Here is a 72,089-nt window from a genome sequence, read left to right on the forward strand (position 1 = left end):
ACATATGAGTGTGGTCAAATGGTATTTGTCTTTGACTGAATTATTTCACTTAGCAAATACACTATCTTCATCCACATTGTTGCAAATGACAAGATCTCATTCTTTTTGATGGCTGAGTAGCATTCATTGTATATATACACCATTTTTTCTTTATCTGTTCATCAGCTGATGGGCATTTGGGCTCTTTCCACAGTTTGGCTATTGTTGATAATGCTGCTGTGAACACCAGGGTGCATATACCCTTGAATCTGTATTTTTATATCCTTTGGATAAATACATAGTAATGCCACTGCTGGATTGTAGGATAGTTCTATTTTTAACTTTTTGAGGAAACTTTAAAATGTTTTCCAGAGTGACTCCACCAGTTTGCTTTCCTACCAACTGTGCAAGAATGTTCCCTTTTCTACACATCCTCACCAACACTTGTTATTTCTTGTGTTGTCAATTTTAGCCATTCTGACAAATATGAGGTAGTATCTTATCATGGTTTTTATTTGTATTTCCCTGATGACAATTGATGTTGAGCATCATTTCATATGTCTGTTAGCCATTAGCCATCTAGATGTCTTCATCGGAAAAGTGTCTATTCAAATCTTCTGCCCATTTCTTAATTGGATTATTTGTTTTTTGGGTGTTGTGTTTGAGAAGTTCTTTATAGGTTTGGGATACTAATCCTTTATCTGATACGTCATTTGAAAATATCTTCCTTTAGAAAATAATCTTCCTTTCAGTTTTATTGATTGTTTCCTTTGCTGTGCACAAGCTTTTACTCTCGATGAGGTCCCAATAGTTCATTTTTGCTTTTGCTTCCCTTGTCTCTGGCAATGTGTCTAATAAGAAGGTACTGCAGCCAGGGTTAAAGAACTGTCTCCCTGTTTACCCCTCTAGGATTTTGATGGTTTTCTATCTCACATATAGGTCTTTCATCCATTTTGAATTTATTTTTGTGCATGGTGTAAGAAAGTGGCCCAGTTTCATTCTTCTGCATGTTTTGCCATCCAGTTTTCCCAACACCATTTGTTGAAAAGACTTTTTCCATTGAGTATTCTCCGTGCTTTGTAGAAGATTAGTTGACCACATTTGCTGATATTTTTTGAATATTTTATTTATTTGATAGGGAGAGAGAGAGAGAGAGCATGAGTTGGGGGGAGGGGGAGAAAGAGAAGGAGAACCAGATTACCTGCTGAGCAGGGAGCCCGATGTGGACTGGATCCCAGCACCCTGAGAACATGACCTGAGCCAAAGGCAGACAATTAGCAGGCTGAGGCACTCAGGTGAACCAGATTTTGCTGATATTTTGATCAGCATTTTCTCTCTATGTTCAGAGGGATATTGATTTTTTTTAAAAGATCATTTGTTTTGTGTTGTTATCAAGATTATACTAGACTCATAAAATGAGGTGGGAATATTTCACTGCTCTTCCTTTTACTGAGAGTTTTGTATAGATTAGTAATATTTATTCCCTGAATGTTTGATTACATTTACATTGATTTCATATGGTTTCATTTGAGCCTAAAAATTTCTTGGTAGTAAAAATTAAGATATTATTACTTCTTTAGCACCTATTATTTTTTAAAAATTTAAAAAGTTTTTATTTAAATTCCATTTAGTTGATGTGCACTGTAATATTAATTTCAGGTATACAATATGTGATTCAACACTTCCGTACAACACCTGTTGCTCATTACAAGTGCACACCTTAATCCCCATCCCATATTTTACCCTTCTCCACCAACCTCACCTCTGGTAATCATCATTTCATTCCCTACAGTTAAGAGTCTGTTTCTTGGTTTGCCTCCTTCGCTCTTTCTTTTTTCCATTGTTTGTTTGTTTTGTTTCTTAGATTCTACATATGAGTGAAATCAAATTTCATTTATCTTTCTCTGCCTGACTTATTTTGCTTAACATAATATTCTGTAGCCCCATCCATTCCATTTCATTGCAAATGGCAAGATTTCATTCTTTTGATGGCTTAGTAATATTCTGCTGTATATATATTGATAGGGTGGTTGGACTTGGGTCCAACTTTCCATTATTTGTTTTATGTTTCCAACATTTTTTTTTAAACCTCTCTACTTTGTATGCATGTATGGTTGCTTTCAAGATTACAATATATGATTGTTAGCTTTTTTTAAGTTAGCTTAAAGATAATACTTTACCATTTCACCCAAAACTGAACAATGTGTGTTTCATATAAATCTATTTACACAGCTTTTATAAGGTATAAAGCTGTATAGTTGTCATGTGTAATGCATCTACATATATATAGCCCCAATATAAATCATAATTCTTACATAATTCATATGTATTTAAAGAGATTAATAGAGAAAATACTCATTTCTATTTATTTACAGAATTATTATCTTCAAAGGTGCTTCTTCCTAAATTTCTGACTTTCCACATGGACTCATTTCCATTCGTTCTTAAGAAATTCCTTTATCACAGTGATACCCATGGTAAATTTCCTTAGTTTTTATTAACAAAAATATCTTTACTGTGTTTTATTCTTGAAATATATTTACAACAGATATAGAATTCTTAATTGAGATATTTTATTTTCTTTCATCACTTTAAAGATGTTGTTCCTAATGTCTTTGTGGCTCTATTTCTGATGAGAGAGGTCCGTGATCTTTTTGTTGTTGTTGTTACTGACCATTTGTGTCTTGGTTCCCTCATAGGTTCCATTGTCATAGAAAACAATTCAAAGTTCACTATATCTTCCAGAACCAAAATATTTAAATTTTTTAGTTATATGTATATTTTTTGGTAAATTTTCTTAATAGTTCACAAAGATATCTAGTATTATAATAAAACTTACCTAAATATTTGTATATTATAAACAATATAGAAATCATAGTGAATGCCTCAGAAGAAAATAATGTAAGCCTTTAATGTCAAGGTGAAGAAAAATATATTTATAAAATATTCTTTATGTGTGTGATTAAAATGAAGCAAGTTTCTATTAAATTTGTCTTTATTATCATGAAATATGCAAGATGCAATAAATTATGCAATGTGGTGCAAAAATAAAAAGGAAGAATTTATCCAAGTTTAGTATCTCACAAGAAGGGTCATACTTACAATGAAACAATTTTCATCTCCACTGATTAGCTATGCCAAACTCAGAATGAATTAACAGAGAAGAGCCATGAACTCAAGGGACAAGAACAGATCATTACATAGGAATTGTAAAATTGTGGATTTAAAAAAAATTGCTGAAGAATGAATAGAGATAAAATGTAAAAGTGTGGAGTATTTTTCTGTTTAAAAAGCCCTTTCTTGGGCCACCTGGGTGGCTCAGTTGTTAAGCCTCTGCCTTAGGCTCTGGTCATGATCTCAGGGTCCAAGACTGGGCCGTACATACGGCTGTCTGTTCAACAGGGAGACTACTTCTGCCTCTCCCACTCCCCCTGCTTATATTCCCTCTCTTGTTATCTCTCTGTCAAATAAATAAATAAAGTCTTAAAAAAAAAAACTTTCTTGTATATTATTTCCTTTAAGCCTCGCAACAGTTCTGGAAGGATACTGCTGTTTTCCCCATTAGCAAATGGGATAGGTTGTTTAGAATTTCCCCAAATCATGCACCTAATTGTTTCTAGGTATTCAGATTCTAAATCTACTTATCTTTCAATTGCTTTATAAACTTTTTAAAAATCTATAGGATACAAACCAATTTTAAGCATCTGTAATTTGTTGATTGGCTGACTGTTTTCTGGAGCCTGTGGTATTTAGGTGATGGTGTTAGCTTCAGTTCACCAGGGATACTTGATGACTACCTTCTTCCAACAGTATAAAGTATAACCTAATCCACTGGTGCTCTTATTTGTGCTTGAATAATAGGAAGCTTGTTCTTCTACTGCAATTTTTTATCACTATGAAGTACTCTGTTCTTTTTCATGTATTTCTCTATTTTGTTGAGTCAAGATAGCTATTTCATTATTTTAAAGTTATAGAAATGTGAGAAAGACTCTGTCATGTTTTGATGCAGGAAACAGAAACCATTATCCAAATAGTGGGAGAAGTAGGGAGTTAGGTGTCCTGAATTAGGTACTGTGTATTTACCCCAAAGATACAAATGTGATCCAAATGGGGCACCTTCATCCCAATGTTTATGGCAGCAATGTCCACAATAGCCAAACTATGGAAAGACCCTAGATGTCCATTGACAGATGAATGGATAAAAAGATGTGGATATATACACACACACCATGGAATACTACACAGCCATCAAGAAAACTGAAATCTTGCCTTTTGCAATGACATGGGTGGAACTAGAAGATATTATGCTAACAAAATAAGTCAATCAGAGAAAAACAATTATCATACACTCTCGGTGATATGCAGAATTTAAGAAACAAAAGAGAAGATCATAGGGGAAGAGAGGAAAAAATAAAACAGGATGAAATCAGAGGCGAGACAATACCTAAGAGACTCTTAATCATAGGAAACAAACCGAGGGTTGCTGGAGGGGAGAGGTTTTGGGAGATGGAGTGACTGGGTAATGGACATTAAGGAGGGGAAAAAAAGAGTGAATTTTACTCTATGTAAATTGTACCCCAATAAAACTGACTTTAAAAAAATCAGATTTTTTTAAAAGACTTGTATTTATTTATTTGACAGAGAGAGGGACAGTGAGAGAGGGAACACAAGCAGGGAGAGTGAGAGGGGTGAAACAGGCTTCCAGCCAAGCAAGGAGCCCAATGCAGGGCTCAATTCCAGGACCCTGGGATCATGACCTGAGCCAAAGGCAGGTGCTTAATGACTGAGTCACTCATGAGCCCCCCAAAAGTCAAATATTAAAGAAAAACCATCACTGGAAAGGCTAGAGGATCAAAAGCCAGGATTTGACCATTGGTCTTCATTTTCAAGGTCACAGCTCTATTGCTGCCTCTAGAGTTTTGGGCAGTTTCCTCTTGGGTGGCAGGTGGAGTTTTCAGTCTGGAGAGCTTGGGAGCCAGGTCTCTGGGGACAGAAGCCTGAAAACCCAACCTACAGTTATTGTTAGGGTCTAGGAGCATGGAAGACCTGATCTACCAGCGCTGAGGTGAGCTCCCCAGGGACCGAGTAGAGGGAGGGGTTGGCCGCATGTGTGCCTGGCATTTAGAGAGCTTTCCCAAAGGGTTCAGGCCAGGACCACCAGTACCACAGGCCAGGCTCAGAGGGCTCCTCTGAAGACCTGCACCGTCAAAAGGGAGTATGCCTGGGATTTCTGGCCAATTATCACGAGACTTCTGCCCAAATCGATATAGATTTGGGCAGAAGTCTCGTGATAATTGGCCAGCGTTGTGCAGCAATTTAGGTCATGTGGGCATCCGGTATTTAGAGTGCTTTCTATCTGGGGCGTGTTGTGACCATACGGGACCATGGGCAGGGTCCATGTGGCTCCTCTGAGGGCCCTCACTGAGGTTAGCTCCTGGGAACAGAGTTGAATGAGGGGTTCAGGCTGAGCGACAGGCTCAGGGTTTGTGGTGGGGCGGGGGGCTCCAAAGGTGATGGTGGTCCCAGGGGGCATGAAGGTTTCTCCCTCTCTGAGGGTTTTGTGCAGCTCCAAATGGTACAGTTTCCTCCCGGGTGGCAGAAGACCTGGGGTGTGACTCTGCGGTCCCCAATCTGGAGTGCTTGGGTGGCAGGGATCTGGGGACAAAAGCCTGAAAACCCAACCTAGAGTTGAAGTTATGGCCTAGGGGCATGGCAGGCCAGATCTGCCAGGGCTGAGGCGGGCTTTCCAGGGAATGAGTAGTGGGGGGGGGGGGTTGGACATGCGTGGGTCTGGCATTTAGAATGCTTTCTTGCAGGGTCTGGCAGGGACCACTTGGGACCACAGGCCAAGTACAGGTGGCTCCCCTGAAGGCCTGCACCACCGAAAGCAGCTTCGACAGGTGTTTTGGGCCAATTCTCATGAGCTTTCTGCCTCAATCGATATTACTTGGGGAAAACTCGTGAGAACTGGCCCGTGATGTTCAGTGATTTGGGATGCGTGCACATCAGGTATTTGGAGCTCTTTTTTTCTAGGTGCATGTTGCTACTATCTGAGACCATTGGCAGGGCCCACGTGGCTCCCACTGAGCGAGCTTGCTGGGGGCAGAGTTGAGGGAAGTGGTCAGGCTGAGCATCAGCCTCCAGGTTTGTGGCCCCCAGGGCAGGGGAGTTCTGAAAGTGATGGGGCCTCAGGTGGGCATGCAGGTTTCTCCAGCTCTGAGGGTTTTGGACAGCTCCAAATGGCATGGTTTCCTCCTGGATGGCAGGCGGAGTCCTGGGGTGTGGCTCAAGGGTGCCCAATCTGGAGGGCATGGGGGCCAGGTTTCTGGGGACAGAAGCCTAAAAACCCAACCTAGAGTTATTGTTAGGGTCTAGGGGCATGGCAGGCCTGATCTGCTGGTGCTGAGGCAGGTCTCCAGGGGACTGAGTGGAGGGCGGGGGTTACACTGGGCATCAGACTCTGGGTTTTTGGCTGGGGGGGGTCAACGAAGGTGGGGGGGTGCTTAGAGCTCTTTCTCTCTAGGTGCATATTGTGACTGTGCATGACCACGTGCCAGGCCCACACAGCTCTACTAAGGTCACCCTCTGAGGCAAGCTTTCTGGGGGCATAGTTGAGGGAGGGGGTCACCTGAGCATCAGGCTCCAGGTTTGTGGCCCGGCGGGGGTGCCAAAAGTGGGAGTGGTATCTCACTGTGTTCTTCATTGCATTTCCCCACTGATCAATTATATTGAAAATATTTTTTGTGCCCTATTTGACATCTATATATACGGTTTCCTGAAGCACCTTCTCAAGTATTTTCCTTTTTAAAATTCAGATACATATTTATTATTCAGTTTGGAGATTCTTTAGATAGTCTAGGTGCAAGCTTTCACTAGGTGTATGATTTGCAAATATTTTCTCAAGGCTCTTGATCTTCTTTCTTTCCCATAAAACCAATGTCTTATGCTGATTGCACCTAATGAGCAAGAAGTAATGATTACTGTAACTTTCTGGTAGACATTTGCATACTAGAAGTTAGGAAATAAATCCATCAAAATTCAGGGCCCATTTATTTCAATGACATTTCTAGAGGTCCAGTTGATGTGTCATGTGGAGATATATCCTCTAAGAAAAGGATAAATTGTTGCATCTAGCCCCTCTGTGGCCAGAAAAAGAGGTGCAACACATAGTGGAACTGTGGATTTTGGAGGCAACATTATCTTTATTTGAGTGTATTATTAGAACCCATTTACCAAATGTACAGAAATGCTGCTAGTTTTTGTTTTGTTTTTTTAAATTGAGATCGATTAGCCAACATATGGTACATCATTAGTCTTTGATGTAGTTTCCAATGATTCATGAGTTGTGTATAACACCCAGTGCTCATCAGATCAGATGCCCTCCTTAATGCCCATCACCCAGTTACCGTCGCCCCCCTTCTATCTCCCTTCCACAACCCTCAATTTTTTTCCCAGAGTCTCAGTATCTCACGGTTGGCTTTCTCTCTCTGATATCCTCCCATTCAGTTTTCCTTCCCCTCCTCCAGGGTTCTCTGCGCTATTCCTTATATTCTATGTATTAGTGAAACTGTATGACAATTTTGCTGCTGCTTTTGAGTGTGATTTCAAAAAGGAGGACTTGTGAAATGTATGGGCTGCTATGCAAGCTGCGCTGGCACTTGGGTTACCTGATCCACCAAAAACAGTGGTGGTCCAATTGGCAATAGCACAGGGGGATGCTGTATGGAGTCTTAGGCTGTTATCTGTGGGTAAATCACAGCACAGATGCTAAATTTCATGTTAAGCTCTACCATCACTGCGGACAACTACTTTCCATTTGATAAAGAGCTATCGGTCTGCTACTAGGCTTCGGTAGAGATTGAATGCTCAACCATGGGCCAGCAATTTCCCATGGAACCAGAGCTGCCTTTCATGAACTGTGTATTGTATGACCCACCAAGACATAAATTTCAGAGTACATGGCCACAGCATCATCAAATGGGTGTGATATACACATGATGAAGCCTGAGCAGTCCCAGAAGGTATCAGTAAGTTACATGAAGAAGTGGTCCAAATGCCCAGGTTCCCCATGCCTGTTAGTCTGGCTTCTCTACTCCAGCCATACATACGTGCTCATGGAGGGTTCTCCGTAATCAGTAAACAAAGGGAGAGATGATCTGGGCCCAGCTTACTGATAATTCTGCAAGATATGCAGATGCCTCTCAAAAGTGAATAATTGCAGCACTACTGCCTTGCTCTGGGACATCACTGAAGGACAATAGTGAGAGAAAGTCCTCCCAGTGGGCAGAATTTTGAGTAGTGCACCTGATTGTTCACCTGCCTATAAGGAGGAATAGCCATGTGTCTGATTATTTAATGATTCAAGTGCTTTGAGAAATGGTTTGGCTGGATGGTCAGGGAATCGGAAGGTTTTTGACTGGAAAATGATGCAAGGAAATTTGTGGAAGAGGCAAGAAACAGAAATATTTGTGTCCTATGTGATGCTCAGCAAAGGGAACCTCAGCAGTGGAGGATTTTAATAATCAAGTAGGAAGAATCACCAAATGGGCTCATGAAACAGGGAGCTATGGTAGCAAGAATGGAGGTTTATATATGAGCTCCACAACATGGACCTCTACTCACCATAGACAATCTGGCTACAGCCACTGTTGAATGTCCAGCCTGCCAGCATCAGAGATTGAATCTGGGCCCCTGATATGGCACCATTCATTGGAGTGATCAGCCATCTACCTCATGGCTGATTGATATTGGCCAGATTCCAATGTATGGAAAGGAAATGTTTTGTTCTTATAAGAATAGACAAGTATTCCAGACACATATTTTCAGTACTGAGAGCAATGGTCCTGACAAAACTATCTGTGGACTAACAGAATTCCTTGTTCACTGTCATAGTATCCCATGCTCATTGCTTCTAATTGAGCAATTTACTTCACAGTAAATACAGTCTGGTAATGGCCCCATGATAACAAACTACCTTGTCTTACTATTTTCCCCACCATCCTGATACAGGGAGTTAGCTAGAATGATAGAATCCTCTTTCAAAACTCAGTTATTGCACCTTCTAGGTGCCGTTATCAGGCATGGCTCAGCAAGGCTCTCCAGAAGTCTGTATATTTTCTCAATCAGTGTCCAATACACAGTATAGTTTCTTCCATAGCTAAAATTCACCAGCCCAGGAATTAAGTAGTGAAAATTTGAGTGATACCACTCACTATTACCACTGTTAATGACACACTAGTGTAATTTTTGCAAGTCTTCCTTTGCCTTAATGCTCTGCTGTCTAAAAGTCTTCGATCCAGAGGGAATAATGTTTGCACCAGCACACACAACAATGATTCTGTTCATCAGGAAGTTAAACCTGGCACTGGGCCACTTTGAGAAAGTGGGCTCTTAATTGGCTATCATCATTGTTAATCATGTTTTCAAAAAAAAAATATAGAATCATCCACAATACTTCATTTTTTGAAGCATATGTTCCCTTGAAACCTGCATTCAGCTGCCCAAACAGAGAGAAAAGTATAAAAGTCCTATAGGACAGGAGAAGCCATTGCCCTCACCCCCTCTCCTCTCTGTAACCCCTGCCCTTCCCTTCAAAGATCTGTGAGATTTCTTCATGATGGTCCTTCCTCTCTTCCTTGCACAAGTCCCACTACTAACTGCTGCCCCTCCCTGGGGAGATGGTGCTTTTTCTTTCAGTGGGAAGAATCAAAGATTCTGCCCCAGAGAGGGGAAAAGCTGAAATTGGAGGAGGGGCAGAAGCAGTGAAGGCAATGGTAGTACATTCATAAGGTGGTGTTGTTTGAGGTCAGGCCCTAAACGTTGTCCTATCAGAGGAAAACAAGACAAGGGGGACTAAAGAATGAACCACTAGAGCCACAGGCAGGACAAGAGATAGAATTCTAGGATTCCAGGGCAAACGGAGGGATATCCAGGGGTTAAACATGCTTCCTGGTGATGAGGGAATATAGCCACATGTCCCTCATGACAGAAGTTGTGGCCCTAGCCATGTCCTCATGTTCCTGTGTCCCCTGCATGTTTTCTACCCTTCCCTCCCTCTTTTTGCGTGGATCCCATTACAATAAATTTTAAATAAAAACCTGTCTCTGGAAAAAAAATGACAAGGAAATCTTCACAATACTTGCAGAGTGCTATTTAAGTAAGGAATAGAGAGTATACAGAAACTGCATTTTCACAGGTCTAATATCATTTAAAAGAGAATTTATCTAGTACGGTCCCAACCAAACAACATAAACTACTGAGGAAGGAACTCTAGACATGGAACCCATCAATCTTTGTTTCTGCAAATGCTCCATGTGATTCTGAGGTCAACTAAAGTTTAAGAACCATTATTTTAAAAGAAAAACAATAACAAAAGAAGGCCTAGACTACAGAGGTGTTCATACATACTTAATACATATATACTAATAAGATTGTACCCTAGCTAGTCTACAACACAGATTGTGAAAAACAGTTCAGGATTTGACTGGTATTTTTTTGAATTTTAAAAATAAACTCCTTTATCTTAGTTTATTATTTTGGGGTCTTTTGTTTTTGGTTTGTTTTCTTGGGGGTTTTGTTTTGTAGTTTAAAGCTTTGATTTGATTTCCAGTTGGTTAACATACAGTGTAATATTAGTTTCAGGTGTAGAATTCAGTGATTCATCACTTACATATAACACCTAGTGCTCATCTCGAGTGCCCTCCTTAATACCCATCACCCATTTAGCCCATCCCCTGCCCATCTCCCCTCTAGCAAGCCTCAGTTTGTTCTCATAGCTAGAAGTCTCTTTTATGGTTTGCCTCTCTCTTTTATTTCCCCCCACCTTCATTTTTTTTTCTTAAATTCCATATATGAGTAAAATCATATGGTATTTTTCTTTCTCTGACTTAGTCTAGTTCATCTACATTATTGCAAATGGCAAGATTTCATTCTTTTTTACAGCTGGGTAATATTCCATTATATATATCTAATGGAATAATAATTGCATTCCACATTCTTATATAATGGAATAATAATATTCCATATAATAATATATTCCATATATTATATTCCATATTATTCCACATATATATTCTGTGTGTGTGTGAGTAGGTGTGTGTGTTTGTAAATAACTCAGCTTTTCTTTATCTATTCTTCATTCAATGATTCAATGATCATTTTGGGCTTTTCCCACAATTTGGGTATTTTTGATGATGCTCCTGTCAATATTGGGGTACATGTATCCCTTAGAATTGGTTTATTGGTATCCTTTGGGTAAATAACTTGTAGTGAAATTGCTGGATCATAGGGTAGTTCTATTTTTAACTCTTTTAGAAACCTCCATACTGTTTTCCAGAGTGGCTGCACAAGTTTGCATTCTCATGAACCACATCCTCACCAACATCTTCTGTTTCATTTATCTTTAATTTAAGCCATTTTTACAGGTGTGAGGTAATATCTCATTGTAGTTTTGATTTTTATTTCCCTGATGGTGAGTGATGTTGAACATCTTTCCATGTGTCTGTTAGCCCACTATATGTCTTCTTTAGAAATATGTCCATTCTTCTTTTCTGCTCATTTCTTAACTGGGTTACTCTTGCTTTTTTGTTGTTGAGTTGGTAAGTTCATTATAGATTTTGGATATTAACCCTTGATCAGGTATGTCATTTGCAAATATCATTTCCCATTCTAAAACTTGCCTTTTAGTTTTGTTGATTGCTTCCTTTGTTGTACACAAGGCTATTCTCTTGATGAGGTTCCAATATCTCACTTTTGCTTTTATTTCCTTGCCTCCAGTGTCTAGTAAGAAGTTACTACAGACAATGGAGAGCCCAGATGCCTCAGTCAGTTAAGTGGCCAACACTTTTTTTTTTAGGAAATCTTATATTTTATTAGAAAGATGTTCATTTCATATATATTTTTATTTTTGAAAATATGTCTTAAATTTTGCTAACAGTTTATCATAGCCATGGTTACATCTTATTTCCCATTCTTTATTAAAGTTTAATTTAATTTAATTTTTTTCAGTGTTCCAAAATTCATTGTTTATGCACCACACCCAGTGCTTCATGCAATATGTGCCCTGCATAATACCACCACCAAGCTCATCCAACCCCCTATCCAAAACTCTCATTTTGTTTCTCAGAGTCCACAGTCTCTCATGCTTTGTCTTCCCCTCCAATACCTCCCAACTCACTTCTCCTCTCCATCTCCCAATGTCCTCTGTGTTATTCTTTATGCACCACAAATAAGCGAAACCATATGATAATTGACTCTCTCTGCTTGACTTATTTCACTCAGCATAATCTCTTCCAGTCCCGACCATGTTGATACAAATGTTGGGTATTCATCCTTTCTGATGGAGGCATAATATTCCATTGTATATATGGACCATATCTTCTTTATCCATTCATCTGTTGAAGGGCGTCTTGATTCTTTCCACAGTTTAGCAACTGTGGCCATTGCTCCTATGAACCTTGGGGTACAGATGGCCCTTCTTTTCACTACATCTGTATCTTTGGAGTAAATACCCAGTAGTGCAATTGCAGTATCATAAGGTAGCTCTCTTTTTAATTTCTTAAGGAATCTCCACACTGTTTTTCAAAGTGGCTGTACCAACTTGCATTCCCAGCAAGAGTGTAAGAGGGTTCCCTTTCTCCACATCCTCTCCAAAACTTGTTGTTTACTACCCCAGAAATGGACCTTCAACTCTATGGTCAAGTGGCCAACTCTTGATTTTGGCTCAGATCATGATCTCATAGCCCTGGGACTGAGCCCTCTCCCTACTCAATCTCTCACTCTCTTTCTCTGGAATTAAAAACAAAACAAAACAAAAAAAAAAAACCCAAAACAGAAGTTGCTACAGTTGATGTCAAAGAAGTCATTGCCTGTGTTCTCCTCTAGGATTTTGATGGTTTCCTGTTTCACATATGGGGCTACTACCCATTTTGAATTTATTTTTGTGTATGCTATATGAAAATGGTCCAGTTTCATTCTTCTACAGGTTGCTGCCCAGTTTTCCTGAAAACTTTTGTTGAAGAGACTGTCTTGTTTCCATTAGATATTCTTTCTTGCTTTGTTGAAGATTAGTTAACCATATAGTTTTGGATCCATTTCTGGGTTCTCTATTCTGTTCCATTGATTTATGTGTCCATTCTTGGGACAGTACCATACTAACTTGATCACTATTGTGCTATAATATAGCTTGAAGTCCAGAATCATGATGCCTACAGCTTTGCTTTTCTTTTTCAAGACCGCTTTGGCTATTTGGGGTCTTTTTGTGGTTCCATACAAATTTTATAATTGTTTGTTTTAGTTCTGTGAAAAATGCTATTGGTACTTTCATAGGGATTGCATTAAATGAGTTGATTGTTTTCAGTGGTAAAGACAATTTAACAATATTTGTTTATCCAGTCCATGAACATGTAATTTTTTTTTCATTTCCTTACGTTATCTTCAATTTCTTTCAGAAGTGTTTTAAGGTTTTCAGAGTACATTGTATCTCTTTGGTTAGGTTTACTCTTAGGCATCCTATGGGTTTTGATGCAGTTATAAATGGCATTGATTATTTCACTTACATTTCTGCTGCTTCATTATCAGTTTATAGAAATGCAACATATTTCTGTATGTTGATTTTGTATTCTGTGACTTTGCTGAATTCATATATCAATTCTAGCCATATTTTTGATGGAGTCTTACGGGTTCTTTATACAGAGTATCTTGTTGAATGCAAAGAGTGAGTGTCCGACTTCTTCCCTGCTGGTTTGGAAGCCTGTTCTTTCTTTTTGTTGTCTAATCATTGACACTAGGACTTCCAATACCATGTAAAACCATAGTGGTAAGATGGGACATCCCTGTCTTGCTCTTGACCTTAGAGGAAAAGTTCTCAGTTTTTCCCCAGTAAGGATGATTTTAGCTTGGGTTGTTCATATATGGCCTTTATGATATTGAGGCATAGTCCCTACATCCCTACTTTGCTGAAGGTTTTTATTGAGAAAGGATGTTGTACTTTATCAAATGCTTTTTCTGCCTCTATTGAGAGGATTGTATGGTTCTTGTCCCTTCTTTTATTAATGTGGTGTATCATGTTGGTTGATTCATGAATATTGAACCACTCTTGTAACCCAGAAATAAATCCATTTGATTGTGGTGAATGATCTGTTTGATCTACTGTTGGATTTGATTTGCTATTATATTGTTGAGAATTGTTTGCATCCATATTCACTAGGGATATTGATCTGTAATTTTCCTTTTTAGTGGTGTCTTTGGTTTTGGGATCAAGGTAATGCTGTCCTTATAGAATGAGTTCCAAAGTTTTCCTCGCATTTCTATTTTCTGGAATAGCATGAGAAGAATAGGTATTAACTCTTTTTTAAATGTTTGGTAGAGTTATCCTGTAAAGCCATCTTCCCTGGACTTTCGTGTGTTGGGAGATTTTTGATTACGGATTCAATTTCTTTTTTTTTTAAGAGTTTATTTATTTATTGAAAGACAGAGATCACAAGTAGGAAGAGCAGCAGGCAGAGAGAGAGACGGGAAGCAGGCTCCCTGCTGAGCAGAGCGCCCCACACAGGGCTCAATCCCAGAACCCTGAGATCATGACCTGAGCCCAAGGCCGAGGCTTAACCAACTGAACCACTTAGGCACCCCACTGATTCAATTTCTTTGCTGTTATAAGTCTTTTCAAGTTTGCTACTTTTTCTAGTTTCAGTTTTGGTACTTATATGTTTCTAGAGATTTATCCATGTCTTCCAAATTCCTCACTTTCTTGGCATATAATTTTTCATAATATGCTCTTATAATTGTTTGTATTTCTGTAGTGTTGGTTGTGATTTCTCCTCTCTCATTAGTGATTTTATTTACTAGGGTCCTTTCTTTTCCTTTTTGGTAAGTCTGGCTAGAGATTTATCAATTTTATTAATATTCCTCATAGAACCAGCTCCTGGTTTCATTGATATGTTCTACTAGGTTGTTTTGTTTTTATATCATTTATTTCTGCTCACATCTTTATTACTTCCTTCTTCTGTTGGCTTTAGGCTTCATTGGTTGTTCTTTTTTCTAGCATCTTTAGTTGTACGGTTAGGTTGTATGTTTGAGATTTTTCATGCTTTTTGAGGTAGGCATGTATTGCTATATACATCCCTTGTATGACCTCTTTTGCTGCTTCCCAAAGGTTTTCGATCATCATGTTATCATTTTTCATTGTTTTAATCCACTTTTTAATTTCTTCTTTTATTTCCTGGTTGATGCATTCATTCTTTAGTAGGATGTTCTTTATCCTCCACATATTTGTGGCCTTTCCAAATTTTTTCTTGAGATTGACTTCAAGTTTCATAGTGTTCAATAGGCATGGTATGATCGCAGTTTTTTTGTACTTGTTGAGTCTGATATGGGACCTAGTATGTAATCTATTAAGGGGAATGCCCCATGTATAATTGAAAAGAGCATGTATTCTGCTGTTTTAGAATGAAATGCTCTGAATATATCTGTTAAATCCTTCTTGTCCAGGGTGTCATTTAATGTCATTGTTTCCTTGATGATTTTCTACATAGATGATCTGCCCATTCCTGTAAGTGGGATGTTAAAATGCCCTACTATTATTAGTACCAATGAGTTCCTTTATGTTTGTCATTAACTGTTTTATACACTTGGGTGCTTCCAAATTTGAGGCATAAATGTTTGCATTTGTTAGATCTTCTTGTTGGATAGATCCCTTTATTATGATGCAGTCACGTTCTTCATCTCTTTTTACAGTCTGTTTTAAAATCTAGTTTGCCTGGTAAAGTATGGCTATTATTGCTATCTTTAGTCATCCTTTTGTGTTCTAAATATTTCTCCATCCCCTCACTGTCAATCTGCAGGTATCTTTAGGTCTAAAATGAGTCTCTTGTAGGCAACATATAGATGGGTCTTTTTAAATCCATTCTGATACCTTATGTCTACTCTTTTTGTTTTATTTAAATTCAAGTTAGTTAACATATGGTATATTATTATTGGGGGGTAGAATTTAGTGATTCATCAGTTGCGTATAACACCCAGGGCTCATTACATCAAGGGCCCTTCTTAATGTCCATCACCTATTTACCCCGTCCCCCTACAACACTTCCCTCCCCATGCAAACCTCTGTTTGTTATCAGTAGTTAAGAGTCTCTTATGGTCTGCTTCCTCTCTGTTTTTATCTTATTTTATTTTCCTTCCCTTCCCCTAAGTTGGAATTAGAATGTACTATGCTAACAAAATAAGTCAGTCAGAGAAAGATAAATAAAGTGTGATTTCACTCATGTGGAAGTTAAGAACCAAAACCTATATCTTTTGATTGGTGCATTTAGTCCATTTATTACATTTGGAGTAATTATTGATAGAAATTTTCTGCCATTTTCTTACATTTTTTTGTCAATGTTTTTGGAGATTTTCTCTTTTCCTTACTAGCCTTTGTTGCTTTTGGATTTCTGTTCCACTCAGAGTTCCCTTTAATATTTCTGGCAGGGCTGGTTTAGTGGTCATGAGCTCCTTTAAATTTTGTCGCTTTCGGTTCTGAATGATAGCCTTGCTAGATAGAGCATTCTTGCCTCCATATTTTTTCCATTCTGTACCTTGAATACATCCTGCCACACTTTTCTGGTTGGTCAAGTTTCTGTGAAGACATCTGCTGCTAACCTTACTTCTCTTCCCTTGTAAGTTAGAGACTTCTTTTGTCTGGCTGCTTTTAGGATTTTGTTCTTTATCTCTATTTTTTCAAATTTAAGTGGTATGTGCTAGTGTTGGCCTTCTTTTGTTGATTTTGTGGGAGTTCTCTGTGTACCTTGGATTTAAATGTCTGTTTTCTTCTCTAGATTAGGGAAGTTTTCAGGTGGAATTAGCTGAAATAACACTTCTGCTCTCTTTCCTCTCTTTTTTTTCTTCTGGAACCCCTGTGATATAATGTTATTATGCTTTATGGAATCACCGAAGTCTCTAAATTTACTTTTGTGGTCCAGGACTTTTCTTTTCCCCTTTTGTGAAGTTTCATGATCTTCCATAATTTTAGTTTCTATACCACTTATTCTTCCTCTGCTTCTTCTATCCATGTGGTCTTTACATTCAATCAGATTCAAAACTCAGGTATTCCATTTTTCATTTTGACCTGGTTAGTTTCTAGCTTTTCTATCTTGGTGGTGAGGGATGCCTTGATGTATTTTTTTTTAATTTTTTATTTCTTTTCAGTGTAATAGTATTCATTGTTTTTGCACTGCACCCAGTGCTCCATGCAATCCATGCCCTCTCTAATACCCACCACTTGGTTCCCCCAACCTCCCACCCCCCACCCCTTCAAAACCCTCAGATTGTTTTTCAGAGTTCATAGTCTCTCATGGTTCACCTCCCCTTCCAATTTCCCTCAACTCCCTTTTCCTCTCCATCTCCCCTTGTCCTCCATGCTATTTATTATGCTCCACAAATAAGTGAAACCATATGATAATTGACTCTCTCTGCTTGACTTATTTCACTCAGCATAATCTCTTCCACTCCCATCCATGTTGCTACAAAAGTTGGGTATTCATCCTTTCTGATGGAGGCATAATACTCCATAGTGTATATGGACCACATCTTCCTTATCCATTCATCTGTTGAAGGGCATCTTGGTTCTTTCCACAGTTTGGCGACCGTGGCCATTGCTGCTATAAACATTGAGGTACAGATGGCCCTTCTTTTCACTACATCTGTATCTTTGGGGTAAATACCCAGTAGTGCAATTGCAGAGTCATAAGGAAGCTCTATTTTTAATTTCTTGAGGAATCTCCACACTGTTCTCCAAAGTGGCTGCACCAACTTGCATTCCCACCAACAGTGGAAGAGGGTTCCCCTTTCTCCATATCCTCTCCAACACATGCTGTTTCCTGTTTTGCTAATTTTGGCCATTCTAACTGGTGTAAGGTGGTATTTCAATGTGGTTTTAATTTGAATCTCCCTGATGGCTAGTGATGATGAACATTTTTTCATGTGTCTGATAGCCATTTGTATGTCTTCATTGGAGAAGTGTCTGTTCATATCTTCTGCCCATTTTTTGACATGATTATCTGTTTTGTGTGTGTTGAGTTTGAGGAGTTCTTTATAGATCCTGGATATCAACCTTTTGTCTGTACTGTCATTTGCAAATATCTTCTCCCATTCTGTGGGTTGCCTCTTTGTTTTGTTGATTGTTTCCTTTGCTGTGCAGAAGCCTTTGATCTTGATGAAGTCCCAAAAGTTCATCTTCGCTTTTGTTTCCTTTGCCTTTAGAGACATATCTTGAAAGAAGTTGCTGTGGCTGATATCGAAGAGGTTACTGCCTTGATGTATTTTAAGCTTTTTTCAAGCACAGCTAGTATCCTTATTATGGTTGCATTAAATTCTGCATAAGGCATACTATAAGTGTTTTGATTAGATCCCTGGCTGTGACCTTCCCTTGTTATTTCTTTTGGGATGAATTCTCCCATCTTGGCATTTTGTTTAGGTTTCTGTGTTCTTCTGTATATTTATAAAGCCTGTGACACTTACTATTTCTGAGAATAATGGCTTTATGAAGAAGAGGTAATATGCTGTCCAGGACCTGGCACTTCAGGAAGTGTCTCTGGTGTCTGCTGTGTATACTCTGCTGTTGTGTTCTTTCCCACAGCTCAGTCTTCTGCAGTTTCTCCTTGCCTGTAGTGGGGAATGTCTGGACCTTGGCCAGAATATGGTGAGTTTTAACTAGGTGTGCTCTGGTTTGCTTGTTAAAAAAGAGCTGATGCTATTTCCACTAGAGCTGAAGTTTTGCAGAACTCTATGGTCAGTAGATAGGGTATGTGCTGGGGTTTGTGCTGGTCTTTGGGGAGGAGGTCCTGCTGCTCTGGTTCTCAGGCACACTTGCCCAAGAAAAGCAGTACCAGCAGAGCTTGGGTGGGGATGCTGTTTGGTGTAAACAGTGTAGGCCACCAGTTTGGCACTGTACTACTTGTTGAAGTTAGTATATGCTGAACAGTGGGGGAGGGAAATGGCACCAGCCATTTTTCTTGTCACCAGAGAGTGGAGTTCACACCTGCTTCTATCCAGGAAGCCCTTACAGAAAAGCATACAGCTGACCCTTATGTGTCTCAGGTACCCCTCAATTCACTGTCTTCATACTCTTTGTGTCTGGGCCATCTGCCTGTCAGGCAGTGCAGTGCACCTTGTGCTCTATCCCAGGAAGGCCTACTGAGTTTTAAACCTCCAAACTTTAAAGACCTGGCATGGCATGGTGCTCACTTTTTCTCTGTGACAGGATCTTGTCATGCTGGAACTAGTACAGTTTGACCCAGAGGGGCAATAGTATCAAAGCACAAGAGCATGGGTTTTGGGGTAAAGCACAGCAAAAAAACAGTATCCAGGTTAACCACCCTCAGTAAGTACCTCTTCACCTGTGCTGAAGGATGGGGGTTAGGAAATAATGCTCAGGCTCTTTTGTCCATGAAGAAGTAATGTCATCTTACCCAGGGCACTCCATGAAGGAGGAATCATCTCTCTGAATGTCCCAGGGGATCCTCAGATCATGTGTTTTGCTCCCTGGGACATCTACCCACCTTCTCCACAGGAGCACTACAATGCTCCCAGGGCTCCACACCAGCCATACCACAGACCTCCACAACTCCAGTTTTTGAGCCACACTGGTTGTAAAAATTCACAGAAAGCAACCTCTTTCTTTGTTCCAGTTAATGGCTTTGGGAAAGTGTGCAACCCCCTGTGTGCTTCTCTTTCCTTATCTCATTCTCTCTCTCTTCTTTCTTTCCCTCACCTTTCTCTGTGACAAGGGCTCCTTTCCTCCACAGCACCCATGATCCTTTTCTCCCTCAAACTGCAGCTCTACTCTCCCACTTGCAAGATAATGTCCTCTCTTCTCCCTCTAGTTGTGAGCAGTTTGTTCTGTCAATCCTCAGATAGATTTCTTGGGTATTCACAATGATTTGGTATTAATCTACATTATAATATTATTACTTTAAAGGGGTGGTTAATCCACATTCAGCATTAGTTCAGACAACTGGATGAACTTAGCATTGTGATGTTATCCTCTCATGTAAATATTAATTAAGTAATACATATATAACTTCATAGTTTACTTTTTTAAAATTTGCAGAATAGTGGGCTTTGGAGCACCTGGGTGGCTCAGTTGGTTAAGCCTCTGCCTTCGGCTCAGGTCATGGTCTCAGGGTCATGGGATCGAGCCCTGCATTGAGCTCTTTGCTCAGCAGGGATCCTGCTTCCCCTTCTCTCTGTGTCTGCCTCTCTGCCTATGTGTGATCTCTCTGTCAAATAAATAAATAAATAAATAAAATCTTTTAAAATGTGGGCTTTGCAGAGATATATATTTTAGGTCTTTCCCAACATGACACTGAATTAACAAAAATGATGTACATAGATGAAAAGTTCTGTAACAGAAAAAAGAATGGTAACACACAAGTGAACAGAAGATTTTAGTGAATTTCTGGAAGGCATAAATTAGTCAAAAATTTAACAAAAGAGGCATAGGGCAGTGGAATATGTAGATGAGATATGAACAAGAGAAGTCTACACAGGAAGTATGAGTTTCTGAGACCCCCAAATCCTATTCCACACCCACCCAACCTAATGTAGGACCAGTCAGTATATACACAACACTCATATACTCATAGATTGATGTAAATTTTTTCATTCAAAGAAAAAGCCAGTTGGGGAAACAGATATTTATGGTTATAAAAGAGATACACACCAGTTGTTTTTATTGCCATTACAGTCTTTGGCTTATCATATTACATGAGCAAACAAAATGCAGATAACTTAAGAAAAAAATCAGCACAATGGGAATGTTATATAGCAATAAGAATTAAACCACAGACCAATGTAATAACATAGATTCTCTAGTGAAAAGTAGTAACAATGTCTGGACTCTGATGTATTCATTCCTTTTCCCTGAACTTGAAAATATTGCTCACAGAAACAAAAACATGAGAGTTGACCTGGTCTAATCTTGTGATCAGAAACTCCAGAAATACATATTAATATTTGTTTTAAATACTTTCCTATTTTGTATCTTTAAAGAAACACCTAATTGAAGAGCTTCTCCCTGAAGTTGTGCTGTATTGTGTCCCTGGAGCTAATCCTCATGATAAGAAGAGTAAGAATAATTCACTTTAAGTGTATGATACTCTTGATTGTCCTGGAAGAAGTTCAAGAAGGTGAACCGGCGTGTCGCAGGCACTCCAGGCCTAGTAATCACCCAAGACTCATTACAGTATGAGAATGAGTGATGCATTCTCACTTCATTTGAAATATTTGTGCTGTCAGTTTCATTTTCAATTTACGTATGTTTTGTAAATAGTTATTTACTAACTCATGGGTTTGAGCCACTGTGCTAAACACTGCAAAAGATTGGAAGAGTACTAGGATTTCTAAAGTGTAATCTAAAGAAGTTTATAAGCTAAAAATAAGTATTACACAAGACCATTTGTGGCTTAAAAAAATAAATGAAATATGCAATACCTCAAACAAGTGAGCATTCTTATCCTCTTTGAGGTAATCTGGATATACATCAAAGAAGCTGTAACATTTAAGATAGATCTTAAAGAAAGGACCCATTTTAATTATAAGTGAAGGTAGGTGCAATTGAGAAAGGATTCTTTGTAGAAAGACCTGTATCAACAAAACTGTGTACCTAAGAAAAAGTCCAGAAGGATTTCAGTTACTCATTTCAGCATAACACAGAATCCATTAGGAGTATTTTTGGAGAATTCAGAGTGAAATCAAGGTTTTGGGGGGATGAATCTCATGTAATGCCAGGGAGAACAAGTGTATATGTGCACACACATACACATATATTAAAGATGTGCATAAAATGACTTTAGGACTGAAGTCACTAACACTAGGGCAATTATAACTGCAGAAATTGTTTAAAACTAGTAAACACAGGGGCACCAAAAATGACTCAGTTGGATTTCTGACTCTTGATCTCAGCTGAGGTCTTGATCTCAGGGTCATTAGATCAGGTTCTGTGTTGGGTCTCACACCAGGCATGGAGACTACTTTAAGACAACAATAACAACAGTGACATCTGGGTGGCTCAGTTGGTTAAACTCATTTGGTTCTGCCATCGGCTCAGATCATGATCCCATGGTCCTGGGATATAGCCCTGCATTGGGCTCCCTGCTGGGTGGAGAGTCCACTTTTCCTTCTGCCCATCTCCCCCACTCCTGTGTGCTCTCTCTTCCTCAAATAAATAAATAAATAAAATCTTTAAAATTTACTTATAACAACAACAACATACTAATCAGCACATAGCAAATATATAATCTGCCAGGGATATATACAATCTGTATAATATGTATGTAGGTATCTTTGTATATCAGTCATTTTGTACATGTACATATGTGAGTAAAATATGCATATGCATATATAGAGTTTTAGATACATATCCCATATATAATAAACTGGTAGATATGATAATCCATAAAAAGTTGCTGAAGTGGGATATTATTTAGTCAATGTTTAGAAGTAAGAATATCAATAGGATGTAGAAAAAGTAACAAGATTACAGCAAATGACAGAAGTGAGCAGTCTTAGTGTGAAGACCTCAGTTATAACAGTAGAATGGTGTAGGTAATCAGCGGTGAAAGAGGAAGGGCAGAGGTGAACCTGAAATCCAATCACTCACTGTACTTTTTGGTCTCTGTTCACTCAAATACAACCCTGACTCCAATGTGGAATGAATGTAATGTGAGTCTTTGGGGTGCATAGCTGCATGGTTGTCAGATTATCATATTCAAATTCTTTTTAGAGAAATTATCCTATTTCAATGCTTAATGCACTTATGAAGCCACATTGAAACATGCAAACAAAAAATATTTTGTTTCCTTTTAAATTATTTTTATGTCATGAACACTTGATTAAAATTACCTCTATATTTTGACTTCATATACATATATTTGTTTTGTAATCTCACCTTAAGTCATTTAAACATTAAGACAATTATAACTGCAAAAACTGAATCCTAATCAACACAGAGAAAATATGTAATCTGTAGTTTGTCATTCTAGTGAAAAGAGAACAGATAATAATGTGAATTCTAAGAATTTCTCTTCAGTATTTTCCTCGATGAATCTATGACTTTCTTATTTCTCAAACTGTAGATAATTGGATTTAACAAAAGAATTATGATAGTGTAAAATAGAGAGTCCTTCATATGTTGGTCTTCTGATTATGTAGGTATGGGGTGCACACACATGAAGAAAAGAGCACCATAGTACAAGGAGACAGATAAGAGATGGGCTCCACAGGTAGAGAAGGCTTTCTTTATGCCTTATAGAGACTTCTTTTTTAAGATTGTAAAGAGAACTAGTGTGTAGGAGACAAGAACTATAGGAATGATGAACATCTGTATTGACCCAACAAAAATAAATACTATCAGATAATTGATAGAAGGGTTAGTACAAGAAATCTTGAGCAATGGTATAATGTCAGAGTAAAAGTGATGTACTATGATGGAATTGCAGAAGGTTAATCTGAATAAAAAACTATGAATTATGGCATGAAGAAGGCCACCTGAGAGTGACAAAACTAACAAGAGGATGCACAGTGTCTTGGACATAATCACTGGATAATGTAATGGTTTGCATACGGCCACATAGTGATCATATGCCATCGCTGCCAGTAGAAAGTATTCCACTGTTATACTTTGCAAAGGAAAAAATTGTATCATGCATTCTGAAATAGATACCATTTTGGTCTTGGCAAAAATTTGACCAGCATCTTGGGGGACACTGTGGATGATATCTAAGCATCCACAAATGCCAAACTCCCAAGAGATAAGTACATGGGAATGTGAAGCTGAGAGTCATTCCATATGAGAGCAATTAGACCAAGGTTCCCCACAAGGTGAGAAGATAGATAACCAAGAACACTAGGAACAAGGGGATTTGCCACTGTGGTTCGTATGTGCATCCTGTGAGAATCAAATCTGTCAGCAATGTTGCATTTCCAAGTCCTTTTTCATGTTCCTTTTCCAAATCCTCACTGAGTGTTGCCTGAAATGAAATTTAGTAAATGGGAAAATGTCACTCAATTTATAACATGAAAATATGGAAAGGAGAGTTGAAATAAAACTATGCACATCAGAATACCATCTCAATTTTGTGTATTACCTCTCTATTGATTGGAATCTATTTTAAGGGCTTGAAATAAGTGCAATTATTTCAATTTTTAAAGTGTGCAGCAATGAACACAATTAGAAAAATGAAAGACATTGTAGTATCTCCTAAATTTATGGGATAGGATCTGTGTAATTTGGAAATTTTTATGTTTGGGATCTGGATGTAGGGTAAAGGGAAAAGGATCTTGAAGGGCCTCAGTAATAAAATGAGTTAATTGTCATGTGAAGGATCATGAACATTATTCATCAGGGAATAAGCATGTACTGAAGCTAAGAGAAAGAGTAGTACTGGTAGATTCTTTTTAAAATGAATAAATGGGGTGGGGGGAACTTGGCAGAGAAGCAGGAGGCACTGTTTCAACAGGTCCTGTAAAGTGAGCTGATTATCTACCAGAACACTCTGATCACCCATGAAATCAGCCTATACACTTCTGGATCTCTACAGGTGCATAAGACACCAGTGGACAGGTCAAGTGGATGGGGAACATTGGACCGAAATTGGAAGATAAACAAAAGGGGGAGGGAGCCATGAGAAGCAACCCATTGGAAAGTAAGACCCCAATAAGAGAGTGCCCTATGATTGGGGAACAGCATTAACTTGCAGTCTGGTTAAAAGCACTCAAGAAGAGCAAAAGATTTTAAGGGGAAATTGGTGGAATTGGGCAGTAAGGGACATGGTCTTAAGCCAACAGACCCAGGAGGACCACTCCCAGTGCGGTGCCAGAGAAGAGTGTGGCAAAGAATCCAGGCCCTGATCCCTGAGCCGCCTTGTGCTCCACATCCTCCCCTGAGAGAGGTCCGTGCAGATGCTGGCCAGTGCTTTCTAGGACTGGGGAGAGTCTGAACACTCCCAGCCCAGGCCATTGTGAAAATCTCAGAGTGCTACCTCTGGTTGGGACCTCTCCGGCCTGCACCTGCACCTGCCCAGACAGTGGAGGTGGGGGCAGCCACTGCAAGCGGCTCTCTGGACTAATACTGCTTACAGTTTTGAAAGCACTGGGGTACAAGCGGGAGCTCCTGTGACCCCTGAGACTGTGGCTGGGATGTGCTCTCCTGGTGGGAGGTGGCAGAGGGGAGTCTGTGTGCTCAGGACCACGGAGAGGGGAACAGACTGAGCCTTCTCTCTGAGACAGAGGTCTGGGTGCACTTTGCTTTTCTCTAAACCTCTGAAGAACCACCTAAAGCTGCCAAGGTGAGAAAAGAAAAAACAAAACAAAACAAAACAAAACAAAAAACCTCCAGAGAAAACAAAGCCTGAAAAACCAGTTTCCTCAGAGCCCAGCCCCTTGATAGGGGGCAGGAGCACTCAGCTCTAGCAAGACTGCCTGAAAAACCATGTGGCAGGCCCCTCCCCCCAAAAGCCAGCCAAAATAAACACACACACACACACACACACACACACACACACACAAAAAAAAAAAAAAAAAAAACACAAGAGGACAACCACCACAGGGTCCAAATAAAACTGTAAAAACCCAATATGAGGTGAAAAGAAGATATTAAGCTCCCAATATTGCCCTAAAGACTGTATACTTCATAGATACAACTTTTATTTTGAATTAGTTCCCACTATTTTCATTCTTTTTAATTTTTTATAATTTTTAACCTATTTACCATCACAATGAGAGGTTCAGTACAACAAATTCCATAATAACCTTTTAACTTGAACTTTTTTGATACATATACCTATGTTTTTCTTTTGCTTTTCTTTTTTTTTTTTTTAATGTTCATATAGAGATACGCTTCAAGGTAATCCTCTTTCCCCAGTCAATACTCTCCTTATATATAAACCAGTTTTAATCCCCCTTTATCTCGGAAAAGTTGAGCCCTTTAACAAAGACATCAAGATACACCCAGGAAGAATCAAAATAACCTTTCTCGCCCACACTGAGAATTTATAACCACTCTCCCATCTTTTTCTTCTGTCAGTGTTTCTGTGTATTTGTTTTTGTTCTGCTAGTATATATATCTTATACATGGGGTTCATTTGACTGGGTTCTTTTACTTTTTTATCATTTTTTGTCACTTTCATTGGACTTTTTGTTTGTATACTTTATAAATCTTGCCTTTGGGTCCCATTCAGGCTTGGTCTTCTCTTTTTCTTTTTCTTTCTCTTTCTTTCTTTCTTTCTTTCTTTCTTTCTTTCTTTTTTTTCTGTCTCTCTTTCTCTCTCTCTCTCTTTCTTCTTTCTTTTTGGTGTGGACTCCCAATTGTTCAGAAGCATTCCAGGGTACACCTTGTAGTTGATACTTTCAGCTACACATCTCTTCAGCCATCTCTCACCAAAATAAGTAGGAGGAGGAATGCCCAACAGAGGAAAAATTCAGATACTGTGCCATCTCCATCAGAACTATTGGATATGGACATAAACAGTATGTCAGAGAGGGAATTCAGGCTAACAATCATCCAGGCAATGGCTAGGTTGGACAAAATGATTAATAACAAAATGGATTGATTAGGGCAGAAGTGAAAGCCACCAGGGAAGATGTTATCAATGCTATCAATGAGTTCTAATCTAATCTAAATTCTCTAACAGCTAGGGTAACTGAGGCAGAAGATAGAATTAGTGATCGATCTAGAGGACAAACTGATAGAGAAAAAGCATCAGGAGGAGGCCTGGAAAAAACAACTTAGAAACCATGAAAACAGAATTAGGGAAATAAATGATGCCATGAAATGTTCCAACATCAGAATTATTGGAATCCCTGAGGGACAGGAGAAAGAAGAAAGGCTAGAAGACAGAGCTGAACAAATTCTTGATGAAAATTTTCCAAATCTGGAGAATGAAACCAGCGTTTATGTCCTAGAGGCAGAAAGATCTCTCCCAGGATCATAGAATCTTGAAAGACCTCGAGATACCTGATTGTGAAACTGATTAATCAAAATTTTAGACAGGAGCTCTTGAAAGCAGCTAGGGGGAAGAGATTCCTTACATACAGAGGAAAGCCCATCAGAAAAACATCAGACATGTCCACAGAAACCTGGCAAGCCAGAAAGGGTTGGCAAGAGGTATTCAGGGCACTAAATGAAAAGAACATGCAGCCAAGAATACTTTATCCAGCAAGACTGACATTCAAAATGGATGGAGAGATAAAGAGCTTCCAAGACCAGCAATGTTTAAAAGAGTATGTGACCACCAAGCTGGCACTGCAAGAAATATTAGGGGTGGTTCTATAAAAGAAGAAAAAACCCGAGAATGTCACTGAACAGAAGTTTATGGAGAAAATCTATAGAAACAAGGACTTCACAGGTAACACTGTCAATAAAAACGTATCTCTCAATAATCACTCTCAATGTGAATGACCTAAATATGCCCATAAAATGGCACAGGGTTGCAGATTAGATAAAACAACAGGACCCATCCTTATGTTGTCTATAAGAGACCCATTTTGAACCTAAGGATACATCCATACTGAAAGTGAAGGGATGGAGAAGCATCTTTTATGCCAATGTGCCTCAAAAGAAAGCTGGGGTAGCGATTCTCATATCAGATAAATTAGATTTTGAACTAAAAACTGTAGTCAGAGATACAGAAGGACACTACATCGTTCTTTAAGGGTCTATCCACCATGAAGATCTAACAATTGTAAATATTTATACCCCCAATGTGGGACCAGCCAACTACATAAGACAACTGTTAATCAAGATAAAGAGTCATATTGATATGAATACATTAACAGCAGGGGATCTTAACACACCACTCTCAGTAACAGACAGATCATTGAAGCAGAAAAATCAATAAAGAAACAAGATCATTGACCACATCACTCGGCATCAGGGAAATACAAATCAAAACCACAATGAGATACCACCTCACACCAGTCAGAATGGCTAAAATTAACAAGTCAGGAAATGACAGATGCTGGTAAGGATGCCAAGAAAGGGGAACCCTCCTCCACTGTTGGTGGGAATGTTAGCTGGGGCAACCACTCTGGAAAACAGCATGGAGGTTCCTCAAAAAGTTGAAAATAGAGCTACCCTACAACCCAGCAAAAACACTACCGGGTATTTACCCTAAGGATACAAATGTAGTGACCCAAAGGGGCATCTGTACCTGAATGCTTATAGAAGCAATGTCCACAATAGCCAAACTATGGAAAGAACCTAGATGTCCATCAACAGATGAGTGAATAAAGAAGAGGTGGGGTATATGTATACAATGGAATACTATGTAGCCATCAAAAGAAATGAAATCTTGCCATTTGCGATGATGTGGATGGAATTAGAGGGTACTATACTTAGCAAAATAAGTCAATCTGAGAAAGGCAAGTATCATATGATCTCTCTGATATGAGGAAGTGGAGATGCAACATGGGAGATTTGGGAGGTAGGAAATGAATAAATGAAACAAGATAGAATCTGGAGGGAGACAAACCATAAGAGACTCTTAATCTCACAAAACAAACTGAGGATTGCTGGAGAAAGGGGTGTAGGGAGAGGGTGGTGGTGTTATGGACGTTGGGGAGGTTATGTGCTATGGTGAGTGCTGTGAAATGTGTAAATCTGGTGATTCACAGACCTGTAACCCTGGGGCTAATAATACATTATATGTTAATTAAAAAAATTTTTTTAATTCTGAAAAAAAGAAATAAGAGCATTGAATGAGACATTGAATCAGATGGACCTCATAGATATATACAGAATATTCCACCCTAAAACAACAGAATACTCATTCTTCTCAAGTACACATAAACTTTCTCCAGAATAGACCACATACTGGGTCACAAATCAGGACTCAACTGATACCAAGAGATTGAGATTATTCCCTGCATATTGTCAGATCACAATGCTTTGAAACTGGAACTCAACCACAAGAAAAAGTTCGGAAGGAATTCAAACACCTGGAAACTAAAGACCACCTTGCTTAAGAATGCTTGGATCAACCAGTAAATCAAAGAAGAACTTAAACAATTCATGGAAACCAATGAGAATGAAGGCACTTCAGTCCAAAACCTATGGGATACAGCAAAGGCTGTTCTAAGAGGGAAATACATAGCCATCGAAGCCTCCCTCAAAAAAATGGAAAAATCAAGAATACACCAGCTCTCTTACACTTTAAAGAACTGGAGAATCAACAACAAATTAAAATGACCCCACACAGAAGAGTGGAAATAATCAAGATTAGAGAAGAGATCAATGAGATAGAAACTAGAGATACAGTAGAACACATCAACGAAACTAGAAGCTGGTTTTTGAAAGAATCAATAAGATCAATAAACCATTGGCCAAACTAATCCCAAAGAAAAGAGAAAAGACCCAAATTAATAGAATTATGAATGAAACAGGAGAGATCACAACTAACACCAAGGAAATAGAAACAATCATCAGAAATTATTATCAACAGTTATATGCCAATAAGTTAAGCAACCTAGATGAAATGGATGCATTCCTGGAAAACGATAAATATCCAAAACTGAATCAGGAAGAAATTGACAACCTGAGTAGACCAATATCTAGTAACAAGATTGAAGCAGTGATCAAAAACCTCCCAAAAAACAAGAGTCCAGGACCTGACTGACTCCCTGGGGAATTCTACCAAACATTCAAAGAAATAATACCTATTCTCCTGAAGCTTTTTCAAAAAAATTGAAGCAGAAGGAAAACTTTCAGACTCTTTTTATGAAGCCAGCATTACCCTGATCTCCAAACCAGGCAAAGACCCCAACAAAAAGGAGAATTTCAGATCAATATCACTGATGAATACAGATGCTAAGATTCTCAACAAGATCCTAGCAAATAGGATCCAACAGCACATTAAAAAGATTATCCACCATGACCAGGTGGGATTTATCCCTACATTGCAAGGGTGGTTGAACATTCACAAATCAATCAATGTGATAGACCAAATCAATAAGAGAAGAGAGAGAACCTCATGGTCCTCTCAATTGATGCAGAAAAAGCATTTGACAAAATCCAACATCCGTTCCTGATTAAAATGCTTCAAAGTATAGGGATAGAGGGAACATTCCTGAACTTCATAAAATCTATCTATGAAAGACCCACAGCAAATATCATCCTCAATGGGAAGAAGCTCAAAGCCTTCCCGTTGAGAACAGGAACACGACAAGGATGCCCACTCTCACCACTCTTGTTCAACATAGTATTAGAAGTCCTAGCAACGGCAATCAGAGAACAAAGAGAAATAAAAGGTATCCAAATTGGCAATGAAGAAGTCAAACTCTCTCTCTTCGCAGATGACATGATTCTTTATATGGAAAACCCAAAAGACTCCACCCCCAAACTACTAGAACTCATACAGCAATTTGGTAATGTGGCAGGATACAAAATCAATGTACAGAAATAAGTTGCTTTCTTATATTTTAACAATGAAAATATAGAAAGGGAAATTGGAGAATCAATTCCATTTACTATAGCATCAATAACCATAACATACCTGGGAATAAACCTAACCAAAGACGTGAAAGATCTGTACTCAAGGAACTTCAGAACACTCATGAAAGAAATTGAGGGAGACACAAAAAGATGGAAGACCATTCCATGCTCATGGATCAGAAGAATAAACATTGTTAAAGTGTCTATACTACCTAGAGCAATCTGTACTTTCAATGCCATTCTGATCAAAATTCACTGGCATTTTTCAAAGAGCTGGAGCAAAAAATCCTAAAATTTGTATGGAATCAGAAGAAACCCCAAATTGATAAAGTGTTGAAAAAGAGAAACAAAACTGGGGACATCATGTTGCCTGATTTCAAGCTATATTACAAAGCTGTGATCACTAACACAGCATAGTACTGGCACAAAAACAGACACAAGGACCAGTGGAACAGGGTAGAGAACCCAGATATGGACCCTCAACTCTATGGTCAAATAATCTTCGACAAAGCAGGAAAAAAATACAGTGGAAAAATACAGTCTCTTCAATAAATGGTGCTGGGAAAATTGGACAGCTATGTGGAGAAGAATGAAACTTAACCATTCTCTTACACCAAACACAAAGATAAACTCGAAGTGGACAAAAGACCTGAACATGAGGCAGGAATCAACCAGAATCCTAGAGAAGAACATAGGAAGCAACCTCTTCTACATCAGCCACAGTAACTTCTTTCATGATGACTCCAAAGGCAAGGGAAACAAAAGCAAAAATTAATTTTTGAGACTTCATGAAGGTCAAAAGTTTCTACACAGCAAAAGAAACATTCAAAAAAAAAAAAAAAACAAAGAAACAATGCACAGAATGGGAGAAGATATTTGCAAATGACAATACGGACAAAGCGCTGATATCCAGGATCTATAGAGAACTCCTCAAATTCAACACACACAAAACAGATAATCATGTCAAGAAATGGGCGGAAGATATGAACAGACACTTCTCCAATGAAGACATACAAATGGCTAACAGACACATGAAAAAATGGTCATCATCACTAGCCATCAGTGAGATTCAAATCAAAACCACTTTGAGATGCCACCTTACACCAGTTAGAATAGACAAAATTAACAGGACAAGAGACAACATGTGTTGGAGAGGATGTAGAGAAAGGGGAACTCTCTTACACTGTTGATGGGAATGCAGGTTGGTGCAGCCACTTTGGAAAACAGGGTAGAGATTCCTTAAGAAATTAAAAATAGAGCTACCCTATCACCCCGCAATTGCATTACTGGGTATTTGCTCCAAAGATACAAATGTAGTGAAAAGAAGGGCCATCTGTACCCCAATGTTCATAGTGGCAATCACCAAACTGTGGAAAGTACAAAGAGGCCCTTCAGATGAATGGATAAGAAAGATGTGGTCCATATATACCATGGAGCATTATGCCTCCATCAGAAAGGATGAATACCCAACTTTTGTATCTACATGGACAGGACTGGAAGAGATTATGCTGGGAGAAATAAGTCAAACAGAGAGAGTCAATTATCATATGGTTTCACTTATTTGTGGAGTATAAGGAATAACATGAAGGACATGGGGAGATGGAGAGGAGAAGGGAGTTGCGGGAATTTGGAGGGGGAAATGAACCATGAGATACTGTGGACCCTGAGAAACAATCTGAGGGTTTTGGAGGGGAGGATGGTGGGAGGTTGGGTGAGCCTGGTGGTGGGTATTATGGAGGGCACATATTGTATGGGGCACTGGGTGTGGTGCATAAACAATGAATTCTGGAACACTGAAAAGAAATTTTAAAAATAAATAAAAATTTTAAAAAATTTTAATGAAATAAAATGAATATATGGAGGTGTAGAAAATAAGCTGCAGAAAGTCTGAAATTAGGGTCAAGAATACTAGTAAAAATGTTACTACTATTGAGTGTTCTCAAACCAGAACCTATAGTAAAACCTCAAATCTATATTTTGCTTAAAATGTCCCCCAGATTACACATTCTGGGGAAAGTTATATGCAAAATACAGATTTGAAGTTTTACTGTAGACATTGATTTAGTGAATCAATTATAAAGGCTAATAATCTGTATTCTACTTGAACTATAAGTGACCCAAACACATGTGACATGGCTAAACTATATGTGAGATGACACCGAGATTGATGGGAAGATGAAGAGACAGATGCAAAGTGTTCAGAAGGTAGATGCAGTGCCTCTCTGACACATTTCAGGGTTAGTCATTGAAGAATGAATTATCACTTGGCAACTCGGTAGATTCTCATCAAAATTTGATTGAGAACTTAGATGCAGTGTCCAGTTTGTGGACATCCAGTGCATGTGTACTTTGTAGTTTGAGTCTACTGCAAATCATGAATTGAAAATCATTGGGGCAGACTGAAGGCATAGTTATGTATGACCTATCTGTTGGAGAATACATAAAGTGAAGAGAATGGTGAATAACTAAACTGACAACGTATGTTAAAGTGGAGTAAAATATATGTCACTTTTAGGTAGCCAAACTGATCCTCTTTTCTACCACATAATTTTGATGCCAGCAAACTCTACCACCCATCATAGGTCCCAAAAGTGCTACAGTTGACTTTCCTATCTCCCTGACAACTAGGGTGAGGGGACATGATGTAGGTTTGGTAACTCTACATCACTCACACTAGAGTTGAAATTTGGAATGAGGGAGGAATAGGGACAAGGACAAAAGATAATTTGAATTGCAAAGGCAGCCAAGGCACAATATGAACGTTCCAGCAAATGCACCCTGCACCCACACCAGTGACTCTGTCCATGTGAACAGTGGCATTCTCACATAGCAGTGGTGACAACAGCCCTCATGGAGTCAATGTTAGAATATAATTTTTGCTATTGGCAGATGGCCATGTTTGCTTTTGTTCCTGCCCATTTTTTCTCAGCAGAATCCTTTAATTTCCCAGGATTTCTGTGTTAGATTCCATTCCAAAAAAATTCTTGTTGAAACTAATAGTTCTGACTAGCAGTGAATAAAGACAGGGAGAGAACAGGAAAGGATACTGAGCAGAGTGATCAAGATGAGTGATGAGTATCATGAACACAAGAGAGAAAGATAGTCAAGGACAAAGAAAATTATGGTACCAACACTAAAATAAATGCTCTACTAGGATAAGGAGTGAACAGGTGTGATTGAGCATGGAAACTAAGAGATGGCTTTAGCGAGAGCAATTTCTGGTATGTGATTCAGTGGAGGCCAGAGCGTAATGGCATTGAATGGGAAACAATTGCACAACAGTGAGAAGGGAAGCAAGACTGAATATTCCAAGAATGTGGACAACAGTTGTTATATGTCTACTGCGGGTGGACAAATAGAACATTTTTCCTTGACATTGCTTTATTAAAAGTTTTCAAAAGAGAGAAATGGAGAGAAAGCCATAAAAAGAAGACAGAAGACAGCAGAAGGAGACATTTGGGTGGGTGAAGATCACAAGATGCAAGAACAGAAATAGGCAGAGAATAATAGACACATGGCTAGATGAGTGTGGGAAAGACAAGCAGAAAAGAAGGATTAAGAATCTATCAGGGGTGACTGGGTGGCTCAGTGGGTTAAGAGGCAGACTTTCAATTTCAGTTCAGGTCATGATCTCAGAGTCCTGGGATTAAGCCACACATTGGGCTATGCACTCAGCCAGGCATCTGCTTGAGGATTCTCTCTCTCTCTCTCTCTCTCTCTCTCTTTCTGCCCTTCTACCCACTTTCACTCTCTCTCTCTCTTTCTAAAATAAAGAAATAAATATTTAAAAGAAAAAACGAATGTAACAGAGAAAGACTTGTGGACAACAAAAAAGTAAAAGCCCAGGGTTTAGGGATAAATGTTTATTTTAACCCTGGGTATTGTTTAAAGTTGTCAACAATAGGAATCTTTTCTTTCCTTATTTTATTAAAATTTCCAAATTTATTTTTCTATGGGATATGTGTATGTAACAGATTTTCCGGTTAAATTTTATGTCACAAACTTTACTCATAAATATATTAACACTGCCTGAAAGGTTTTTCATATTTAAAAGTTGCCTTACATTTGCTATAACAATGATTAGGACTGACTTTTTTCTAGAAATCCTTATGGTTTTACTTGAGAACACCTTTTCTCTACCAGTGTTTTCACAGAATAAAATTGAGGCAGAATGGAGTGGAATACAGGTGATATAAATAGCAAAGCTACTAATTTCACATGATAGAGGTATTTTTATTTGAAAAGCTCCTTTCTAGGCAATTCCAAATCACTAAATAATGAAAAAAATCTCAAATTCAGTTTGTGTGGGTACTTATTAAGCTATAAATGCTGGAAAGAGAAGTGAAGGAGCACCTACTGCCTATTTCCTGCTACATGTATATAGTCAATGAAATGCTTGTCAGAAGTGGGAGATAGGATAGAGTTAATACACAACTGACTTACCTTAAAAGTTTGATTCAGAAAATGTGATCAGTTAAACATAATAGAGCTTTTAATCAGAATAAGCAGAAAGATTACTTATGTATAAATCATTATGGAATGATATTTAAATGTAGTTTAAATTGTACACTCTAGTTCATGAATACTTATAAAGTCCTTAGAGATATGTTAAGAAATAATAAAACATTGTTAAAGGGAGTAATTCAGTCTTACAGCTATTTTGCTTACTAGAGGAGAGTCATTAAGATTTAATATGTAAATTATTCAGTATTTGTTTTCCATTACTCACCTGGCTTTTAGGCTCTTGTAAACCCAATGTAAAATTATTAAAATTTAAGAGTATGTCAAACTTATATATAAAGAATAATGAATTTTATAGTAATCATTTCTCTCTTACCCATATCTTATAAGAAATTGAGAAAATTCTTTTGAAGTGTTAGGTTTTCTAAAGTAGATAAGAAATGCAGTAGTACTGAAATGACCATAAGATGTGTAGTAACTTCTTGCACACTGATTCACTTTGGAGGCTTCCTTTAACAAGCTCAGGAGAATGTTGTTTATATCAATTTGTTTCAAGCACAATGGTTAACCAGTTGTACAACTCTGGGCTTTTTGCCAGAATAGGAAGGAATGAAGAACTAAAATTCTCCTAATAGCACCTAAGGCTTCCCTTTAGGACAAAGCTAAATTGTTCTCCTGGGCAATGTAAACTTGAACATGTGTGAAAAGTCCAGGTAGCTCATAGGACATTATAGAATCTGAAATCATAAACAAGTCATCATAGATATTATATTTTATGCCCCTATTTTCCACTACTAATGACGCCTCTGACATATTTATGCATATTTCAATGTATAAATGTTGATGCTCTGAGTGCTTTGATTAGTATGATCTCATCTGAGCCAATCATAAATGATTTTAATGAAGCCAAAGTGCTGCATTCCCTTCAGGGGAACCTTAACTACAGGTGTCCTTTTCATGCAATGTGCAGCTCATGTTCCAGAACTATACTGAACTTCACACTTTAATTTGTAACAGGTGATAAATCTTACTTCACAAAGGTCAAGGGAAGATGAAAGGGAAAACAAAACAAAGGATGATAGTGGGAGGTGGCATATATCCATGCTTCTCAAACATTAATGCCTGTGAATCTCCTAGTAATTTTCTGAAAATGCAGATTCTCTTTTGATAGGTCAGGCAGGATGTCCAAAGTCTTCATTGATAAGGTGATGACCTGGACTTTGCTACCATTAGGGCCTTCCATCCTTGGAGGGCCTAGGTGATCTCAGAGCTAGATCATTGGAGAAGCACATAAAGAAAAGTGTTAAATGCAGCTGGCATCCAAAGAGAAGCAAGAGGAGCCAGATGGGATGAGAAAGACCAACATGGTTGGGCTCACATAGAGTCTGGAGGGTAGGTCAGGCACTTTGTTTTTTATCCCACTTTTAAGGACAGGTAGTGGGATATTTTGAACACGGTGGTAAGGTGTTCATACTTACCTTTCAACATGAAGAGAGAAGTGACATAATGTTCACTCAGAAAATAGTGACATTGTATGTGTCAAAAGAGTACAATGTACAAATAGCAACATTTTGATTTAGTATCTAAAGAGGAGTAAAAGTGCTTAACCTCCACATGGGACTTGATGGCAGCAAGGGGGAAAGCAAAGGGCCTATATTTTGATGGAGTCATTAATCAGTTATTCTGTGTTCTTAGACTTTGTTTGTGAAAGCCAAAGAAAAGGGGGAAATAAACTACATAGATAAAAGAGAAGCCCTGTCATAACTTAGTAGAAGGGTGTGTAAGCAATATGTGCACTGAGAATTTCAACATAATCCAAACTTGAGTTAAATTTAATTCTTCTCTTCAATTTTGTGTATTTATCTCTCACCTCATACTGTGGTCAATCTACGGTACAAAAGTCTGTATTGCTGCTTCAATATTAGTAGTCTTCTCAATTTTAGTTATTCTCTTAAAGATATCTATTTATTTAGAGAGAGAGAGCGAGAGAGAGCACAGAGGAAGCATGAGAGGGAGAAGCAGACACCCCACTGAGCAAGAGCTGGATGCAAGACTTGATCCCAGGACCCTGACATTATGACCTGAGCAGAAGGCAGATGTTTAACCAACTGAGCCACTCAGGTGCCCCTCAATTTTAGTTATTTTAAGTGGTGGGTCAATGTATCTCACTATGGTCATTTGATTTTCCCAATGATGAATTTTATTGAACATATTTTTGTGTCTCCATTTGATATCTGTGTATCTTGTTTACTGAAGTGTCTACTCAAATATTTTCTCTTTTTTAAATTGAGTTATATATTTCTTATTTTTTAGCTTTGAGATTCTTCTTATATCCTGCTTATGAAGCTCTTATCAGATACATGATTTGCAAATATTTACTCGATGACCTTGATCTTCTTTCCCTTTCATAAGGTATCACATTTATTCCTTATGGAGCAAGTACTATAGACCTATTGGTAGATATTTGTGTATCAGAAATTGAGAAATATATTCAACAAAATTCAAGGCCCATTTATCTAGGTGAAATTTCTAGTGGTCCAGTGGTGGGTCATAGGGAGACATCTCTTCTAAGGTAAAGGATAAGTTGCTGCATCTGGCCCTCTTACAACCAAAAGAAATGTACAACACCTATTGGGAGCCAGTGGATTTTGGAGCCAATGTCATCTTCATTTGGGTGTATTATTCCAACCCACTTACCAAGTGTCCAGGAGCGCTGTTAGTTTTAAGTGTGACTCTGAACAGGAGAAGGATTTACAAAGGTGTAAACAGCTGTACTAGTTGCTCTACTCCTTGGATCACATGATCCACCAAAACTAATGGTAGTTGAAGGCATGGTGGGAGATAAGGACACTTTTTGGAGACTTAGGCAGGTCTCCCTGTAGGCAAATCACAGCACAGGCCCTTAGGTTTAGAGCTAAGCCATGCTATCACTGCAGACAATTACTCTCCATTTGAAAACCAGAAGGATGGAACTAGAAAGAACTAGAACTTGAAGGATGGAATTGTCATTAATGGAAATGGGTAAGAGGGCGGTTTGGGGAGTAGGTTTGGCAAAGAAAATCAAAGTTCCTATTTATTTAGGTCTTTGTCTTCTCCACCTTCCTAGTCTTCTTGCATATCTATTCTCATTCATTTTACTGCTCCAACTTTTCCTTCCTTGTGCCCATGACTTAAGCCTACTGCTGAGAACTACTGGCATTCACTGAGCATCAGTGAGTCCTGTGTGTCACTCAAGGCCAAATAAGTTGTTGTCCTCTGGGAACATCTTTCTATATCACTTTTATTTCAGAGAATAATTACTAAAAGGGATTTTTGTTAAATGTTTATAATTAAAACAACAAGCAGTCGTTGTTATTCGAGTTGCAGAGTCACTTGATATGGTCACAAAATGCATAAGTTTTACACTAAATGAGCAGTTCATGGAGAAATTTGTTGATCTTAGAAACCATAATAGAGGGATTGATCTGCTTCAGACCTATGAGTACATTGATCTCAGCAGTACAGTTGGGGGGAAAAAGAAATAAATTTGTCAGTTGTTGATCTCTGCTATTGACCCAGATGAGTCAGTACATTGCATCAACTTGGAATAAGTGGTATCCCAGTAAACTCTGTTCTGTTGATAATATACTCTAAAGTTACATACATACTTACCAAAAGCAGTGAACCCATTGGATGAATATAGACCTCCCCAAAAGATGTCATTACTGGGCCATTTTAAAGAGTAAAATTTTATTTTATTTTATTTTTAACGTACAAAGAAATTTTACTTTCTGTTCTTGATGACAAGTAAATGCATCATGATCAGCAACCCTTGAATCTTCTCTTCATATTCTTTTTTTTCCCCTAATAGAACAGTGCACATTGCAATAAGGTTTTTTCTTTCCTCTCATTCCCCAGTGGCATCCAGGAAAAATAGTCAATTAAAGTTTGTGCTCATGAATTACTAAGATCTTTCTAACTTCTCTGAGGAAAAGAGATTTATATGATTTATATGATGAAATCAATAGCTTTTTTAAAAAATTAACATATACTGTATTATTTGCTACAGGGAGACAGTTCCGTGAATCATCAGTCTTACACAAATCACAGTCCTTACCATAACACATACCCTCTCCAATGTCCATAATCCAGCCACCCCATCCCTCCCTCCCACCAAACCCTCAGTTTGTTCCCTCAGATTAAGTGTCTCATGACTTTTCTCCCTCCCCAGTCACATCTTGCTTCATTTTCCCCCTCTTCCCTCCTTGACCTCGCCACCCTATCTCTCAAATTCCCCATATCAGAGAGATCATATGATAATTGTCTTTCTCTGATTGACTTACTTCGCTTAGCATAATACCCTCTAGTTCCATTCACATCAATGCAAATGACAAGATTTTGTGGGGTTTTTTTTTTAGATTTTATTTATTTATTTGACAGATATCACAAGTAGGCAGAGAGGCAGGCAGAGAGAGGGGGGGAAGCAGGCTCCCTGCTGAGAAGAAAGCCCGATGTGGGGCTTGATCCCAGGACCCTGGGATCATGACCTGAGCAGGGGCTTGATGACTGCCTATTATTCCATTGTGTATATATACCACATCTTTATCCATTCATCTGTTGATCAACATCTATGTTCTTTCCATAGTTCGGCTACTGTGGACTTTGCTGCTATAAACATTCGGGTGCACATGCCCGTTCAAATCACTACAATTCTATCTTTAGGGTAAATATCCAGTAGTGTGATTGCTGGGCCATGGGGTAGCTCTATTGACAACTTTTTGAGGAACCTTCATACTGTTTTCCAAAGTGGCTGCGTCAGCTTGCTTTCCCACCAACAGTATAGGAGGGTTCCCCTTTCTCTGCATCCTTGCCAGCATCTGTCATTTCCTGACTTGTTAATTTTAGCCATTCTGACTGGTGTGAGGTGGTATCTCACTATGGTTTTAATTTGTATTTCCCTGATGCTGAGAGATGTTGAGCACCTTTTCATGTGTCTGTTGGCCATTTTGGATGTCTTCTTTGCAGAAATGTCTGTTCATGTTTTCTGCCCATTTCTTGATTGGGTTATTTGTTCTTTGCGTGTTAAGTTTGATAAGTTCTTTATGGATTTTGGATACTAGCCCTTTATCTGATATGTCGTTTGCACATATCTTCTCCCATTCTGTCAGTTGTCATTTGGTTTTGTTGACTGTTTCCTTTACTGTGCAAAAACTTTTGATCTTGATGAAGACCCAATAGTTCATTTTTTTCCTTTCTTCACTTCCTTTGGCGATGTTTCTAGGAAGAATTTGCTGTGGCTGAGGTCGAAGAGTTTGCTGCCTATGTTCTCCTCAAGGATTTTGATGGACTCCTGTCTCACATTGAGTCGTTCATCCATTTTTGAGTCTATATTTGTGTGTGGTGTAAGGACATGTCCCAGTTTCATTTTTTCTGCATGTGGCTGTCCAATTTTCCCAACACCATTTGTTGAAGAGGCTGCATTTTTTTTCCACTGGATATTCTTTCCTGCTTTGTCAAAGATTAGTTGACCATAGAGTTGAGGGTCCATTTCTGGGCTATCTATTCTGTTCCATTGATCTATATGTCTGTTTTTGTGCCAGTATCATACTTCTTGTTTATTAGAGCTTTGTAATAGAGCTTGAAGTCTGGAATTGTGATACCATCAACTTTAGTTTTCTTTTTCAACATTCCTCTGGCTATTTGGGGTCTCTTCTGGTTCCATATAAATTTTAGAATTATTTGTTCAATTTCTTTGGGAAAAAAGTGGTATTTTGATATGCATTGGTTTATATGTGCAGATTGCCTTAGGTCCCATAGACCTTTTCACAATATTTGTTCTTCCAATCCATATGCATGGAATATTTACCCATTTCTTTTGTCTCCCCCAATTTCTTTCATGAGTAATTTATAGAAATAAGGAAGGTCTCAAGTATACAACCTAACCCTACACCAGAAAGAACCTTACACCAGAAAGAAATGTTAAATGTTAAATGTTAAATGTTAAAGAAACCTGCAGGAGCTGGAGAAAGAACAGCAAAGAAAGCCTAAACCCAACAGCAAAGAAAGCCTCAACCTAAACCATAAATAATTAAGATCAGAGTAGAAATCAATGAAGTAGAAACCAAAAAACAATAGAACAAATTAACAAAACTAAGAGCTGGTTCTTCAAAGGAATTAATAAGATTAATAAACCCCTGGCCAGACTTATCAAAAAGAAAAGAGAAAGGACCCAAATGAATAACATCATGAATGAAAGAGGAGAGAGAACAAACGACACCAAAGAAATACAAACAATTATAAGAACATATTGTGAGCAACTATACACCAGCAATCTGGAAGAAATGGATGCATTCCTAGAGACATAGAAACTACCAAAACTGAACCAGAAAGAAATAGAAAACCTGAACAGACCCATAACCCGGAAGGAGATGGAAGTAGTCAACAAAAATCTCCCAACAAATAAGAGACCAAGGCCAGACAACTTCCCAGGGGAATTCTACCAGATTTAAAGAAAAATTAATGGTTATTCTTCTGAATCTGTTCCAAACAATAGAAATGGAAGGAAAACTTCCAAACTCATCTTATGAGGCCAGCATTACCTTGATCCCAAAACCAGACAAAGACCCTGCCAAGAAGGAGAATTATAGACCAATATCCTTGAGGAACACAGATGCAAAAGTTCTCACCAACATATTAGCCAATAGGATCCAAAAGCACATTAAAAGTATTATTCACGACAACCAAGTGGAATTTAATCCGGGACTGCAAGTTTGGTTCAACATCTGCAAATCAGTGTGATACAATATATTAATAAAAGAAAAAACAATATCCATGATACTATCAATAGATGCTAAAAAAGCATTTGACAAAGTATAGCATTCTTTCTTGATCAAAACTCTTTCACAGCATAGGGATAGAAGGTACATACCTCAATGTCATAAATCTATGAAAAGCCCACAGCGAATATCATTCTCAATGGGGAAAAGCTCTTAATTTTTCAGGAACACAGAACAGGGCTGGAACACAGAAGGGTCAGGAACACAGAAGGGCTATCCACCATCACCCCACTATTCAACATAGTACTAGAAGTCCTAGCCTCAGCAATCAGACAACAAAAAGAAATAAAAGGCATCCAAATTGGTGAAGAAGATGTCAAATTCTCACTCTTTGCAGATGATGTGATACTTCATGTGGAAAACCCAAAGGATTCCACCCCAAAACTGCTAGAACTCATACAGGAATTCAGTAAAAAGTGTCAAGATATAAAATCAATGCACAGAAATCAGTTGCATTTCTATACATCTACAACAAAACAGAAGACAGAGAAATTAAGGAGTCAATCCCATTTACAATTGCACCCAAAACTATAGGATACCTAGGAATAAGCTTAACCAAAGAGGCAAAGAATCTTTACTCAAATAGTAAATTTAGATAAATAACAAATTCCTATATTTGAGATAAACATTTCAGTTACCTGAGTTCAGTTAGGGATATCTGAAAAAAGTTGATTAAAAGCTCTATATGAGTCAAAGTTCAGGGCTATGAAAATTGTTAATCCAGTCTTATGCAGCAGTAACAAAAGTATAGATATCAAAAATAATGGATATATTTAAGAGGATTCTATTCCTTGATGGTCAGCCTACTTAGGAAATACTGTCTTCATATTTGGACCTGATATTCAGTCTGTAGAGACTTTCTGGCACTTATGCATAGAATGACCATGTCATGAGAGGAAGCATTGAATAAATATGGCAAATAGACTTGACCCTTGAATAATGTAGGGGTTAGACCACTGGCCATTTCACACAGTCAAAAATCCACGTGTAGCTTTTCATGCCCCCAAAACATAACAATTATTAGCCTACTGTTGATCAGAAAGCCTTACAAATAACATAAAACAGTCAATTGAGACATATTTTGTATGTTATATGTATTATATGCTGTATTCTTATATAATGTAAGTTAGAGAAAAGAGAATGTTACCAAGAAAATCATAAGGAAGAGAATATACATTTACAGTATTATTCTAATAAAAATCTGCATGTATGTCAGTCTGAACAGTTAAAGTGTGTTATTCAATGTATTCAATTTTGTATTGCAAATATATAGGAAGAAGTTTATTATTGACAGACTTTGAAGGGAAAATGGAAAAAAGATTTGTGTAGTTCCAAAAAGTAAAACAAGCCCTAGAAAGTCAAATTTGGTTTAGAGTTGGTATTAAGACATTACTAATAATTAAAATAATGTATAAATGGGAGAGGATAGTTTGTAAAGTCATCAGCTATCTTCCCATGTTGTTGAGGAAATTTATGGTAATTAAAGGTGCCATTTGTTGAGTGCTGAGATCTTCTGCTTTATGCTTTATGTATATTCTTTCAATAGGTCTTTTATAATCACCATGCACTTACTTCTTATTCCTGCCTTGAGATCCTATAAGGATGTAGATTTATTTGTATGTAGAGCCAGAAGGTTTTGCTTCAAATGCTGGCTCTACCGATTACTGTGTTACCTTGTACAAGTTATTTGTACCTCTTGCCTCGGTGCCCTCATTTATAAAATTTATACATCCTACATAGGGCTTTAGGGAGGATTAATACACAAAGCATGTGCAGAACAGTACCTGGCACAATGAGCCTCAGTAATTATTAACTGTTAGTGTCCTTTTACTTTAATCGGGTAACATCTTTTTGAACAAAGTGCTTTAAAGAAGAATCCACAATATTAAAGTATTCCATTCTCACTTTTAAAAAAAATATTTTAAAATTTATTTTAGAGTGAGAGAGGAGGGAGATAGCATAAGTAGGGGGAGGGGCAGAGGGAGAAAGAGAGAGAATCTTAAGCAGACTCCCCGCTGAGCATGGAACCCAGCATAGGGCTCTTTCTCAGGACCCTGAGATCACCACCTGAGCAGAAACCAAGAGTAAGATGCTCAACCCACTGAACCATCCAGGGCTTCCTTTCTCACTTTTTGAGAAAAGATCTAATTAGTCCATGAAACTGTCATTGTGAAAAAAACTGTCTGAAATCGTGATAACATATCCTTTTTTTCTTTTTTTTTCAAAATCAGATCTTTGGCGTTGCCAGTTCCTTTCATCTTCTTTAGTCTTGAATTGATGTGCTTTGGGGCTGTGATTGGACTTTGTGCTTGCATTTGCCGGAGTTTGTATCCCACCATTGCCACAGGCATTCTCCATCTCTTTGCAGGTGAGTCTTGTCATTATACGTACCTTTTAACTTCTTCCTGTTTCCATAGAGACAAAGAGTCATAATTCTTAAACATTCACATATTGTTGCCCTGTCATATTGCCTGAAAAGCTGTTAGGATGCTCTTACCTAGTTATGTTCTGTTTTCCTCCAAGGTCTCTGTACGCTGGGCTCAGTGAGTTGTTATGTTGCTGGAATTGAGCTACTCCACCAGAAGCTAGAGCTGCCCGAGAAGGTGTCTGGTGAATTTGAGTGGTTCTTCTGCCTGGCTTGCGTCTCAGCTCCCTTACAGTTCACGGCTTCTGCTCTCTTCAACTGGGCTGCTCATACCAACAGGAAAGAGTACACCTTAATGAAAGCATATTGTGTGGCATGGGTGGGAAGCTACCTGCTTTGCAATTGCCCTTTTATTATTTCTCAATATTAATATTTCCCTTGCCCCCCCCCCACTGTTTTTAATTTAATTTTTTTTCTTTGTGGATATTTCCTGAAAATCCATTCTATCTATTCACAGACAGTTGTTTCTTAATACCACTAAAACTTATATGGATTATTCTGAATGAGTCCATCTTTTAAACAAACTAATCTAGGTTTAGAGTCCAGACAGCAAGAAATGGGTAGACACTTGCCACACATTTGTGAAAGAAAACGGATAGTGGGAAATTGATCCAAACACATCTACTGAAGTCTGTTAAAGTTTCCAGGTAAACCAATAATAATTAACTATCTGTTGAACTAGAAACTCTTTAGTGTCTCTGAGAAGCCTCTCATTGTTGTCAGAACCTATGGTCACTTTGCCATTGTAGATAGCCAGTCAGGCAGAGCGTTAATGCTCTTTTCAAAGACTTAAGTGATATAAAATAAGGAGATTATCTAAGATCGTTTTCCCCAAATACGGGCATACAGCTTTATTCAAGGTGAAGTATGGCAGCTGTTTACCCAAACTGTGTCTGTCTACAAGAATGGAAGTGAAAAATACAGTGTTTACTTGAAATTTTAACTTTGTAAACTGTAAGAATTCCAATTCAGCTAGACAAGAGGATTGACCTTATTTTACTTCACTTTTTTTTTTAAGCTTTCCTTAATGTCAGTAGGATTTTCAGTACAACCAAACTATTTTGGATATTTGCTCCTTGCCTCCTCACACATCAGGCTTACTAAGAATGCTTTCTTTCTAACACTACTTTGGGGTCACGGAGTAAAATTTTCCAACTCCTATCTTATTTATTCCAGCTCAGTACCATGAAGAATTTTCCTCCATAATGACCCTCCAGAGCTAGGAAAACTACCACAAGACCTAAAGCTTTGGGTGGTCATTAACTTACAACTAAGATCTTTATTTCTTGTGGTGAAATGACATGCCTTTCCTTGTCTAAATCCCTTCCAGGTGTTTATCACCATTATTTAACATGTTCTAATTCAGTCATTATTTTTATTAATATGTCTATAAACACTGAACATTAAAAAATCTTATTTATTTATTCCATTACTGTAGACTTGACAGATTTTTAAAAGGTAACAGTAAAATCTTACAGTATCCTAAATCTGTCTTTTAAAAAAATAATATTAAAAATGAGAAGAAACTCAATTGTGTATCACATCTGAATTGATTTAAATCTCACTATTTTAGGATAAAGAAGTACAGGATTCTGAACGAGTGTCTCTGTGGTTATTCAGAAAATGCCTTGTTTCTGGCGTCTCTGTTTTATCCTCCAAAAAATATGGGAAGTCCTTGCGCCCATTAGAAAATAAGAGCCTCTTTATCCATTATGTTTCAGAGTTTTAAAAACGTGTTTTCAGAGTAGTTTTATGATCCTATGTGTCCTATTTAATGTGGCTAGATTTTCAAAAAAGTCGTAAAATGGCTGTGGGTGTTTGTGTTCTATAGCACAGAAATAATCAAGTCTGCTTCTGACTTATAGCAGAGCCAGTACTACTCTGCAGCTGATAACTGCCTATGCAGTTGCTGCTTACTCACTTTTCTACCTCTTCCTCACTCTTCAAGTATCATGCCTTTCAGCACCTTCCATGGAAGGCAGAAAACCTAAACAAAGATACAAAGCACTTGGGCATGGGGTTTTAAAATTATTGACTAACATGGCATTTTTGTATTAAGAAGTTATTTATTTAGGACAATGTTCCTGCCTCTTGTCACCCCAAAGTTGTCCGTGAATGTCAGTCCAGCATCAGTCTTTTAATATGAACTGTGGAAAGTCAGGCACTATTGGATCTTGTGAGTTACAGCCTTACTGGTAGTATCCTGAAGCATGGGATGCTGGCACCATAAGCCCTGGTGTTGAATATATGTTGTGGTTGGTATTTCAAGCATATTTCAAAATAGCTGAGGTCATCCTCTCTTGAGAAGACTTTGTTAGAACACATGGGCTGGGTTGTTTCGTTTAATGCAAAAATTAGTTTTCCAGCTGTCTCTTGTTTCTAATTAGGTAGAACCATATGAAATTGCTGATATTTGACTATTTTTTATTAAAACAAATAGTAGAAAATGAGTTTCAAATAAAGTTTTGTTAATGTCTTTTCACCTAAATTTTGAAAGCAACCCCCAAAGTGAAAACATAATTTTCAGGTTTTTTTTAAATATGAGTTTTAGGACAATTTAAGAAACATGTTTTAAAATCTTAATTCTATGGTTCTCAATCTCATTAAATAATGTGAATAAATATTTTTATATCCTTTTGGGAAAAGATTCATTTTTTTTAACTTTTTTTTAATTATGTTCAGTTAGCCAGCATATAGTACATAAGTTATTGTGGTAGTGTTCAAGGATTCATTAGTCATGTATAGCAACTGCCAAAGTGTCCCTCTAAGAAAGTGACTTTATTGACAAAAGATGATTAGGAAGAGATTGGTGGAACCATTATTGAAACATCCTGCTGGTTTGCCTGGTAAAATGCAGGAGGAAATAGGGAGGAGCTTACCTCAAGTTAGAAAGACCCTCAAACATTATCCTCAAAAGCCATGCTTCAAAGGGGCCCAAATTTAATTGCTTATGAATGTAGAACAACTTATACCCTAAGGCATTTGAGAGAGAGAGAGAGAGAGAGAGAGAGAGGGAGAGAGTGCTCATTCTATTGCTAGGAGTTAATGGGGCCTAACAGCTGGATGTGATCAAAGAAATATAAAAGAGGACCTATGATAAAACCATGGTCATCCCAAAGGACTGTGTAGATGCTGCATCCTCTGAAGAGCAACATCAGAGTCTTTACACTGCAGAGGAAATGGACTTCTCTCTCTCTCTTTCTCACTCTCTCTCTCTCTCTCACACACACACACACACAAACATTATCCGCCCAATTCCTAAACAAATCAACAAAGATATAATAAGACTGAAGGATGAATGCGTATCCAGAGTTCAACAATGTATTATCTTAAATGCCAAATTCTCAACAACAACAAAAATGTCATGAGATAGGGAAAAATTGTTACCTATACACCATAAAATTAGCAGACAACATAAACTGCCTGTTAGAGTAATAACATATTGGATTTAACAGAAAAAAACTTAAAAAATAATCATGATAAATGTGTTCATAGATCTAAAGGAAACCAGGATTAAATAAAAAAAGGAAGATATGAATGCAAAGTTATGTGAAATAGACTATGAATGAAGAGAAAGTATAAAGAAACAGTTAAGTAGAAATTCTATAATTGAAAAGTACAACCAAAACTTAAAAAATCACTGCAGAAACTCAATTGTAGATTTAAACTGATAGCAGGAAAATTGGTGAATTTGAAGTTATTTCAACAGAGAGTATGCAATCCAAAGGATGAAGGAGAAAAAGAAATAAGTAGAAATGCACAGACCCTCAGAAAAATAAAGCCAGCACTAAGTGCATCAGCATGGGCTTTTGAGAGTACCAGGAAAGCACGCTTCTGATAAAAGACTTGTATAAGAAGATCCAAGTTGTTTGTTGTTTGTTGATAAACAATGAACAGAAAGCACAGAAACAATCCAATAAAAATTGGGCAAAAGGGCTGAACAAGCATTTTACCAAAAAAGAAATACAGATGGTAAATAAGCATATGAAAATCTGCTCCACATTATTTGCCATAGGGAATTACAAATTAAAGCAATAATTGCATAACATAAAAGAAATCTAAAATTTAAAAAATTTTAAAAAGTTACCAGTTGCTGGCAAGAATATGGAATGATAGGCGCACACACACATACCCTAGCTCTGCCAGCTGACAGGACCCAGAAGCAATGACATTGCAGAAACAATTAGCATACCTATGGCCCAGATGTTTCAGATGTCTGTTCGTAATATCATTTTCCAGTCAAAGGAATTAAATCTACTTGGAGAAATAGCTCATGTGGTGACTAGGGTAAGAAATAAATATGCAGGATGAGCCTGGAACATCTTGTAATGCCAGAAAATAGAAAAAAGAAGAGAGAAAAGAAAGAAAGAGAGAGAGAGAGAGAGGAAAAAAAAAAAGAAAGGGAGTGAGGAAGGAAGGGAGAGGGAGGGAGGGAGGAAGGAAGAAAAAATCAAAGCTAAAGAACAAACAAACACAAAACGTCCCTGCATACACAGTGATGGATGTATGCCAAAGAGACACAGGAGCCCATGGAAACCTCTCCCTGCAGCCAAAGCTAGAATGATTTGAGCACCAAAATTAACAGAGTAGTATTAAATTTTATCCAAGTATAAAATAAATATCCATGATTCTATACTGATGTAAATAGAGGATTGAATGTATAAATAAGTGAGGTGAATAGACACATCTTCCATGCAGAAGAATTCCATTTTATATAGATACTTTGCCCCACACAGGTGATCCATTTCTCTCTTCTCTGTAAATGTGGGCTGTGGCTAGTGACTTCTTCCTTACACAACACAGTAAGAGAAGGTGGAGAAAGAGCAGCTCCACCATGGAGAAACCTGGCAAACTCTACCTCAACCAGGTGGTCAAGTTCAACATCAAAAGAGTTGCAAGCAATAAGGACAGTATTTGCCACCAGTAGGATGTAAAGAAAATGGTGATTTACCTCTGTGGCTTTTCTCCTAAAAAGCTATCCCCCCCAGCCTAATCATGAGAAAAACATCAGAAGGATCCCAGTTGAGGGACATTCTACAAAATGCCCGATTAGTACGTCTCAAAACTTACCAAGAACATCAAAAACAAGGAATGTTGAAAAGTTATCGCTAACACCTGATGACTAAAGGGACGTGATGAGTAATTATAAAGTGATACGCTGAATGGGATTCTGGATGCAAGGACACTAGATTAAACTATGGAAATCTGAATCAAGTATGAATTTCACTTCATCCTAATGTATCAATATTGGCTCATTAATTAAAACAAATGTACCATACTAACGTAGGATATTAATGACATGGGAAAATGGATGTGTCATATATGGGAATTCTCTATACTATCTTTATTATTTTCTATAAATCAAAATTGTTGGAAGAACTTTTAAAAATTTATTAAAATCTTTGAAGTAAAGTTTTTGTTTCTCAGAATGAACCCAGAGAACATGTGGGGAAAAACAATCATCAGCCTTCTGCTCCAATGATAATAATTGATTCAAAAAATTAAAGTCATCAGATGCTAAAACTCTTGATGAAAAATTATTAGGGAACAAGAAATTCACATGACCTTAATATATCACCCTAAAGATTGATTTTAATAGCAAAGAAAAAAGTTATCTTTATCATAGTGCTGAGGGTACCACCTTAGTGAAGTAATCAGTGAACAGTTAACAAGACAAGCTAATGTGATAGGCCTCATGATGGAGAAGAAAACAGTACACCCATGATTGCTGAATTATTTAATTAAATCTAATCATGAGCATACATTACAAAAATAGAGATGGGGGATACTATAAATGATGTTTGACACAAATATTTAAAAATTTTAATATGTCATGAAAGAAAAAAAAGCAAGAAGTTTATTCTACATTACAGGAGATTAAATAATGATAATAAAGCAAATAATGGCCCTTAATTGAATTCTTGATGAAAAAATTAATTGCTAGAAAGGAGAATTTGGGGAAAATTTTAATATGAACATCATATTAGGTGATATTAAATTTCTTGGGGATTATAATGATATGATGGAGTGCCTGGATGGCTCAGTCAATTAAGTGTCTGCCTTCAGCTCACGTCATGATCCTGGAGTCCTGGGATCAAACCCCAAACACCTAGAGCTCCTGCTTCTCCCCCTCCCACTCATGATCCCTCCCTCTTTCTCTCTCTCTCTCTCTCCCAAATAAATAAACAAAATCCTTTAAAATATGATATGACAGTGTAGGAAATCTCTTTGTTCTTTTGAGATATGTGTTGAAGAATTTATGGATAAGCTGTCATAATCTTATATATATGTATAGACATAAACACATACATTAAATATGTATATACACATTTGCAGATGTATTTTTGGGCAAAGGTGGTGCAAGGTTAACAATCATCTTGATATAAAAAAATTCATGGACATTCTCTCAACTTTTCTGTAGGTTTGAAATTTTTCAAAATAATCTGGAGGAAAATGTCATTAATTCACATTTTTCTTGACCCTCTGCCCTATTTCTCTATCCACTTAACAGCTTAGTTTCTTGCAAGCTTTCCTCTCCTACTACTTTTCACTTCTCTATGTTGTCTATAATATGACTTAGTGGTTAAGAACATGGATTTTGGGTTTGATCTCTACATTTGATCCCTGAGTTCACCTTAATATTTCTGTGGACAAATTATGAAACCTATTTGTCCCCCATTTTTTCAGTGGGGTTGTAGGAAATTAAAATATAGAAATAAAAGAAAAAATGTAATAGGCATGTTGAATAGTTAAATGGTTACTGACAAAAAGTTATTTGCAAGTTAAAAGGGTACCTGTGAATAAATTTAAAATAAAGCAAAAATGACATGAGGCAAGAGACATGAATATATCTGTTAATATTTACTCAATTGTAATAAAAGCACTTTTTCCAAACAAGTTTAATGGTAAGAAGATCTACTGGATTTTGAAATGAGAAGGGATGCTTAATTCTACAGATTCTGGGTCTGCTTCTCTGTGATTCCCTCAGTTATGCCCTCATTTGTGTGTTGACTTCATCTCCAGGCTGGTTTCTCTTTTGGTGGCAAAATGGTTCTGGACTGTGCCAGATTTCATATCCACACAGCATGACATTCAAAGGAAGAAAGACTGCATTTTCTTGTGGATCTCTTTTAAAATAAAGGAAACATATAACCCAGAAACTTTCACAAAATTACCTCTTGACTCACTGGGCCTAAGTAAGCCATGGACACTTCCCTTAACAGACCTCTAGGCTTCAGTGTTGCTAAGGGTTGGAAGAAGTTGGCACAGAAATACATAAACAGAATTTGTGGTACCCCTTGAAAAGGGAAAGAGACCAATGCATGAGAATCTGACAACCAAAGATATCTTCTAAAATAGAGAGTGGATACAAAGGAACACATTCAATGAACTCAGGTTTCTGGATTACTTTACACTTTTAAAAAATGTGTTTAAGACCCTGTAGAGCTTTGTGTTTGTGGGTTATAGCTAAAAGTATTTGCAATATTAGAAATTAAAACCAAGAAATTAAGAATATTCACTGACTTCTTTAAAAATAAAAATAAACATGTCATATATTAAATTAAATTATTATATTAAAATACATTAACAGAAAAGGCTAATGAATGGCCAGATGTGTCAGGTACCTTTTCAAATATTAGTGATAGGAAATCAGTCACAACCAGGTTGGTACTCACAGGAAGAAGACAGGCCTTCATTTTATTATAAGGTAGTCACAGTTTAATATTTTTTCTTTAAAATGTTGCTTATATCTGTGCCCTCCTCCCCTTTCATTCTCCAGTGTCAGCTCTCATCATCTAATATATGAATTCTGGCAGTTAGCCTCATTGCTTCTAGCTTCCTTCCAATCAATTGCCAGATTAGTTTTCTGAAAAATAGAGTCATATTATCTGGTTCTAGGAAGAATTCAGGGTCTGATGCCTTTGAGATAAATTCAGATTTTTTAGGGTGGCATTTAAGATTCTCAGTAACCTGATTCCCTTCCACCCTTTTTTCCCCATATTCTGCAACAGCTTTTAAGGACCGTTTCGTCAGCTTTCTGACTCTGTCCATGGTTCACCTCTTTCATCCCAGTTCCCAGTGTCACACTTATTTCCATAAACACTGTGGTCATACTCATTCCTTTTTTCCTCCAAACAGCATTTTCTAAAAATCATTTTTAAGGCACATCTTACTTCTGATGCTGCATAGGACTAAATATCCCACGTGACAAGGCTCTCCATTCCCTTAACTTCCAAGCAGCATTGATACAAATTTTAGCTCAATCTGAATCACCCGGTTGAACTTGAGCAAGCCACTCAGTGTTTCAAAGCATGAGAATTTTTATTGAGAAAATTCATGAAAAAGTACATCTAACCAGTTGGTAGGTAATATCTATTTAAGGTGTAGCTTTGTGCCTAGCAGATAACATGTTTTCAGTAAATCATTTTTTTCATTCATATTTGTATATGTAAGTGATCAATAAATATTTATGTTTAGAAATTCAGAAATTTTACTATATTGTGCCTCAATTATGCTTATAGCATCTCCAACTTTTTTGTTAATGCTATTAATGTATCAGTAATTTACACTGGAATAAGTACAGGTGGGTAGAATTCCTAGTAACAAACATGATAAGTAATATCAAAGAGAATAACACCTTCATTATGTATAATGTACTCAAAATTGTACTTCATTTTTGATGGACACCTAATCAAACTATATAAAAATATCCAAATCTATATGGATTTATGTATGAATACCATCTATTTCATCTAGAGATTGATAAATCACAAGTATTCAGATACACTACTTCAGAAAACATGAGAATAAAATTGACACTAAAGATCAAAATAGTCTTTTTTTATTATAAATCTTTACTAGTATTCTTTTCTTGTCTTTAATACTTTTAATTGTGGCAAATGATACATAACAAAATTTCCCCTTTTAAAGGAAAAGATTTTATTTATTTATCTGACACAGAGAGATCACAAGTAGGCAGAGCAGCAGGCAGAGACAGAGGGGAATCAGACCCCCTACTGAGCAGAGAACCTGATGCTGGGCTGGATCCCAGGACCCTGAGATTATGACCCAGGCTAAAGGTAGAGGCTTAACCCACTGAGCCACCCAGGCTCCACGAGAATGAAAATATTCTTTTTGAGAATAGATATTCCGTATGAAGTAATATTCAAATATTGTCTCTTGAAAAAACTCAAAGAAAATTAAGAATCAAATATATACAGTGTATTTCTGACAGATGGTATAGTTTAAAAATGGATTAATTCTTGAGAACATGGAATGTGCCAGAATTTATAAGATTATGCTTTGGAATTCCAGAAACTTGTCGGCAATATTAAATGGAAGTGACCTTTACATATACTGACTTATATTCCTAGTATTTGTTGTATTTGTTGAAAATTGTAATTCATTACTCTTTGAAACAATTAGTTAATAGTTTGGCTAATTTTTTGTTGCACAGTTTGTGACCTCAGGAATAATTATTTAATTCATTCTTGAAGGAATCTAGTAACTAAGATTTTGGAAAACACTGTAGCAGAATCTCTCCTTGCAGAACTTATTTATTTGATTCCCATACTAACATGTATTAGTAATTGAATATTTTATGGACAAAGTGGTCCTTTTCTACTTTCTCAATATTCCATCATTTTGAAAAATATTTTTTTTCAAATTTAAATTAATTTTCCACAGGGGATGATATTTCTTCTAGACTGTTATAAAATTTTCTTTATAACTTTTCTCATAGCATTTATTACCTCCTTATTTCTTAGACTATAAATAAAAGGGTTTAATAAAGGGATCACTAGAGTATAAAAAACAGCACCAGGTATATCTTCATCCTCTTCTTTAAGTGACTGTGGTCGAGTGTACACAAAGAGAAGAGAACCATAGAATATTGAGACAGAGAGAAAGTGGGATGAACAAGTAGATAAGGCTTTGCCTCTTCCCTCTTTGGATTTCATTTTGAAAATCATAAAAAGGATGCAGAGATAAGAGATTAGGACTACAATAACAGAGAAGACTAAAACTGCACCTGCAAAGATAAATATCATCAATTCATTGATATAAGGGTCAACACAGGAAAGTCTGTATAATGGAAAAGCATCGCAAAAAAAGTGATTAATTTGATTTGACCCACAGAAAGTTAACCTAAAGAGAAACCCTACATGAATTATGGGATGCAGGTTTCCAGCTATGTACGCCCCTGTGATCATCTGAATGCACACTTTCTTTGACATCACGGTGTGGTACTGCAAAGGGCTACATATGGCCACATAGCGATCATAGGCCATTGCTGCCAGGACAAAGCAGTCTTCAGTTTCAGCAAGGCAGAGAAAATAAAATTGTGCCATGCATTCATGAAGGGAAATCATTCTGTCCTTTGAAAAGAAGTTCTCTAACATTTTAGGGGTAATGGCACAGGAACAACAGGAATCCATCAGAGCCAGGTTGCCCAGAAAGATGTACATTGGTGTGTGAAGACGATGCTCCATAAAAATCAATGCCACCAGGCCAAGATTCCCCACCATAGTGAACACATAGATAGTGAGAAACACCACAAACAGGAGGCTCTTCAACTCTGGGTGATCTGTAAATCCTATGAGGATAAATTCAGTGGTCAAGGAGTAGTTATCCTCAGTCATATCCACCTTCACTGTTGAGAGAGGAATTCTGGAAATATAAGATTCTAATTAAGAGTGTGTATAACTTTCCTTCCAACTTTCTCTTTTTACAACAAAGAGAGGAGCTTCTTCAAACTTCCCTTAGTATCTCTGGATACAGACACACAAACCTCTAGGGGATAGTCATTCGCCTAACATGTCAGTTTTATAACCTCAATTCTGAAAATCAACATTCCCATGAATATTTTTGTAATTGCAAGAAGAATGCTTACAAAGGAAAAGGTTTGTCTTCATGAATTCATGTATGAATAGTGTACAAATCTTGCATACCCATATTTGGTTCGTTGTTGACATAATTTCATTGTTGACATAATTTCAGTGTCGATTTTTGTATTAATGATCCTTAAAATAAATTTACCATCAATTTTCATATATATACATTTTTGTAACTGAGCAAAAATACTTCATATACTCTCCTGGTGGAGTGAATGCCTGAAAATAGCATTCAACAAATATTAAATTTATATCTTAGGAACTGTATGACGATCACAAAGGTTTAAGAATAGGACTTTCATTTTTAAAGAAAATTACTTTGGCTATCCAAGGAAGTAAATATCTGTATATTTTCACCTCTTTCATCACTTTCTCTGGGATTAGATCCATTTCCATTAAAACTGATTTTGTTCATCCCATCATTCCTGTTAGTTTTCCCAGATATCTAAATCCTCTTTTTCTTTATGTAAAGTTTACGTATAATGTTACTTAAGAAAGTTTTAACTAAATGCCCCAGACCACACTGATTTTTACTTCCTGCATTCTCAAGCATATCCTATATATGCAACACAATCTAGAATTTCTTGTGTATAATCTACATGGCTTTTTCCTTATATGCATGCACAGTTTCCTTATTAGAATTATAGACATTTGAGTTTAGTTATCACTTATGAGTTGTTTATGCTATAGAAGAAAAAATTATTGATTCCACTCCTAGCTTCTCTCATACTACCACTGATCCCTAGTGATCTCTTCGGTTTCTGCAAATTGAGACTGCTAATTTTGAACAACAGCCTACAATGGAAATTCTTGGAAATCTATCATTAAAAAAAATTTTGTATCATTTTCTTATCTGAATTGACCCATATAATATATTCCTGCTTCCTAAGAAAATTATATAAGATTTTCTGGTGTATAGCACTGTAGTTTGAAATCTAATAAAATAAGTTTGCCTGTATATTTTAGTTTTATACTACTTATAAAAAGAGAAAAAAAATCTTAATAAGATTTTTGAGATGGGGCTCCTGGGTGGCTCAAATGGTTAAGTGTGCCCCTTTGGATCAGGTTATGATCTCCAGGTCCTCCAATTAAGCCCCATGTCTGGCTCCCTGGTCAGTGGGGAGTCTGCTTCTTCCTCTCCTTCCACTCTCCGCCAACTTGAGCTCTCTCTGTCTGCCTTTCTCTCTCAAATGAATAAATTTAAAAAAAATTTTTTTTTTTTGCCTCAAAGGCTATATTCTATCATTACTTTGGGATCCATTGGGGTATTTTGACCATTGTGTATAATTATGTAAATTCTCTGGTCAAAATGGGTTTATTTTTCCATAATGAAAACATCAAAATATAGACACAGATTGAACATTTTATTTTCTTGTTTAAAGTACTAAATATAAGCCATTTAATTATTCAGCTGTGTTAGAAATGACTCTCAATGTACTTGTTTGAATTATTTAACAGAATTAAGCTGCATTCTTACCTGTATGTTTTGAAATTTTACCTTATAATCAGAAAATGTCAGCATGAACTGAGTTTAAATCTCATGCTAATTTGCCATAGCCCTCAGTTGTGAGAAGAGCTAGGAAGGTGAGAAGTTGAAATCTGAGAACAGTGTAAAAAGGCTAACTAATTCAGATAAATCAATACTTATGAATGCTAATAGCAAACATAAAGATAAATTTGAATACTTCCTTTACCTGAGTGCTCTGAGAAGAGTCTTACAACTTCAGATTTCTTTTGTTTAATGGTGGTATGTCTTGTAGAATTTCAGAATATAAATTATGGTCTCAAAAACATTTGGGATTGAAAGAATGAAAGTCTATGAGACTACTAAGAGGTCAGTGTCAATAATTATGTTCCTTACAATGCAAAGGTAACTTTCCCATCAAATGCTTATGGGACTTCCCTATGATGACATCAGTGTATTTCTATGGGGAGATTCAGCTCCCAAAACATATTAACTCTGTGACACAAATTAAAGATGACCTGTGAGACAATGAGGTTAAAGTAAATGACCTTTGCTAAAGTCACTAAGTCATTTGATGATCATCTTGCTGATTCTTATGTAACTGACATCATTTCTAGAATTCTGCTCATTATCCTGTGCATAAAATGTAAAATGAGCCAAAGAGAGTCTTGGGTCAGTTTGGACAGTTACTGGAGAGATTAATATGGTTTATAAAAGATGATTAACATTTAGAGAGGAGAACAAAAGGTGTGGGAGGGTTAGCCAGACTCATCAACTCCTTCACTCTGAGTTGAATTTGTTCCATGTATTGCAAAACCCTCATGGAAATGATAGTCTACTGCTCAGGAAATTGCCATGCTCTCTTTCTAGTGTTCTAACCAAATCCATTTTTCTTTTTTTTTTTTTAGGAGGTTTTTTTTTTGTTTGTTTTTTTTGTTTGTTTCAGATTTTACTTATTTACTTGAGAGAGAGAGTGAGTGAGTGAGAGAGAGGGAAGGAACAGAGGAAATAGAAAGAGAGAAGCTGACTCCCTGCTGAGCAAAGAGCTGGACATGGGGCTCTGGGGCTTGGTCCCAGGATTCCAGGATCATAACCTGAGTTGAAGGCAGAAGCTTAGCTGACTGAGCCACCCAGATACCTCCAAATCCATTTTTTTATTTTGGTGTTCCAGATTTTCCAAAGTCAGTCTGTGTCTTATCTATCAGTTTCCTTTCTTCCTCTTACATCAGGGCACTTGGCCATGTACATCCCTTCACTGACCTTCTGTGCTTCAGCTAATTCACTGATAATGTTTACATCATCTAAAACTCCTTCTCTCTTTCCTTCCATCTCAATACTACTCATCCTTGAGCTCAAATCAGATCTCCTCCATGAGAAGTTTCCTAGGCCTTTTAAATAAATTTGATTTTTTTTCTTTTCCTGATTTACATGATACTTAACTGCTTTTATAATGCATTCACCAATGTATCAGGTGTGACTCATACATGTCCTGATTGTAAAAGTCTTGACTAAATGTTAAGTCACTAGTCATGTCATGCATCTTTTGAGAAACGATCAACACACTGAGCTAGATCCTCAATACCTGCTGCACTAACTGCTAACATTTCCATTCTGTTCAACTTTTATCAAGTACTTTCAGTATGCAGGGTATTGGAAAAGACAAGGGGGACTGTGGAACTGGATGTGAAAATGGTGGAGACAAGTTCTTAGTTTTTATATATGGCTCCTACAAGAAGCTCATCATCTAGTGGGGAAAAAGAAAGGCACTTACATTGGTAACTAGTGTGCAATTTATTAAATTTATTAAAATTTAATAAACTTTAATAAAATTTATTAAAATTTTGTATTATTTTTTAAAATTTTTTATTTTATTTTTAATTTTAATTTAAATTTTTATTAAAATTTATTAAATTTATTAAAAATTTATTTAAAAAAGTATAAACAAGTTATATGAAAATATACTGAGGGAAAGGAATGGTGACCTGGAGGAAGAAAAAAAGGTTTTCCAGTGGAAGTATAATTCCAGATAACTTTATAGGATAAGCAGGATAATAATTGGAGAAGAACATGAGGAAAACCAATAGGTTGAGGGAACCATGTATAAAAGCCTGGACTCCGAAAACTGTCAGACCTAATTTAAGAAAGGACAGTAAACTAGAGTGGTTGAAGCTTACTCATATATGATACAAGAAGACCCAACAGGTAATATAAACAGAAAAGGATAACAGATTGGAAATTGTCCTATTTAATTCCTTACTGTTTATTTTCTCTGCTCTGCCAGTTTACTAAACCCCTCTCTAAGGACACAACCAACTTTAAATGCCAACTCCAAAGAATATCTAATATTTTCCTAACCATGTGTAATGTTTGGTACTATTAAGGTCTTCTCTGGCTTCTTACGGTAACCCTCTCTTGCTTCTGTCTTAATTGCTGCATTTCAGTGTTTTATACTAGGTCATGTTTCCGTCTTTTCCCTGAATGATGCTTCTTTCTGATTATATCCTTGACCTCCCTCTTCTTTCATTCTAGACTTTTCCCCATATTAGCTCATCTACTCTTGTGTTTCCAACTACCTTTCATCTTCTGATGGCTTCAGTAGAGGAGATATTTCAAACCATTTTGGTGTACATTCATACTAATAAGATCATTGGTAGTATGTCCTAAATACATATATTCTTACCTACAAATTAGATAGGTGTGCTACTATACTAAAATGTTATGCATTACAAAACATGAAAAGAGAAATTTAAAAGCAGTTAAACTAAAGAAATGGTATTAAAATTTTTAATTTTATGTATTAATAATATTAAAACGTTGTTTACTCTCCATGAACACTATTATTAATTAATCATTCTGGTCAGAAAATTTGTGATATATGGCTTAGTATTTAAATTGTAGCTTAACACAATAATACAGCAATTAATTAATTAATTAATACAGCAATTCAAGCACTTGTTTGAATTTATTTCCAAACATCTCTTAAAATCCTACAAAGTTGAAAAGATACTATACACAGATAGACCTGCTCAAATGGGAGAAGAATACGAATTTTGAGTGGGTCTCAGAACAAGAAAGCGCTCTTCACCAAGGTCAATACTGATTCAGCAGCCAATAGTATTAGAAATATCTGAGACACAGCAATAATATGGATGTTCTGGGGGGAAAGGATTTGCTGTGATCCACTCCTCCCTTTTCTAGGGCTTGGGGATATCTCTCAGGAGCAGATGATCTGGTCTAATCTTGTGATGTGTACTTCCAGACTATAGAATAGTTAAAGTGTTTGAATAGTTAAACATCTTTTAAACAAATCGATGTTTAAACTAAACTAATTGAATAGCTTCTTCCTGCTATTTTGTCATAGCCCAACCCAGAAGCCAATCCTAGCAACAAAAACAAAAATAATTCACTTTAAGTGTATGATATAAGCAACTGTTATATATATTATATAAATATATATTATTTTATTATATTTATGTTATTTATAAATATGTAATAAGTATAAATAAATCTAGACAGCACATGAACACAAACATATACAAGTGCATATATGCAGATCTAGATATATACTGGATTTGCACATACTCTGGTAGCAATGACAATCCATTAAAAATTATGGAAAAGAGATATGATTTAATCAGAGTCATTTCTGAAGAATAACAAGGTGGCTATGTTATAGAAGGAACAGTATCAAGATGTAGAAGATAAGTAACCAAAGTGTTGCAAAACACAGAAGCAGGGCTAAGGCTTCAGGAGGATCATTAGTAATGAGTGTGGAGTTTCAGTGTTGAGAAAGGAAGGGCAGGAATGGACTTGAAGATGGGTCACTCATTATACTTAGAGTATGGGGTACAAACAAGAAAGCTAACATTTAAGAATTCTTAGGACAGAGAACATTCAAAATCTTGCTCATTTTCATGTCTTTCCCAACCATCCACTAGGGACTCTGACATCATATTATCTTAACATTATTTGAATTTTGGAAATATACTTTTAAAGCCCTCATGTCATCAACACATTTTAAAAATTACATGTTACTGTTGTATTTTACTAGCATCATTCTTTTTTTTTTTAAAGAAAGATTGACCATTTCCTTCCTATTCTGCTACTTCTCTTTTCTTCTCCATGACCATCCCACTTAAAATTCTGCAGTCTCCTCTCTTAGCTTTCTGAATTAGTGAAGTTTTACAGATTAACCTACAACATACAAACACAGCTAGAAGAGGGCATGTAGAAGGCATTGTAGACAATGAGAGACAACCTTACCCTTCCCCCTGCCTTGCTCCATCTCATTTCTCATACACACACACTGGGCTAAGACCATCTCTTACAATTTGGCTTGACCCTTACTGTTTTAACTCCCTGCTTATATTTTCCTAATTGTTCCCCCATTTCTTTTTGTTTCCCTCAGTGCTACAAGAGTTGTTGAATCCCCACATGAAGTGAAATTCACTATGCCACAAATAAAGTGGAAGGAGAGACCTTTCAATGACTAGCAGAATTCTTGGGATTTATTGCCATTCGTTCAAACATAAACCTTCCCCCACTGTGAAGTTAAATGTGTGTGGCCCTCGCTCCAGGCTATATGGCTATAAAATGATCAAAGACATTATAATCAATTCCTGTTCAGAGGAAGTACACTCTATAGTACTGAATGATTTTGTAAAATTACAAGGAAGAATATGTAAGCATACAAAATGTTTTTATTTGTTTCATGCTTCAATTATTCTAGTATGATATGAACACATGTAATAATAAATCATTAAACCCTAGGGAAATCATAACTGGAAAATCTTTACACACTTACCAAACAGAACCACATATAATCTGCATAATTTGTGATGCTTTTAATGAAAAAGAGAACAGATAACAGTGTGAGATCTAAACACTTCTCTTTACATTTTTCTCAGTGAATCTATAATTTTTTTTATTTCTCTGGCTATAGATCATTGGATATAACAAAGGAATTATGACAGTGTAAAATAGAGCCCATCATATCTTGATCATCCCATTGTGCAGATCCAGGACACACATACCTGAAGAGAAGAAGGCCATACCATAAAGATACAGACCAAAGATGGGCTCCACAGGTGGAAAAGGCTTTTTTTATGCCTTGCAGAGACTTCTTCTTCAGATTGTAAAGAGAGTAAGTGTATAAGAGACCAGACAATCAGAATGGTAAATACCTGTATTGACCTAGAGAAAATAAAAACCATCAGAACATTAAGTGAAGGGTCAGTACAGGAAATCTTAAACAATGGCATGATGTCACAGTAAAAGTGATATGTTATGTTAGAATTACAAAAGGTTAATCTGAATAAGAAACCTATATGAATTAAAGAATGAACAAAACCACCTACAAATGATGAGACTAACAGCCAGGTGCAAAGTCTGTAGATCTTTTTTTTTTTTTTTTTAAGATTTTATTTATTTATTTGTCAGAGAGAGAGAGAGAGAGACAGCAAGCACAGGCAGACAGAGTGGCAGGCAGAGGCAGAGGGAGAAGCAGGGTCCCTGCCAAGCAAGGAGCCTGATATGGGACTCGATCCCAGGACGCTGGGATCATGACCTGAGCCAAAGGCAGCCGCTTAACCGACTGAGCCATCCAGGCGTCCCTATAGATCTTAATCACTGGATAAAGTAATGGTTTTCATATGGTTACATAGCGATCACATGCTATTGTTGCCAAGAGTAAACATGGTGTGCTTCCACCAGTGCAAAGGAAAAAAAACTGTATCATGCACTCAGAGAGAGAGATCATCTTACTCTTGGCTAGGAAGTTGACCAGCATATCAATTTGGGCAGAAAGCTCATGAGAATTGGCCAGCATTGTGCAGCAACTCGGACATGCTTGCCCAGTGTTTGGAGCACGTTCTGCCTAGGTGCTTGTTGCGACCCTCGGGGACCATGGGATGGGCCCACGTGGCTCCCCTGAAGGCCCCGCTGAGTCAAGCTACACAGGGGACAGAGTTGATCAAGGGGATCAGACTGAGAAACAGGCTCCAGTTTTGTGGCCTTGTGGCAGCCTAAGGTGGCAGTGGCCTCAGGGGGTATGCAGGTTTCTCCCACTCTGAAGGTTCTGCACAGCTCCAAAGGGCACGGATTCCTACTGGGTGGTAGGTGGAGTCCTGGGGTATGGCTCAGTGGTCCCCAATCTGGAGGGCTTGAGGGCCAGGGCTCTGGGGATGGAAACTTGAAAACCCAACTTACATTTCGTGTTAGGGCCTAGGGACATAGCAGGCCCAATCTGCCAGTGCTGAGGCAGATTCCCAGGGGGCAAAGTGGAGGACAGAGGCAGACAGGGCTTCAAGCTCTGGGTTTCTGCCCTGGGGGCAGCCAAACATGGGGGTGGCCTCCAGAAGCATTTTCCGATTCTGAGGGTTTTGTGCAGCTTCAAATGGCACAGTTTCCTCCTGGGTAGCTGGCAGAATCCTAGGGTGTGGGTTGGGGTCCCTAGTCTGGAGGGCTTGAGTACCAGGCCTCTGAGGACAGAAGCCTGAAACTCCAACCAAGGGTTAGGGTTAGGGCCTAAGTGCAGGTCAGGCCTGATCGCCCAGCACTGAAATGGGCTCCCAAGGGGGCTGAGTAGAGGGAGGTGTTGGTCACCCTTGCACCTGGCGCTTAGTGTGTTTTCCTGCAGCGTTCTGGCCACGACCACTCAGGACCATGGGCCAGGCCTAAGCAGCTCCCCTGAAGGCCTGTACCACCTGAAGCAAGATCGCCAGGGTTTCCGGCCAATTCTCACGAGCTTTCTGCCCAAATCTATATTGATTTGGGCAGAATTGGCCCAGTGTTGAGAATTGACCCAGTGTTGTGCAGTGATTGGGGCTGCACGCAGGCCTGGTGCTTAGAGCTCTTTCTCTCTAGGTGCGTGTTGCGATCATCCGAAACCACGAGCCGGGCCGCATGGCTCCACTGAGGTCCCGCTCTGAGGCAAGATTTCCGGGGGCAGAATTGAGAGACGGGCTCACCTGAGCTTCAGTCTCCAGGCTTGTGGTCCGGTGGGGATGCCAAAGGTGGGGGTGGTATCTCACTCTGGTCTTCATTGCATTTCCCCACTGATCAATTATATTGAAAATATTTGTGTGTCCTATTTGACATCTATATATAGGGTTTCCTGAAGTACCTGTTCAAGTATTTTCCTTTTTAAAATTCAGTTACATATTTATTATTCAGTTTTGAGAATTCTTTACATACTCTTGGTGCAAAGTTCTCATCAGGTTTATGATTTGAAAATATTTTCTTAAGGATCTTGATCTTCTTTCCTCCCATAAGATCGGTGTCTTAGTCTGATTCGACCTAATGAGCAAGAAGTAACAATTACTATAGACTGTAGTTTGTACCTAAGAAGAAAGAGTCCAGAAGGATTTCAGTGACTCATTTCAGCATAACACAGAATCCATTAGGAGTGTTTTAGGAGACTTCAGAGTTAAATCAAGGTTTTGGGGAGATGAATCTCCAGTAATGTCAGGGAGAACAAGTGTATATGTGCACACATAGACACGCATATTAAAGATTTGCATAAAATGGCTTCTGGACTGAGGTCATTAACTCTAGGGCAATTATAACTGAAAAAATTATTTAAAATCAGCCAACACAGGGGTGCCAGAGTGACTCGGTCAGTTGGGTGTCTGATTCTTGCTCCCAGCTGGGGTCTTGATCTCAGGGTCATTAGATCAGGCCCTGTATTGGGCCCCACACTAGGCATGGAGCCTACTTTAAGACAGCAACAACAATGGGGGAAGCTTGGTAGCTCAGTTGGTTAAGCTAAGTTGGTTCTGCCATTGGCTCCGGTCATTATCCCAGGGTCCTGGGATATAGGTCCACATTGGGCTCCCTGCTGTTTGGGGAGTCTGCTTCTCCCTCTGCCCATCTCCTCTACACCTGTGTGCTCTCTTGCTCTCTTTCTCTCAAGTAAATAAATAAAATCTTTAAAAATTATTTATAACAACAACAAACTAATCAACACATAGCAAATATATAATCTGCCAGGGATATATACAATCTATATAATATGGAGATATCTACTTATATCATTCATTTTGTACATATTCTATATGAATAAATATATGGATATATAGAGTTCTAGATATGTATACCATTTGTAATAATCTGGTCGATATGACAATCCATGAAAAGATGCTGAAGTGGCATATTATTTAGTTAATGTATTGGAAGTAAGAGAATATTAACAGGATGTAGAAAAAATAACAAGATTACAACAAATGACAGAAGTGAGGGGTCTTAGTGTGAGGACCTAAGTTATAACAGTAGGATGGTGTAGGTAATCAGTGATGAGAGAGGAAGGGCAGACGTGAACTTGAAATCTGATCACTCATTATACTTTTTGGTCTCTGTTCACTCAAATACAACCCTGACTCCAATGTGGGATAGATGTAATGTGAGTCTTTGGGGCACATAGCTGTATGGCAGTCAAATATACCATATTCAAAGTCTATTTAGAGAAATTACCCTATTTCAATGCTTAATGCATTTATGAAGCCACATTGAAACATGCAAACATGTAAAATATTTTGTTTCCTTTTAAATTATTTTTATGTCATGAACACCTGATTAAAATTCTCTCTGTGTTTTGACTACATATACATATTTTTGTTTTGTAATCTCACCTTAAGTCATTTAAACATTAGGACAATTATAACTGTAAAAACTGAACCCTAATCAACACAGAGCAAGTATGTAATCTGTACAGTTTGTCATTCTAGTGAAAAGAGAACAGATATTAATGTGAATTCTAAGAATTTCTCTTCAATATTTTCCTCAATGAATCTATGACTTTCTTATTTCTCAAACTGTAGATAATTGGATTTAACAAAGGAATTATGATAGTTTAAAATAGAGAGCCCTTCACATCTTGGTCTTCTGATTATGTAGATATGGGGCGCACATACATGAAGATAAGAGCACCATAGTATAAGGAGACAGATAAGAGATGGGCTCTGCCAGTAAAGAAGGCTTTCTTTATGCCTTGTAGAGACTTCTTTTTTAAGATTATAAAGAGAACTAGTGTGTAGGAGACAAGAACTATCAAAGTGGTGAACATCTGTATTGACCAGCATCTTGGTGGATACTGTGGATGATATCTAAGCATCCACAAGTGCCAAACTCCCGAGGAATAAGTACATGGGAATGTGAAGCTGAGGGTCATCCCATCTGAGAGCAATTAGACCAAGGTTCCCCACAATGGTGAGAAAATAGATAACCAAGAACACCAGGAACAGGGAGATTTGCCACTGTGGTTCATATGTGAGTCCTGTGAGAATCAAATCTGTCAGCAATGTTGTATTTCCAAGCCCTTTTCCATGTTCCTTTTCCAAATCCTCACTGAGTGTTGCCTGAAATGAAATTTAGTAAATGGGAAAATGTCACTCAATTTATAACATGAAAATATGGAGAGGAGATATGAAATAGATTATGCACATCAGATTATCATCTCAATTTTGTGTATTGCCTCTCTGTTGATTGGAATCTATTTTGAGGGCTTCAAAATAGTGCAATTTTTTCCATTTTTAAAATGTGCAGCTATGAAAAAAATTAGAAAAATGAAAGATATTGTAGTAAGTCCTAAATTTATGGGATAAGATTGGTGTGATTTGGAAATTGTATGTTTGGGACATGGATATAGGGTGAAGGGAAAAAGGAGCTTGAAGGGTTTCAGTAACAAAATGAGCTAAATGGCATCTGAAGGATCATGAATATTATTCATCAGGGAATAAGTATGCACTGAAACTTAAGAGAAGGGAGTATTACTGGTAGATTCTTTTTTAGATGAATATACAAAGATTTAGAAAATAGGCTGTAGAGAGTTTGAAATTAAGGTCAGGAATACCAGTTAAAAAGTTACTACTATTCAGTGTTCTCAAACCAGAACCTATAGTAAAACTTCAAATCTACATTTTGCATAAAAGTTTCCCCAAAATGTGTAATGCAGGGAACATTTTATACAAAATATGTATTTGAGGTTTTATGGTAGACACTGATTTAGTGAAGCAATTATTAAGGCTAATAATCTGTATTCTACTTGAACTCTAAGTGACCCAAATATATGTGACATGGCTGAATCATGTTTGAAATGACATTGAGATTGATGGGAAGATGAAGGGACAGATGGAAGAGTTCAGAAGGTAGATGCAGTGCCACTTCACTGAAAAAGGTACAGAAGTTAGTCCCTTCTACCCAGGTACCAGACAGGATCACAACCTCCTGAATGTCTGGTTACAAGACTGCCAGTCATGGTCCCCACTGCAGACCCAGCAGCAGCTACATAACTGGCTACAAATCAGCACTACTGTAGTTATGTGGTAATCCTATTGACATGGGGAACCAGCAAGGAAAAGAAATTTTTACCTGTTAAAATAGTCAGTAAAGACCGGAAGAGGTGTTTGCTCCCTCAAATCAACAGACACCAATGCAAGGCTCTACAGGTCATAAAGAACCATACAAACAGAACACTGCCAAGGGAAACTAATTAAGCCAATAATTGATCAAAGAAATAGAGATCTATAGTTTGTCTGACAAGGAATTCAAAATAATTGTATAAAAGAAACTCAAAGAAATACAACAGAACAGGTAACTAAATGAGATGAGGAAACAATGCACAAATAAAATTAGAAGTTAAACAGAAAAATAGAAACCATAGGGGCACCTGGGTGACTCATTCATTTGTATCTGACTTTGCCTCAGGTAATGATCTCAGGGTCCTAGAATGAAGTCACACATCATGCTCCCCACTCATCAGGGAATCTGCTTGTTCCTCTCCCTCTGCTCCCTTCCACACTTGTGTTCTCTCTCTCTCTCAAATGAATAAAATATTTTAAAAAAAATAGAAACCATAAAAAATAACCAAACAAATCCTGGAGCTGAAGAATACAATGACAGAAGTAAAAAATTCAATAAAGAGTTTTAACAAGAAATTTAATCATTCAGAAAAAATAAAACAATCAAAGAGGGACTGTATGAAATAAGCCAGTTAAAGGAACAAAAACTAAAAAAAGAATGAAAAAGAGTGGAAAAGTCTATGTTAATTATAGTATATCACAAATTAAATGAAAATTTATTTCATTGGAGTTCCAGAAGGTGAAGAGAAAGAAAGGGGCTGAAAGCTTATTTAAAGAAATAATAGCTGAAAACTTCCCAAATCTTGGGAGATATGGATACCCAGGCACAAGAAACTCAAAGGCCTCTAAGCAAGATCTACCCAAAGAAGACTAGTCTGAGACACATTATAAACACAGTGTCAAAGTAATAGACAATAAGAGAATTTTGAAAGTAGTAAAAGCAAAATGACTTGTGACCTACCAAGGAGCCCCATAAAGGTTATAAGCAAAGTTCTCTGCAGAAACCTTGTACAGCAGGAGGAGGTATAATGATATAGTCAAAACACTGAAAGGAAAAAAAAAACAAAAAAACCCTCTACCAACTAAGAACACCATAACTGGTAAAATTACCCTTCAGAACTGAAGGAGAAATAAAGACATTTTCAAACAAACAAAATCTAAGGGATTTCATCACCACTCGACATGCCTTACAAGAAATGTTAAATGGAGTTGTTCAGGAGGAAATGAAAGGACACCAAGAAACAACATGAAAACATATAGAAGTATAAACTCATCTTTAAGGGAAATATGTAGTCAAATTTTGAATACTCCAATGCTGTAATGATGATGCATAAATCATTTTATATTTCAAGTATAAAAGTGATAAAATAATATTAAAAATATCTATAGTCACAATAATTTAATGGATACACTACAGAAAAAGATGCAAAGTGTTAACATTGCAACAGCATAAAAATGTGGGAACAAAAGAAACAAAAGTGCACTCTCATATGCATTTGAAGGTAAGTTTTATCATTTAAAATAAACTGTTAGATCTATAACATATTTTACTTAATCCTCATGGTAACAACAACAACAACAAAAACCTATAATAGATACTTAGAAGATAAAAAAGGATCAAAGCATACCCTTACAAAAAAATAAATCACATGGGAAGACAACAAGAGAGGAAGAAAAGAATAAAGACACTTAAAAAAAAAATCAGAAAACAATTTACAAAATGGCAATAGTAAGCCCTTAGTTATCAATAGTTACTTTAAATGTAAATGGACTAAATTCTATAATCTAAAGACAGAGTGGCTGAGTGAATAAAAACAAAATAAAAAATAAGATCCAACAATTTGCTACCTGTAAGAAATTCACTTTAGCTTTAAAAACACACACAGAATCATGCAAAAAATAACCAAAAGGGCTACTGTGATAACGGATAGGATAGAATTTCAGAATAAGATAGAATTTCATTTAAAATCAGTCATAGAAGGAGAGGAAGAGCGGTGAGGGGATAGGTGAGCCTGGTGGTGGGTATTAAAGAGGGCATGTATTGCATGGAGCACTGGGTGTGGTGCATAAACAATGAATCTTGGAACACTGAAAAAATAAAATTAAATTAAAAAATAAGAATAAAAATATAAAATCAGTCACAAGATAAAGTCACTATATAGTGATAATGGGTTCAATTCATCAGGAGGATACAATTGTAAATATATATGCACCTATCATTGGAGCACATGAATATGTAAAACAAATATTAACAGAAATGAAGGGAGAAATTGCCCTTATGAAATAGAAGAGAACTTTAATACTCACATTGGATAGATCATCCAGACCAATAATCAATAAGTAAACAGCATACCTGAATAACACAACAGACAAAATGAATGTAAGAGCTAAATACAGGACATTCCATTTAGTAGCACCAGAATATACCTGCTTCTCAAGTGCACATGGAACATCCTACAGATCATAGGCTGGGCCACAAAGAATCCCTGGCAATTTTAAGGATATTAGAATCATTTTAAAAAGAATATAGAATCATATGAGTATCTTTTCCAACCACAACAGTAAGAAACAAGAATTAGTAATATTAATAAAACTAAAAAATTCAAAAATATGTGGAAACCAAAAACACACTATCGAACAATCAATGGATCAAAAAAGAAATCAAAATAAAAAAGCAAAATCATCTTTAAAGAACAAAACTACAACATGCCAAAAATTACAGGATAATGCAAAAATAATTCTAAGAGGGAAGTTTATAGTAATAAAAGTATACATTAAAAAAAATCTACCCAACATTAAATTTCAAAGAATTAGAAAAAGAAAAAAATTAACCCCAAAGTTAGGAAAAGGAAGGAAATGGTAAAGATTAGAGCAGAAATAAATAAAAGACACTAAATGGCAATAGAAAAGATCAATAAGACTGAGTTTGTTTTCTGAAAGATGAACGAAATCAAAAAACCTTTAGCTCTATTAAGAAAAAGAGAAAGGACTTAAATAAAGTTCTAAATGAAAGAGGAGACATTATGGCTGACACTACAAATATACAAAGATTCATAAGAAGCTATGAAGAACAATTATAAGGAAGCAAATTGAATAACATAAACCGATGGATAAATTTCTAGAAACATACAATCTACCAAGCCTGAAGAAACAGAAAATGTAGACAAACCAATAACAAGTAAGAAGATTGAATTAGTAATCAAAAATCTCCCAATAAAGAAAAGCTCAAGAATAGGTGGTTTCACTAGGGAAGTCTACCAAACATTTAATGAATTAATGTCAGTTCTCAAACACTTCCAAAAAGGAAAAGAATATGTTCAAACTTGTATTTTAAAGAATTACCTTGATATCAAAATCAGATAATACTAGAAGAAAACTACAAGATAATTTCCCTAATGAATGTATATGTAAAAATATACAACAAAATTCTAGCAAACTTAACAGGATCCATTAAAAGGATCATATATCATGATCAAGTAGGATTTATCCCTTGTATACAAGGATGGTTCAACATACATAAATCAATAAATGTGATATGTGAAAGATAAAGATCATATGATTATTCAATAGATGCAGAAAAAGCATTTGACAAAATTCAACATCCTTTCATGATAACAGCTCTCAACACATTGAATATAGAAGTAGCATATCTCAGCATAATAAAAGCCATATACAACAATCTCACAGCTAACATTCTATGCAACAGTGAAGAGCTGAAATTTACCTTCAAAAATCGGGAAAAACACAAAGTTGCCATTCCAACCATTTCTATTCAACATAGTACTAGAAATTAGAAATCTTTGCACAGTAATTAGATTAAAAGAAAAAAAATGAATAAATAAGAAAGGAGGAAGTAAAATTGTCCTTGTTTGCAGATAGCATAATCTTATATGTAAAACTCTTAAGAACTCCACCAAAACAGTTAGAAGTAATCAACAAATTAAAGTTGCAGGATAACAAAAATCAACATACAAATATCAGTTGTGTTTCTATTCACCAACAACAAAATAGCTGATAGAGAAAGAAAATAATACTATTTACAATATCATTGAAAACTAATAAAATACTTAGGAATAAATTGAATGAAGGAGGTGAAAAATTTGTACACTGAAAAACTGTAAGACATTGATGAGAGAAACTGGAAAATATGCAGATAGATGGAATAATAGCTTGTGCTCATGGATTGGAAGAATTAGTATTATTAATATGTCCGTGCTACCAAGAGTCATCTAGAAATGCAATGCTTATAAAAATTCCACTGGCATTTTTCATAAAAAGAAAAAGGAACCTTAAAATTTGTATACAACCACAAAAGAATCCAAAAGTAAAAGTAATCTTGTGAAAGAAGAACAAAATTGGAAGGATCAGACTTTCTGATTTCAAACTAAAAATCTATAATAACCTGAACAGGCATAAAATATAAAAATCTAAACTGGCATAAAAATGATTACATAAATCAATGAAACAGAATTGAAAGCCCAGATATAAAATCACACATAAGCAGTCAATTAATATTTGAAAAAGGAGCCAAGATCTTTTCAGTAAACAATGCTAGGAAAATTGGATATTCCCATGCAAAAGAGTAAAATTTAATCATTACCTTACACAACTCACAAAAATTGAGTCCAAACGAATTAAAGACATAAATTTAAGACCCTAAACCATAAGACTCCTAAAAAAAAAAAAAAAAAAGGAAAAAGATTCTTGATCATGGTCTTGGCCAATGGTATTTTGAACGTAATGCCAAAAAGCACAAGCAACAAAAGCAGAAATAAACGTTACTTCCAACTAAACAGCTTCTGCATAGCAAAAGAAATGATCAGCAAAATGAAAAGGGAAACTATGGAAAAGAAGCTCGTAATAATAATCTGATTGAAAATTGACAGAGGTCCTGAATAGACTTTTTCCAAAGAAAATATACAGATGGCCAACAAGTCAATGAAAAAGATGTTCATGGTTGCCTGGGTAGCTCAGTGGGTTTAAGCCTCTGCCTTCAGCTCAGGTCATGATCTTGGGGTCCTGGGATTGAGCCCTAACTGGGCTCTCTGCTCAGCAGGGAACCTGCTTCTCCCTCTCTCTCTTCCTGTCTCTCCATCTACTTGTGATCTCTCTCTCAGTCAAATAAGTAAATAAAATATTTTTAAAAAGAAAAAGAAAAAGATGCTCATCATCAGGAAAAAGCAAATCAAAACCACAATTAAATATCATCTCACAACTATCAGAATGATTATTTTCTG

General features: G+C 37.1%; 1 protein-coding gene and 3 pseudogenes across 1 annotated transcript; 1 reads left to right on the forward strand and 3 right to left on the reverse strand.

Moving 5' to 3' along the window:
• Positions 1 to 23,023: 23,023 nt before the first annotated feature.
• LOC116864741 lies at positions 23,024 to 37,733 on the reverse strand (annotated as a pseudogene).
• A 163-nt stretch (positions 37,734 to 37,896) lies between these two features.
• On the forward strand, positions 37,897 to 44,510 carry LOC116864742 (annotated as a pseudogene).
• Positions 44,511 to 53,850: 9,340 nt separating this feature from the next.
• LOC116864790 (olfactory receptor 5K1-like) lies at positions 53,851 to 54,780 on the reverse strand. Its single transcript, XM_032852643.1, has one exon. It carries the CDS (start codon positions 54,778 to 54,780, stop codon positions 53,851 to 53,853), a length of 930 nt encoding a protein of 309 aa, XP_032708534.1.
• Positions 54,781 to 61,423: 6,643 nt separating this feature from the next.
• Positions 61,424 to 63,162, reverse strand: LOC116864743 (annotated as a pseudogene).
• Between the last annotated feature and the right edge of the window lie 8,927 nt (positions 63,163 to 72,089).

The sequence above is a fragment of the Lontra canadensis genome, unplaced genomic scaffold (assembly GCF_010015895.1).
Source record: "Lontra canadensis isolate GAN:19392208 unplaced genomic scaffold, GSC_riverotter_1.0 scaffold6, whole genome shotgun sequence".
NCBI lineage: Eukaryota > Metazoa > Chordata > Mammalia > Carnivora > Mustelidae > Lontra > Lontra canadensis.

Bases quoted from the DNA above. Each gene is read 5' to 3' on its own strand.
- LOC116864790 (XM_032852643.1), bottom strand. From the start codon at position 54,780: ATGACTGAGGATAACTACTCCTTGACCACTGAATTTATCCTCATAGGA.